This window comes from Panicum virgatum, chromosome 6N (assembly GCF_016808335.1).
Source record: "Panicum virgatum strain AP13 chromosome 6N, P.virgatum_v5, whole genome shotgun sequence".
Taxonomy (NCBI): domain Eukaryota; kingdom Viridiplantae; phylum Streptophyta; class Magnoliopsida; order Poales; family Poaceae; genus Panicum; species Panicum virgatum.
The window spans coordinates 41,904,515-41,974,013 of NC_053150.1; the positions used below are offsets into that span (position 1 = coordinate 41,904,515).

General features: G+C 48.9%; 5 protein-coding genes, 1 long non-coding RNA gene and 1 other non-coding gene across 10 annotated transcripts; 5 read left to right on the plus strand and 2 right to left on the minus strand.

The window, feature by feature from the left end:
- Positions 1-6,124: 6,124 nt before the first annotated feature.
- On the plus strand, positions 6,125-7,791 carry LOC120678815 (dormancy-associated protein homolog 4-like). Of its 3 annotated transcripts, none has more exons than XM_039960197.1 (4): positions 6,125-6,582; positions 7,069-7,171; positions 7,322-7,383; positions 7,418-7,791. In XM_039960197.1, exons 1-3 carry the CDS (start codon positions 6,324-6,326, stop codon positions 7,341-7,343), a joined length of 384 nt encoding a protein of 127 aa, XP_039816131.1. In that variant the 5' UTR covers positions 6,125-6,323; the 3' UTR covers positions 7,344-7,383; positions 7,418-7,791. The 3 variants fall into 3 exon arrangements, with proteins under 3 accessions (XP_039816131.1, XP_039816132.1, XP_039816130.1); XM_039960198.1 differs by having other exon boundaries at positions 7,422-7,791; XM_039960196.1 differs by having other exon boundaries at positions 6,126-6,582; positions 7,322-7,791.
- A 1,234-nt stretch (positions 7,792-9,025) lies between these two features.
- Positions 9,026-9,098, plus strand: TRNAA-CGC. Its single transcript has one exon. It is a non-coding gene; the product is annotated as a tRNA-Ala (tRNA).
- Positions 9,099-19,669: 10,571 nt separating this feature from the next.
- LOC120678504 (respiratory burst oxidase homolog protein E-like) lies at positions 19,670-28,387 on the plus strand. Of its 2 annotated transcripts, XM_039959737.1 has the most exons (14): positions 19,670-20,587; positions 20,677-20,836; positions 20,974-21,022; positions 21,233-21,346; positions 21,448-21,939; positions 24,141-24,569; positions 26,072-26,167; positions 26,639-26,754; positions 26,824-26,994; positions 27,091-27,250; positions 27,339-27,527; positions 27,616-27,744; positions 27,848-27,926; positions 28,022-28,387. In XM_039959737.1, the coding sequence occupies exons 1-14, from the start codon at positions 19,876-19,878 to the stop codon at positions 28,129-28,131; spliced, it is 3,006 nt and encodes a 1,001-aa protein (XP_039815671.1). In that variant the 5' UTR covers positions 19,670-19,875; the 3' UTR covers positions 28,132-28,387. The 2 variants fall into 2 exon arrangements, with proteins under 2 accessions (XP_039815671.1, XP_039815672.1); XM_039959738.1 differs by lacking the exon at positions 24,141-24,569.
- Positions 28,388-28,485: 98 nt separating this feature from the next.
- On the minus strand, positions 28,486-35,351 carry LOC120678505 (cyclin-dependent kinase C-3-like). The gene is made up of 11 exons (XM_039959739.1): positions 35,129-35,351; positions 30,919-31,000; positions 30,735-30,825; positions 30,628-30,654; positions 30,391-30,491; positions 30,220-30,292; positions 30,029-30,143; positions 29,798-29,915; positions 29,119-29,264; positions 28,969-29,026; positions 28,486-28,767 (listed from the first exon to the last, which is right to left on the minus strand). Exons 1-11 carry the CDS (start codon positions 35,242-35,244, stop codon positions 28,720-28,722), a joined length of 975 nt encoding a protein of 324 aa, XP_039815673.1. The 5' UTR covers positions 35,245-35,351; the 3' UTR covers positions 28,486-28,719.
- Positions 35,352-37,233: 1,882 nt separating this feature from the next.
- On the plus strand, positions 37,234-39,275 carry LOC120677261 (hydroquinone glucosyltransferase-like). Its single transcript, XM_039958408.1, has one exon. It carries the CDS (start codon positions 37,381-37,383, stop codon positions 38,800-38,802), a length of 1,422 nt encoding a protein of 473 aa, XP_039814342.1. The 5' UTR covers positions 37,234-37,380; the 3' UTR covers positions 38,803-39,275.
- A 2,420-nt stretch (positions 39,276-41,695) lies between these two features.
- On the minus strand, positions 41,696-42,475 carry LOC120679958. The gene is made up of 2 exons (XR_005677398.1): positions 42,214-42,475; positions 41,696-41,937 (listed from the first exon to the last, which is right to left on the minus strand). It is a non-coding gene; the product is annotated as an uncharacterized LOC120679958 (long non-coding RNA).
- A 269-nt stretch (positions 42,476-42,744) lies between these two features.
- Positions 42,745-43,768, plus strand: LOC120678175 (cytosolic sulfotransferase 9-like). The gene is made up of 3 exons (XM_039959328.1): positions 42,745-42,816; positions 42,896-43,458; positions 43,696-43,768. Exons 1-3 carry the CDS (start codon positions 42,745-42,747, stop codon positions 43,766-43,768), a joined length of 708 nt encoding a protein of 235 aa, XP_039815262.1.
- Positions 43,769-69,499: the final 25,731 nt, after the last annotated feature.

Consider the following 69,499-nt stretch of genomic DNA (forward strand, 5'->3'; position numbering starts at 1 on the left):
CCACGGAGAGATTCCTTCCTGTTTTTCCCTTCTGCTGTCCGGGTTCGCCGAGCTCCCTGTCCGATCCGACCCCTGCGCCTGTGCGCCACGTAAGTACGTTGCGAGAGGCCGTAGGCCGACCGTGCTCCGTGCTGGACCGCCCACTAGCGCAGGCCGAATCGCCGAGGTGGAACCGGGCCGGCGCCGCGAGAAAGGCAGCCGCGCATCGCCGTCGGGGGCGAGTGTGCAGCGGAGAGGAGAGAGGGAACGCGAGGCGCTCCCCCGACCGGCCCGTCGCCGGCTCGACAGGGACGCCGGCGACCGCTCGGCGCGGCTCCGCCACCGGAGCACCAGGAGTGGCCGGAGTTGGTTCCGTGCCTGCCCTGCTTGGATAGCAGCGCGGCGGCGGCACGCGAAATGGAATCCCCCGCGGTGCTCTACTTGTGGCTGGTGTGGTCAGTGGTTGTAGCTGCTTCCGCGAGAGGCAGATCTTTTTATTCGGTTTGTTTGCATCCACGCTGGAGCCTGCGCTTCCCGGATACAACTGGCTCGGTTAGCTTGGCTGTGGTTGGTGGTTGTTATTGATTTGTTATGACTGGTGGCGGATACTGATTTGATGTGAGAGACAAGCCAAATAAACAAAGTGATATGTTTATAAGCCTGGCCTGATCAGTATCAGCCACTAGTAATATTTTTTTCTTACAACAAATCAGTAAGAGCTATCAATCACAGCTAGCCGAACATAGTCCTGAGCACGAAAAATCGAGAACCGAGGACCGAACCGAAAAAACCGAAGACCTGAGCCGAACCGAAATCGAAAATTTCGGTTCCTGATTCTCAGGAACCGAAATACTCGGTTCGGTTTCGGTTTCTAAACCGGTTAACCGAAGAACCGAGCACATCATACATTCAGCCCACTCAGCCCACGAACTTATTAGGTGGCCCAAGGCCCAAACAAACCCTAACTCTATTACACCACACTCCCACCCAAAATCCAAACTACCACCAAGCCCACCACCGCCCCCACAACCCCCAACCCCCCGTCCCCCCACCCACCCGCACGCCGGCCCCTTCCCGCCCTCCCCAGCCGCCGCCAAGGCCCCTTCCCGGCCACTGCCGCGGCCCCTCCCCGTCTCGGACCTCCGCTTCGCCCTCCCAGGCCACCGCCGCGGCCCCTCCCCGGCCCCGGCCTGCGGCCTCCGCCTCGCCTTCCCTGGCGGCCGCCGCGGCTCTTCCCCGGCCCCGGCCTTTGCCTCGCCCTCCCCGGCCGCCGCCACGGCCGCTCCTTGACCACCGCGCAGCCCCTCCCCGGCCGCGGAGCATGCGGGCCGCCGGTGCGCGGGCCGCAGGGGCGTTGCGCCTCCTCGGCAGGCCAGGTGCACGGCGGCCGCAGTCCTCGGCTGTCCAAGCGGCAGCGGCGGCGCGGTCGTCCCCTGCAGGCAAGCCGCCGGCAGTGTGCGGCGGTGCCGGTTCCCAAGCCACCGAGAGATTTTTTTTGCTCCTCAACAAAGTTCGATTCCATCGGTTTTAACCGAAACCGAACCAAAAGAATCAAACCCGAAATTTCTCGGTTCTTAGTCCTGAAAAGAACCGAACGGTTCCTGTTTTTCAGCAGGGGCGGAGACAAGGGGGGCGGGCAGTGGCCTGGCCCCCCTAATGATCCCGTAGCACCATTATTGCACTATTATCAAAGGTGGAATTTATCCGGTGACAGCCTGCGGCAAGACTTTTGGCCCCCCCCAATGATCAAATCCTGGCTCCGCCCCTGTTTTTCAGGAACCGAAGAACCGAACCGATCGGTTCGGTTAGAACCGAACGCCCAGACCTAGCCGAACAAAGTCACAGTGAGGTTGGCTCAAAGTGCGAGCCAGGCTTACTTTTGCGCAAACCAATCAGACATCGTTTGGTTTTGCTTCAACAAACATCAGCAAGCCTTTGGGGGGCACTGCCATGTTCTTCTCTCTCCAGAACCATCTGATTCTTTCCTAGTACCATCACTCCGTGCACAATCGACCATCATCAACTGGTCCGAACAATCGCAACGAAAACCACACGAGCAAACACAATAAGCTAATAAAATAAATCTGAATTATTCTGTATTCAGTTACTTGCTGACGAATGACGATTCATTCGAGCAGCGAGCAACAAGTACACGTCTTGACACATGAGCCACTTACAAAGGGGGACCGGGGTCGCCATCGCATCGCATCGCCCCCCTCCGGCGTCAGGTCGCGGCGACGAACCTGAACCCCAAGCCGTCCCGTCTTTTTTTTTTGTCCCACCCGAAAAATCTCCCAACCATGGGCGTCACCACCCAGTGCCCAGCGCCCGCCCGTTTCTTCGCCCAACCACTGGCTGGTTTGGCGCCTTGCGGACCGGTCGGATCCCCTCACGCCGTCTTACCGGCGGCGACCGGCCGCCGCCGCGACGAGCTGCTCGCTGCTGCAGCTAGCTGCTGGTGGTGGTGGCCGAAGGCCGGTCACTCGATTTGGAGGTCCGTCCGGTCCGGATGTTCACTCGGCGCTGCACGGGACGCTGACACTGGATGCCGTGGCGTGGCGACTGGTGGCTCAGCTCGCCATTGTGGCCTCGCTTTGGCATGTCCCGCGAGCCGAGCGAGCTCGGCACTTAGCCCCAATAATTGAAGGTTGGGGAGGGTCGGCCCCGCCGATGATCGCGACCGCCACTTGTTATTGATTATTTCTTCTGAAGCAAAAAAAATCTAAATATTCGGAAAAAAATGTTCAGGCTGTTTGCACGGAACTCCTTGCTAGTTATGTTACTGCCACAAGATAAAGAAAAAATATCCTGTGCAATCGGTGGCCAGGGGCGAGCTCGTAGTCGTAGGGGGAGTGGAAGTGATGGCGCGAGGTGTTTACTGGTTCACGGTGCGCCGTCAGGGCTTCATCTATCGAATCATCCCTGGCAGGCTGCTGGTTCAAAGCTGAGGCTGTGTTGCCGTTGAAGGTAAGGTAAGTTGCGAGCATGGACAGGGAGCACGACAATCGACAGGCCACCATCTTACTCGCTATGATGCATTAGGTCATCGAGAGATCATCATTTCTTATCAACTCTCCTTTGCTTAGCGAAATTAAAGCAAGATGGGAAAATAAACCTAATTGTGGATGGCCCCATGCAAGTGAATTAGTATGAGGTGGAGTGGAGTACGCGGCAGCGGTGTGGAGAGATCCGGGCGCGGCGCTTTCAAGGCGACAAGGGTGAGGTGTGGAGTCTATCGGCGAACGTGGCAAGGTCCTTGCGCGTTGTGTTTTCGTGGTGGTGACTATAGGATGGTCTTGAAAAATCAGGATCTAGCGGAATACTTTGGTTGGTTGGGGTTGTGTGGTCATTGTAGTTGTATTCGATGACAGTCTCGTATGATGGTAGTCTTTTTGGCATGATGTGACCTATTTTTTTGCTCGGAATATAACCATGCTGAGTCATGTTTAGAGTTTTCGATGACTACGTGCACTTGACTTGATGCAGTGGTTTTGGAGGTGCTTCGATTGAGTCTTTCAGTGAGCCAGTTCTAATGCGTCTGTTCGGAACTTGACAGTGGTGTCAAGTTCTACTTAATGTTGTTGCGGCCTGTGGTGCTATAGAGTTGTTATGATTTGATTTGGTTGTTTGTTGTTTTGTCATTGCATGGTCTACAAAAAACTTTTTTGAGGCGGTTAAAAATATTAACAAAAATGATCAACACCAAAGGACCTGAGCTAACGTTGAGCATTAACTGAGTTGGTTTTCTGCCCACCTCAGTTAATAGAATAGAAAAAACAAAAAAAATAGGGCAAGCCCGTCAAGCCCATCTGGAGCACGCCAAGGTCATCTGGAGCCTACTGCCTGTCCGACGCCTACCAGCCACCGCGCCGACCGCCGGCTGTCGCCCACCACTGACGCCGTCGCTACCCGCCGCTGGCTGCCCTCCGCATCTGCGCCGTCCACCGCCGCACGAAGCCGCCTGCCGGGCGCTGGTTTTGCCGCCTCACGCCGCGCACTGCCTTCGCCACCCCGCCCCCGCGCGCGGTCGTCCCACTAGATCCCGCCATGGAGGTGCGCCATAGAGGGGAGGGGGCCATGGAGAGGGAGAGGGAGAGGGAGGGAGGGAGGGAGGTGCGCCGGGCCATGGGGAGGGAGAGGGAGGGAAGGCGATGCGTCGGCGGGCTGCTGAGGGAGAGGGAGAGGGAGAGAGATAGAAAGAGAGTGAGGATAAATCCTAAAATCTTGTATATATACGTGTGCTCGCAACTGGGTTTCCTGGGCTAGCGAGCTGGGCCTCATCTACTGAGGCGGTTGGATTACAATGACCGTCTCGGTTAATGTATTAACCCAGGCATTTACGTTACAATAACCGCCTCAGTTAATGTCTATTAACTGAGGCGGACATTTTAAGGCGTCAGTCTCTGTTAATAGATTTTGAGATGCGGTTTTTTTGTAACCGCCTCTGTTAATAAAAAATAACTATTTAAATTAATCGTAGGCATTAACTAACAGAGGCGGTTTGAAGTTATGCCCGCCTCAAGCTGCTAAAAAAGTCGTTGTTAATCAATTTTTATAGTAGTGGTAAAATTTCAATCTTAAGCTAAAAAATATATAAAAACTAAATTAGATTGCAAAAAAACCACTAATCTGTTACGATCAGTGGTTCATATGAAAAGTCTATGAGGGTCCATCCACGTGCTTCGAGCATCTTATCGTGCAAACTGTACTTCTGCAGACAATTAAAACGCTTTTGGTCTTCCCTTCGGAAAAGAATTTCAGACGAAATGATTACGCAGCGGAGGACAAGCACGACTGCACGAATCGATCACCACATGTCTGCATGACTGCATGGACGTGTTAACACAGAGGAAAACCATCTTTCTTTTTATTTTGAAAGGCAGAGGAAAACCATTTTGGTAACATCAAGTGTAAGACAGTTTGGAGACTATTTTTGAAAGGCCAAAGCAAAGGGAGCCTCTGCGCCCGTACTGTTTTTGAAACATACTACTATGATTCGAAAAGAAAACGAAAGCAAAGCCGTGATCGTGCAGGGTCTGCTAGTAAACTGATGTTATGAGCAAAGCCGTGAGCCCGTCAGCTCGGCCTCGGCTCATGGCTTAGAACTCCCAGTCGTGCCTGTTCGTTAAGTAACCATCCTGTATGAAGCGGCTGGCCAGGCAATCTAGCAACGTTACCAACTTGTCTTTTGTTTTCTAATACAAATATATGTAAACTCGTGCTATCATGCATAAAAAATGACTAGAGGTGAAATCTAATATATAGTCATGATTATGTTCCCACGCAAACAACTTTTCAAATCCAATAAGAATAACAGATCGTGCCATCTACGCCACAAAACTAGTGATACAACAGCTTTTTAAGTGATCCATGATTGCTCACATGTTCAAATAAAATACCACCAGGGAAGCTTTGTAGGAGAAGTAGAAGTATGGGTCATCGAGACAATATTTAGGGGATGATGGAAAGGATAAACCGTAGCACCAAGCGATTCACATGCAAGCAGCAAGCGCCAAGGAATCCCTCACCTGATATTGTCGATCAAGCATGGATAGTGAGAGGCGGTGACACTGGGTTTTAAAAGAAGAAGCGAAGAACATGTTCACTCTGTTCGCTGGGTTGGAGCTGGTGGCTGGTGCTGGAGTGGTGTGAGAGAAAAACACTATTGGCTGGCTGGTGGCTGGTGGCTGGTGCTGGAGCGGTGTGAGAGGAAAACACTGTTGAGCTGGAGGCTGGTGGAGCTGCCGAACACAGTTGTTGGCTGCCGAGACTAGTGATATAGTATTGGCAATTAAAGTACCGGTGAACTGTAAGAAGAAAAGGACACCACTCTAGGCTTGTTGCTCTAAATAGTCAATCATCTCGATCAAGCAAGCAAACATTATATTTATAGCCTTGATTCGTTACAACTACTTATTTTTTGCTTAATACCAAAGTTGACTTAAAACAAAGAACATCATCATAAAAAAAACAATTAAGCCGGCTCAGCTGAGCTGCGCCTACCGAGCCAAGCCGAGCTAGACCGAGAAGTGGTGAAAAGATGATGAGCTCAGTATGTACCAGTTATTAACCCCTATCCAAATTTACACCAACACCCCTGATATCTCGCCTGAATCCTCTCTCCCCCACCAGCATCTTCTTCTCTATAAAATCCTCCTCAATCCACCCTCCCCGAGAGGACAGCTAGCGCGATCGTCATCCGCCCCCACCCCCAGGCTCAACTGCTCGCGGCGAGGCAACACCCGCCCCCTCTTCCCCTCCTCCGCCACCACCTCCTCGCTGACGCGCGCATACGTCCACGGCACGATCGGGCCGACCAATCGCGCGCGGCGGCTCTGGTGGGAATGGGTCTCCTCGACCAGCTCTGGGACGAGACGGTGGCCGGCCCGCGCCCGGACTCCGGCCTCGGCAGGCTCCGCAAGTACGCCTCCTTCTCCCACTCGTCGTCGTCGTCCTCGCCGGCGCCCGCAATGACGCGCAGCTTCACCATCGGCGGCCCGCCATCGCTGTCCGTCGACCACCAGTCGCCGCGCGGCGAGTCGCCCTACAGCTCCTCCGTCCCGTCCTCCCCGGCCAGCGCGCCGGACTCCCCGTTCGCCGCAGGTTCGTGCCAGCCTCACGGGCCGCCGCGTCTCGGTCTTTCTTCTTGGGGGGTGGAAATCGTTTCCCTTTTAGGATCGATCCCTGCGGTACTGTACACGCCACAATTGGGGATTGGATCTCCGATGAAATGGGAGGGGGAAAACGGATGATTTCCCCCCCTTTTGCCGTTTCATTCATGCCTCACACCTTCTTCAGCGTGATGCAGTCACAGTCTCACAGATCTGCCACTGGTATAGTTGGTAAAACACAGCAAGAATCTGGTCATGCATAACACCCTGAAGTTTCTGCTTTTATTTTTCAATCTATGAGTAGCAAACTATTTGTGGAAAAAATGGAAATTCAATGGGGGGCGAAGAATACTGTGATTATCTGGTGTGGGGGTTCAAAGATGTAAGCTTTGCACTGCACGGTTCATTCAGAAAGCAGGGAGAACTAGTGCATCCATCTGATTGATGCCACGCCTGACCACTGGTGTGTTGGGTGCAGCTACGCCCAAGGCTGATGGCTGGAGCAGGCTTGGCCGGAAACCCAAGGCCTCCGTCGGGCCGGAGCCGGCCGTCGGGCCGAGGAGCCCCACCGTGTACGACTGGTGCGTTCGCCGCCTTCACCCACTCTCGTTTCATGTTTCTTGCACCGCCATGAATCCATGGCGCATCATCAGAGTTCATCGAGTCTCAATTCCCACACACATGGCCGGTTCTGAATTCTGACGGACTTGTGGACCTGACGCATGTTGCAGGGTGGTGATCAACTTGGAATAAGCAATCGAGCGGAGGACGTACAGAGAGAAAGCTAGCTAGCGTGTGTGTGTGTGTGTGTGTGTGTGTGTGTGTGTGTGTGTGTGTGTGTGTGTGCCTGCAAGTTCGAGGCTGCGTTGTGTTTCCGTACATGTCCCGTGTTCTTCCGAAACCGTGCCTGTCTGGGCTGGCATGTGGAGTAGTAGTATATCTAGCTAGGGACCTGGTAAGATGATGATGATGATGATGATCAGTTCGTGGGGGTTGGAAGTTGGCGGCGATCCGATCCAGTCTAGTTCTGCCTTCGGCAAGATGTGTTTTGTTCGGTTCTTCGATCTGGGGAAGAACTCTGAAATGAGGATGTCGTGTACGCCCGCCTGCTTTGTTTTTCTACCCTCCCCTGTAATTACCTAGTACTGTGTTCAATGCAAAGCATGGCTCTGCTTTCTTCTGCTCGTCTGAAGATCCTGCATTCCTGCTTCCACCGGTTGTTTCCTGCATTGATCACATCGAGTTTACTGAATTCTGCACACCAGTTGGTGCTTGTTAATGATTCGAGCTCAAGTTTTCGTCAATAGTCAATAGGTTGCCTGATGAGGCAGATTCTTCAGTGGCAATCTGGGAACCCACCACGAGTCCTTGGGGACTCTGGAGCCTAATCTCCGAGGCTGCTGACGCAGCTCTGCTATGTCTCTTCGTTCTCTCCGCCATCCAAAACATGCAATAAATAAATAAATAAAATAGAAAATAAAAAAAATCTACCAAGATCCAAGTGGCTAGGATACCTCTACGTGGACTCTCCCCGGCTAGCTATTCAAGCGTGTCCAGGTCCCAATCTCGTCATTCGCTTATCCAAACAATGACCAAATTAAGGCAATCAACCTACTCCCCGACCCTCCTCCTAGGCCCTAGCGTCAAATCGGCACGGGTTACACCTGAACTTAAAAGTGGCAGCAGCGGATCAGACCAACGATCGTTAGTTGCTGCTGATCAGTCCGAGCACCAGCACCAGCAAAGCAACCCAGTAGAGGTCAAAGCGCCGGGACCATCGCCGGAGCTCGAAGTCGAAGGCGTTAGCTAGCGAGGTGGCGGCCTGATCCGGCGACCCCTCCTCCCCGCTTTTCTTCAACCCTGGGGGTTTTCATCCGGGGGACACAGGACTCCGCCGGTTGGATCGCTCGTTCCTCTGCGAGGGGCCGGGGCGCCGGGCTGTGGATTGGCGTGGGAGCATTGCATGTGCTACCTGATCCGACTGCCGGAAAGGGTTGGTGCCCGCCCGACCGATCTATCGATCCTTGCGAGAGACTAGCTACCTGGCGGGTGGCGCGACCTGAATATAATCTGGGTCGTCCTGTCCCCGCCCTCGGAATCCTTGTCCCGGGGTCAAGACTCAAGAACATCGCCGTCATGACTCGGCGTCCTCGCCTGTACGCGCGCGGGCCGGCTTTTGGTCGCGGCCTCACGGGATCGATGGCGATTCTTGCTTGGAGCTTTGGCCATCAGTTAGTTCCTCTGTGAGCTGTCAGGTTATGGGCAACGCGCGCAGGGTGCATCGGAGTCGCAGGACACGGTTTAGTCGTTTACGTTCATCACGCAACTGCCGTGCCGGCGGCCCGTTGCGTGTCGTCTTCTACTCTTCATGGGCTGGTGAATGCTTCCTGAGAGAAATGTAGAATTGCTGTGTGCTGCCCGTCCGGATCATCGTTGGGGACGTAGCTCATATGGTAGAGCGCTCGCTTCGCATGCGAGAGGCACGGGGTTCGATTCCCCGCGTCTCCAACACCGTTTTCGTTTGGCGGTTCCTGCTCTGATTCCTTGCGCTCTGCTCTGCTCTCGAGTCTCGAGCGTGGCCTGTGCTGCGAGCGTACCTCACCTTTTTTTTTTTGAGAATGCGTACCTCACTTACGGCTACAACTTTTTTTTTTTGAGCTTACGGCTACAACTACAACTACAACTACAACTACAAGGGATCAGCTTCGGCCCGGTATGGCCTTCCCGCCGAGCCCAACAAGGTCCGTCAGAAAGAAACAGTCTCTAGCCCGGTACCTTTGGAGCCCAACAGGTGATCGCCTAGTGTCTTTTGGTTCACCCGCCAGAGGAGGGGACAGACTGGACTGATTTGATTGCAGTTCTCATCGCACTTAAATTTCGGCCCAGGAAATGCGGAACCCACGATCCAGCCTGCCCGGACCATCGCGCGGGCAGCAGACGCTCGAAAGGTCGCCCGGCTCCGCAGCCGCCGCATGCGCGCGTGCGTGCGGGCATATGGGCATTGGTTACTCACACGAGTAGCACAAACTTTGACTAATAATTAGAGATATTAAATAAAATCAATTTATAAAACTAACTCCACAACTCCTGCACTAGTTCGCGAGACGAATCTAATGAGGCCTTTGATCGCACGATTAGAGGTTGGTTACTGTAGCATCACTGTAGTCAATCATTGATTAATTACCGTTATTAGATTCGTCGCGAAAAATTATACCCATCTGTAAAAATGTTTTGCAAATAAACTTCGTTTAGTGCTTCATGCAAGCAAGATTCCTTTTTGTGCTAGTTGTGCTAGTGTCATCCAAACGGGCCATGGTGGGATGGGCTGCCCGCGCCCGTCGCCCGCTCGCTCGGCGTGTGCACTGTCGGCCGCCGGTGCCGCCGGCCAACTTCTAAAATAATAGAAAACCTTTTATTTTAAAATAAAAAATAAAATCACACAGCATGTTGGATCGCCGCCGGCCCAGCGGCGATCCAACATGCTGTGTGGTTTTATTTTTTTTTAAAATAAAAGGTTTTCTATTTTTTTAGAAGTTGGTCCTGCCCATCTTCTTAGATGTTGATCTTATGGTTTAGATTAGAGTTTTGCATGATTGCACTAAGAAAGTTAGTTTGCATCTGATACATTGTTTTTCTAAAAAAATGCATAAATGTGTTTTATATCTGATTCATATAAAAAAACAATTGGTGTAAAAAATAACTTGTCATAAAGAAAAAAAGCACTGAAGAGTTCTCCAGTCATCTTCTTTATTTGATTGTTGTCCATCGGAGCTTGAAAATGCACTAGAAAAGGCAGTAAGTGAAAGAGACATCTGCTAACGCTACTTACCGTGAGATTTAGCAATCACTAAAAAGACATCGGGTTACAGCGAGATTTAGCAATCGCAAAAAAGACATCGGCTGGGGGGAATACCTTAAACAACACATGTTTGCAACCTTTCACCACCAAAATGAGACTGAAAAAGTCAGATCTTATTGTAGAAGAAAAATATAACTCCCTCCGTCACAAAATATTAGTCGTTTTAGCTTTTCTAAATTTATAGACTTTATAATCTAAAAAAGTTAAAACAATTGATAATTTGGAACGGAGCTGCACTCCAGCTACGACACAGCAAATGCATGCTACCATCGTGCTCTCCTCGGCTTCGGCTTACAATTTTTCCACCTAATGCGGCGCAGAGTTTGCCGCAGCAATCTCCTATTTCCCAATAAATCGTTGGTATTTGAGGGGGGGGGGGGGGGGGGGGGGGGGGAGCAACAGCCGCCCACAACCCAAGCACCAGTCCCCATCGCCAGATTGCTCAGTCCAAAAACTTCCTTTGACACGAAGAAAACCTTTCCGCTCCGGAACCGGACAATTCCGTTCGTTAGGCGTTATGAGATCCCGTCGTTGAGTCGAGACCGCGCTCGCGCCTGGATCAACCACCGCGACGTGCACGTTCCACACTCCGGCGCGGCGAGACGCGCGCCGCGGTCACGGCGGCCGCCGCGCGCGCCGGGCTGCGCACAACCGTGGTTGGTCGCCGTCGCTGTCGACTCCGGCCGCGCGCGGAGAGAACGCCGAGTCATCCATCCGGGGTTGTCTCTTCCGCGCGCGCGGCTAGCGCGCTTTCTTTCCCCTTGGCGCTCAACTGCTGACGGGCGAGTCCTCACCAACCGGCCGGCCCATGACTCTCCAGGTCGCCAGCTTCCCGGTTGTCGCCATCCCCATGACCCCTTCTCACCGCGAAAATTTGGTCGATCTCCTTGATTCTGAGCTTGCAGTTTCAACTCGACTTTGATCCTACCGTACTTTCTGGATCATCACGCATTCGTTGATGAGTTGGTATTGCTAATAGTTCTCCAGAAACAGAGACCAGACGCTAGTTTGAGGAACTACTGGCTAGTTTTCACTGATACGAATATCTGCATCTTGTTCCATCAAGATCCTGGGTTGAGCGAGTACAAAAAGCTCATCAGCAGACAGGCAAAAACAGACGCCCACTGGGACAGAAGTAGCGGCAGCAATCACGGGCGCCGCGAACACTTCTGCTTGTTCCGCTCTGAACCTGGCCCCAGTGTTCGGCAATGCCCATTCTGCATCCAGTGCGACGACCAGAGTCAAATTTTCATGTCGGTCAGATCGTTCGTTTTCGACTAAGGTAAAGAACAGAAACTGCTCTTTCAGACGCCAAGTAGAATAGCTGTGCCGGACCACAGCAAGTTGTGATGGACGGACTCTACTGGTAGCGGTCTTGTACTCTTGCAGCATCATCGTCATGCATCAATCGTTGGTTGGTAAATGTCCAGTTCACTGCATCCTAGCATAGCATAAACATCAGCATCGGCTTTGACGGGTCACGTTTACTTCTCTCTACACGTTGAGCATGATATTGTGACGAATGACATCAAGGTTGCGACTAATAAGTTTCTCCTTTAGTTGTGACCAACTTAAAATGATTTGTACCCTTAGTCACCCTATACTCCTTTTTTATACTTTTTATCGCTATCGAGTCTGGTTCAAGTAAAACTGCAAATTTCCAAACTTGACTCAAAGATCAGGGTTTGATTGTCGTGCCGGCATCGTTTAATTTATTCCTAGCAAGAAAAAGTAAGATTTCTTTCGCTTTTCATTACTAGTATAACGAAGAATCATATTACCCTGCAACAACTTCGCTTGTCGTTTCATTCTGTTGGATGACATGCTACTGCTGGGTGCTGGTTGTGGTTGTGGTTGGTTTCTGACCGTATCATCTGATCCTCTCTTCTTCTAGAGGCATAACAAGAACAAATGACCGTACCTAACAAGACGTACAGACCAAGATTTGTCTTTCTCTAAATCCCCTGCTAACCACTCTCATCACAGGCCTGCCAAAAAGTTTTTGCCAGGAAAGAACGAAAAGATGAAATCATTCCAAAGGAAAAGGAGGTAAAGATCATGAACTACTTTTACCTTTGAGGGAGAGTTGAGGTCGGTTTCCACTGACATCACCATTTCAACGCCTAATAACTTTCTACAACCACCGCGATTATTCCGACTTGCTCCTCGATCATCTTGGAATCAATATAGTGGCTCTGCATGATCAGAATTTTCGGTGCGAGCTAGAGCGATGCTACTAGCAGTTAAGTGATCGCTGAAACTAGTCTAGCAGTGCTAGATTCCGCTAGGGTTATAGACTTGTTCTTCCTAGCGTGCTGGAAGTCGTCCTTGTTCTTTTCTGCAGAATTTCAAGATCCGTTTGACGCGGTTTCATGCACGAGTGGTCTCCATCAGATCAATCAGCGGCGAGACTATCGTCGTGCTAACTAAAATTCTTCTGCACTGGTTTGTGTTCTGATAGAGCCTATGATGATTCAGAGTGCATTTACGCCAGAGAATGAGAACAAATATTCAGAGTAGTAGTAACAAGAATCAAGCATTAGGTTACAGAATAGGAACAAAAATTTGGCGATAGGTTAGTCGTCACACGTTGCCTAGTTAAAATGCTGATCACTCACCACAGGAATATATATCATAAAAAAGCTAAGGGGGGAAGAAAAATGCGTTATCGTGCTGGCTTGTACCGAGACAAACGCAAACTGCCCCAAACGATAGGAATCTCCTGTTGCAATGCAGAACAGATGACCTTATGAACGAATCGGCACTAGCAACGGTCTTCCATTAACCGGCTTAATCAAGCATTATCTTGACCAAAACACATAAGAAAACATAACTATGGATAGGGTTAGGGGCCGCCCCCCCTAATCTATGGCACTCACTACTGTTGGCTTATGACTAGCACTACCCTGCAAAAAGCCCAACTACTCATTTGCTTGCATGCCTGAACTTGGCGCTTCTGAATTTATTTGCTGCTTGTTTATTTTTTCTGCGGTTGCGGATACGTGTGGTCAGAGCATAAGCACACGACGCAGGCGTGCCAATCAGACGGGCACATATAGTAGTTCTTTTCGCAGTGTTGATACGATCATGCAGTTAACGATTAGGACATGCCTCATGTTTTTATCAAGTGGCTGTGTTGAATGCAGCTACATTTTAAGTTGAGATGCGGTCCAAAAATTTCCAAATCACCAATTCCCAACTCCTTAAGGCTGAACCGATAATTCTAGAATACTAACAGGATTCCACCAAATTTACCCCCCCCCCTCCGTCCGTCTCAATTAGTGAAAACTTTCAACTTGTTAGAAGCTCTCAGCTCAGTTTAGAAAAAAAATAGAAACATTAGAAAAAAATAACCATCAAAGCTCGATATTTTGGTATATAAAATTTCTAGCATTCATAAAAATATTTATGATATTGATTAAAAACTGCCATGAGTGCTTGTATTTGTTGAGGAGTTAGTTTGTGCGAATTTCCAAAGTAGGCACAATATGTGGGCCCACATTCAGCTCATGCTCATATCTCATAATAGGCACAATATGTGGGCCCCACATTCAGCTCATATTCATGTCTCATAATATTTTCATAAATTTAAAAGTAAAAAATTTCATGGTGATTTAAGTTATTGAGGAGTTCATTTGTGTTAAGTTTGGGACTAGATGCTTTAGTTGGGCCTCATATGCTTGTAGAAAATTTCATACTCATGCTCATATACAAAAAATTTCACAAGATCAACTAGAAATTTGTAAGATGAGTCAATAGGTATAGAGGCTAATATGTTCATGTTGACATGAACAAAGATGCGTGAATAAACCTACATATAATTTTTCTAGCAAACCCTATCCACTTTTCTTTTACCCATTGGGTTACCCGCATGAGTATGGGTAATACAATTTCAGATGGGGTATGGCCGCATGGGCAATGTGTGTATGGGCATCGCCGCATGAGTAGTCAATCATTTCCCCGTTTGGCATTCCTAATTCCTCCATGGATGGCACCAATGTACAGCCCATACCTTCTTCTTTGTGAAATGCCCCCATACCCAATATTAAATATAGTATATTGACAAATAAATTACTCTCCCTGTTCTTAATATATCGGTCGCGATTGACTTTTGGTCTGACATTTAACCATTCGTATTATCCTTAAAAATTATTATGTCAATATAGTTCTTCTTGTGTTATTTTGTCACTAAAAAATATTTTAAACATGACTTACAATTTAGGTTATTTGCACTAAGCTTTTGAATAGACAAATAGTCAAACAAGTAATCAAAAGTTTAGGGTGACAAATATTTAGAAACGAAAGAGCACATGAAAGGTGCATCCGTGCGCACCAATGCCCACGGAAGAATCAAAGAGAAAAGCAAAGGAAGATAGAACTAATAGGTTCATCAACTTGCTAATCTTATTTAGTATTAGCATAGTGCCCATGCGTTGCTATGAGTAATATAATAAATTTACATAATATCACCAACTTTGTATTCGTTCACTCCGTGTATCCGTATTGTTATCATATTGTGATCATGCGAGATACTGATTGTGCGGGATTCGATCACAAGTATTATCCTTGACCGGCCGAAACCCAAACTATGGCGCAGAAACAGTTTGCTACAACGACACCCACCTGATCAGCGGTGTAGGTAGAAACGAAGACGAACTTAATCTTGTGTGCTGTCTACACGTACGATAGCACAGTTCATGTCCCAATCCGAAGTGGCCGTGACGTTTTGCGTCTGCAGGGCACCATCTCGTTGCATCACCATTGCTATCAGTCTGTGCATCAGTCGACGATCGGCATTCGGCAGCCTATCCTGTGTGCGTGTGTGATAGTGTATTGCACGGAGGTTAATTACATCATACGGGACCACTACTCTTTTGGCCTGGCACGTTGCCGTCCTGCAACCACTCTGGTATTTGTTTGCCCACGCATTTCAAGTGTCAACCGTACATGGATTCCAGTGACAGATAATTAAGTGAGGCATGAGACTCGAGGCTGGTATAATTTGTACCTAAAAATTGATATACCAGAAGTACCCCTCACAAAAAGTCGTACCTATGTATGAGACGTATATGATGATTGGCAACAACAGTAGTAGGTTATGCTATATTAATATAATAGGCATGTTCTCAAAACAAGTACATTATCCTTGGAACTAAACAAAGGGATTTATGTGCGAGGAAAAATAAAAGCCATGCTTGCTTGGTCATGCAAGCTTTGCCTTACATTAATATTAGCAAAAAAGAAAAGACGCACAGGGTAGTATAATGAAGCTTGTTCCAGGAGATAACCAAACAACCCAAAGTAAGCACAGTATAAGCCTTAAGCCTATCATTGTGAAGTCAAAGCCAAATTAAATCTCGAGGTGGCATCATATTCTCTCTCTTTTTTTTGTGAAAAAAATTGGCTCTCGAGTCTATCCATGGATCCCAAAAGTCCCATGTACGTGCCTCTGGGTCTGGTGTGTGTCCTGCAAAATTTTTGTTCATTGTCTTGTGCCAAGAAATTAGCTTGTCCGTTTGTAGCAGGCTTGTCCACGGAGTTTGCGTACTCTGGATATACGCACAAGCATATATATGGATATACACGCACAGATTCCTAGTACTTATCATCACCCAATGTATGGATTGGGTCATCGTTTCGAAGCACAAATACGCCTGCTACGATTTCAGTGAATTTGTTTGCATGATTCTTCAGAAAGGAATGATCGTTCCTTGCTACCTCGATAATTATCTCCAACGGAGGCAAGTCTCAGTGCACAATTTTATGGTACAGTTACCTAAGCTGAAAAGTAGGTACCTATACCAGATGAGTTTCATAGTGATGAAACTCTCCTCACATTCCATGAAACTCCATCATTCTTTCTTCTTGCCATGCCAGCAAAATTAATAATATTTAATGCCATGAAAACCTCTATGAAATCCCATTAAGACTGGTCTGATGAATAGAAGGAATCGCCACATTAATTCTTCGTAGATTAATTGATTTCAGCTGTCGTTTTGGTGCTCATGAATGGACTCGATTTCATTGGCTAACCCTCAAAAAGATCGATAAGCATGTGGCAACAACTAAAGAAAGCCTGTGTTGTAGTATTGCCATGTGAGTGATGATAGTCATGCCCCTGGAGAAAAGCAGGATACATATAGATAAGGGCTTTAAATCCAGGTTCACATGCAAAGTACACACCATTGCTTCAAGAAGGCATGCAAATTAAATGTTTTGTTCTTTTCGGAGGGAAAGGCAAGTCCTGTAGTACTATGCTTTAGAGCTCTCTAAGCAGCACAGGATGATTCTAGGAACTCTGCCAAATGACAGCTTGCGAGAAACCGAATACTCCCATATGATGCTGAGAAGTGATTCTATGAAATAGAGCTAAAAAAACTTGTTTATCCTAATTCATTTATCATCCATAACCACTCCCTCCATATAGTTTATCTTAGAGAACTACTCACTCCGTCCCAAATTATTAACTGTTTTAGCTTTTCCAAATACAATGATTTCACTATGCATCTAGATATTGATATATATATCTAAATGTTACTAGAAAAGTCAAAACGGCTAATAATTTGAGACAGAGGGAGTACTTTCATCTAACGTAAGGACTCCTGCAGAGAGTCACTTCCAAAAGGATCTGTTCAGAACAAGCCCAGATGTCACTGTTAAGTCATGCCCATTTTCTCTCTAGAGGACTCATGCATATAATCCTGCCCTGCTAGGGATAGGGGATCTGTGTGACCCAACTAATCGATTGCTCATGAGGTTGGCAACGCCCTGCAGCCTCTCTGAACACGCGGAAAACAAACTCTAATGGCCAGTTTGCCCCTGAAGACAGGAAGCACCATAGTTCTCTTCAGATGCTAAAAGGAAGATGTCATCTGCAAATGCAAGCACCTGTCGAGATCGAGGAAGATTTGCTATCGGCCATGGCAGCCGTGCTCCACACGCTGCCTCTGCTATGCTATTGCTACCTCGTCGCTCCATCAGCGTCGGTCCGTTACGCCGTGGCTTTCATAACAGAGACGCCGGCCGCCGCTGTCAGCTCCAACGGCGAGGCCATAATGCTTGGTTATAATAGGTGAAAAATAAGTTAACCATTACTTAGCATCTTTATGACCAATTTTCACCTCCTACAATCACACGCTGATTCGCTGAAAGGTCTTAATCACTGTCGCTGTGCCTCCCTGTTCCGACAAATGGGCGCCATGGAAGTCGGTGCTGATCGAGCTGGGGCTGGGAGCAGCACGCATTTTAGAGCATGGGCAATAACCCAGCCGGCGAGCGGGCTGCATGCGCGGCCATGCGCCCGCTGCCGCGCCTGGTGCCGGCTGTATGCTGGCGCAATAACTTATTCGGTCCCACAAGCAGAGAGCACGAAGCTTTCTACGGCCGGCGGCAAGCGAACCGCTCGCTTCCTTCTCTTCTCTTTTTTCCACCCAGGATTTAGTCTTCTTGCAGCCCACTATAATACTTCTTAGTCGCTTCTGCAGGCAAAGGCTACAGGTGTGGCAGTTCTGTACAAGCCTTGTTTAGTTGCAGGTTATAAAATTTTTGAAAGAACATCTTTCTATATTTAAAGTACTAACCATAGACTAATTACAAAATAAATTACATAACTCGTCTGTAAACCGCGAGACAAATCTAATTAATCCGTCATTAGAGGTTATTTACTGTAGCATTACTGTATTAATTTAGCGTCTAATTACGTCCTAATTAGGTTTATTAGATTCGTCTCGCGATTTACAAACAAACTGTGCAATGCGTTTTTTTATTTCGTCTAGATTTAAGTCTTCATACAGGTGCCGGAATTTTTTTTTTGGAATTTTGAACTTTGTAACTAAAAAGGGGAGAACTGCGGCGGATGCAGCCAAGCAGCTCGGTGGAGCTAGCTGCTGGATTCGCATTTCAGTTCAAAACAGAGGACACTGGTAGCTCAGCTTATCATCCAGACAGCACTCGCGAACAATTCAACGGGTGCAGTCATGCAGGGGCTCTCGCACCGTTCTTCCCAAGCACTGCACGTTTTCAGACCTGAGTGAGTCTTGTAAGGAAATCTTTCACATTTGAAATATTAAATTTAGAGTAATCACAAAACTAATTATAGATCTCGTCTGTAAACTACGAGACGAATCTAATGAGCCTAATTAATCCATCATTAGAGCATGTTTACTGTAGATTTACTATAGTAATTTAGTGTCTAATCACGTCCTAATTGGGCTCATTAGATTCGTCTCACGATTTACAGTCCATTTGTGTAATGCGATTTATTTTTCGACTATATTTAATACACTATGCAGACGATTTACAAAAATTTTGCGTTTTGAGATTTTGGATCTAAACAGGACCTAAGTTGCAGACTTGCATTTGCTTTTGCAACCTCAAATTAAAATTATAGTGCAATCTTCAGACTGACACGGGCTAATTTGTCTGCACGATTTTTTTTTTCAAGTTCCCGGGGCTGACACAAGATCAGAGCGCACAAATTGGTCTGCCCCTCCAACTTGCCCGGCAGTGGCGGAGCTAGAAATGAAACTTAGAGGGGGTTATTTTTCCCTGACCAAGAACTGAGGAGGAAGAAGTCTGTCCTTGGTAAGTGACGTTAGGGATTGGATGAACCACAAACTAATTGGGATTGGTGGATTGTGACAGCCTGAGTTCAATCCATCTTGCGGCCGGCTGTGAGGCCGGCGAGCGGCAAACAATGGAGACCGCAGATCGGGAGGCGAGGGCGAGGGCCAATGAGACGTGAGCGGCGATGCGACCGTCACCCAGCGTTGCATGCCATCTGCACCTTCTGTCATGGCTGCCAAAGTCTAGGTGAGTGGGTTTACACAAAATGCCTATGTGACTTCATTTGGATAAGGGGGGCCATAGCCCATTTTTATCGACATGTAGCTCAGTGCTCGCTGCCTCGCCGGCTGCTGCAGTTGATCACTGCACATTCAGTTGCTAACAAGAACAGATACATAACAAGGAAGTAGGTAGCCATGTCAGTTAGCTACCCCCAATGCAATCTCATCGCAAAGTTTTTCACGAAAACACTGCATAAGTTTTATCAGACAGGCAGTCGAATTTTCGAGAAAAGATGGTCGAATTTTGCAAGATACAAACCCCTCCATGGCCTCCGTATGAGCTACGTAGAAGAAGGCCCGTGTCCCACAGGACACTCACCGTTTGCCTACTTTTATGCGGTCCGCTTGGCAGCGTCCGCGACTCGGCACACCGAATCCCAACCACCGGGCGCGGCGCCGAACGCCCGGCCGGGCATATACATCGCCCTCCTGCCCCGGCTCCCCTCGCCTCCCAGCTCAGCGCAGCTCGCGACAAGCAGGTGATCACCTGAGCGGAGCAGGGTGAGGCCGGCCAAGCAGAGCCGCGGGGACATGCTGCGGGGGCAGCAGGGGCGTCGAGAAGAAGCCTAGGTAGGGGGCCATGTGGACGCCGTCGCGGGGGTCGTCGTCGGGGAGCGGGCGGCGGACCTGGCGCCGGCGCATCGCGGACTACCTCGCCGACGACCAGACCGACGCGTCCGACAATGAGTCGTTCATCACGGCGCACAGCGACGAGTTCGGCGCGTCCACGTCCGCCGCGGGAGGCGCGGAGGGAATGCTGCCGGCGTTCCTCGCGGACCAGAGCGACCTCGTGGAGGTCATGCTGGAGCTGGACGAGGAGTCCATGGTGGTGCGCAGCGTCACGCCCACCGCCGCGGCGCTCTACGGGCCCACGTCGCTGGCCGGCGGCAGTGGCGGCGCGCACACGCCGGACGCGGGGCGGAGCCTGAGCCGCTGCTCGTCGACGTCGTCGCGGATACGGAGGAAGTTCGCGTGGCTGCGCTCGCCGTCGCCGTCGCCGTCGCAGCGGCACCCGCCGGCGCCGGCCGCCACCGCCGCGGCGTCCGATCAGCAGGCGGTGCGGGAGGCGGCGCTGGCGGCGCGCGAGCGGCGGCGCGCCCAGGCGCGGCTGAACCGGTCGCGGTCCGGGGCCCGGCGCGCGCTCAAGGGCCTCCGGTTCATCAGCCGCACCACGGGGTCCTCCGCCGCCGCCGGCGGCGGCGGCGGCGACCTCTGGCGCCGCGTCGAGGAGCGCTTCAACGCGCTCGCGCGCGACGGCCTCCTCGCCCGCGACGACTTCGGCGACTGCATCGGTAAGTGCGAGGAGTCCTCCGCCGTCCGTGGCCAGGATTGCTGTCGGCCGGCGCGATCACCGTGACGGCATTGCCGCGGCTGGCTGCAGGGATGGTGGACTCCAAGGACTTCGCGGTGGGCATCTTCGACGCGCTGGCGCGGCGGCGGCGGCAGAACCTGGAGCGGATCAGCAAGGACGAGCTCTACGACTTCTGGCTCCAAATCTCCGACCAGAGCTTCGACGCGCGCCTCCAAATCTTCTTCGACATGTACGCCCTACCCTATCACTCACCAATCCTTTTCCTCTGTTCATGAATCCTAGAGCTCCTTCACCCTATCAATCAACAAAGTTCTTGCTGCCTGCTCATGGCGTTCTTGGCATGAAATCAAATTCTTTTCAATCCAGGGTGGACACCAACGTGGACGGCAGGATCACGAGGGAGGAAGTGCAAGAGGTAATCCAGTTGAGCTCACTTGATTAATCAGCCGACAGAGTTTCGTTAGCAGTAGTAGTTGAAAGTAACATGCCAGTATCACTGGCACTGCTGTAACTATCACCTTGGGAGAGTTTACGCATGGAATTTCACCGTGCCGGTAATTAAATTTGATCTCGAGCGTGTGGTTAGCTATAAAAAAGTTTTTTTTTTGGTTTACTTTTTTCTTAGCTGATCGTCCTGAGCGCGTCGGCGAACAAGCTGTCGAAGCTGAAGGAGCAGGCGGAGGAGTACGCCGCGCTCATCATGGAGGAACTCGACCCGGAGAACCTCGGCTACATAGAGGTACATAAACTGTATACGCACGTGCAAATACGCCACCCACCCGTTGTCGCTGTACGCTGCCACGTGTCGGCGGACTACTTGCTGACCCGCCACGTGCGCAGCTGTGGCAGCTGGAGGCGCTGCTCCTGCAGCGCGACACGTACATGACGTACAGCCGGCCGCTGAGCAGCGGCAGCGCGGCGCAGTGGAGCCAGGGCCTCAGCGCCGGCGGCGCGGGCGGGCAGCCGGCGGCGGCGGCGGCGGCGCAGCAGAAGCAGCAGGCCTGCGCGCGGATGCGACGGCGGTGGAGCCCGCGGCGCGCGGCGGCGAGGGCGCGCGTGGCGGCGGCGGAGGGCTGGCGCCGCGCGTGGGTGCTAGCGCTGTGGGCGGCCGCGATGGCGGCGCTGTTCGCGTGGCGGTTCGTGGAGTACCGGCGGTCGGCGGCGTTCCGGGTGATGGGGTACTGCCTCCCGACGGCCAAGGGCGCCGCCGAGACGCTCAAGCTCAACATGGCGCTCGTGCTCCTCCCGGTCTGCCGCAACACGCTGACGTGGGCGCGCTCCACGTGGGCCCGCTACTTCGTCCCCTTCGACGACGGCATCGCCTTCCACAAGGTAATACGAGCTCTCCCCGCGCCGCCGCTGACACGCGGGCCCCGTGGCAGCGAGTGTTTTTTTTTGGTTTTGCGTCGGGGGCGGCCGGGCGGTGGTCGTTGGGCGGTCGCCATCGGTGGCGAGGCGCCGGCGGCCGTCGCCGTCGCCGTCGCCTTGCGTCGCGCAGCCAATCATTGGGCCGCTGCCGCGTGGGGCCGGCCCGGGCGGGGCTTGGATCTCGTGCGGCTTTGCCGCGTGACTGACTTTTCCGGCTTCCCGGGCGGGCCGAGCGTACTTTGGGCTCGCGGTGGGCCCTTGCAAAATTTCAGGCCCGATGAAAGGCTGTGTTTGCTTAGGGTGGTAAAAAAATTTGGTGAATCTTTTTGCAACTTTGACTACTAATTAGTAGTACTAAATAAAGTCTAATTACAAAACCATCTTCAGAACCCTGGGTAAATTCACAAGACGAATCTAATGAGGTCATTGACCGCATGATTAGAAGAAGGTTATTGGGGCTGTTCGGCTAATCTTGGCACAGCTTGTCTCGGCTTATTTCCTCTCACATAATACTTTTCATTCTACCAGCCGAACAGTCTCACTGTAGCATTACTGTAGCAAATCATGGATTAATTAGGCTCATTAGATTCGTCTCAAAAAGCTACACCCATCCGTGAAAAGGTTTCGCAAATAAATTTCGTTTAGTACTCCATGCATGTATTTGTCATTATGTGAAAAAAATTTCGCCGAACCGACAGGGGTTCTCCGCTTCCAGGTGGGCCCGCATCCACCCCACCTGCAGAGGAACTCGTTGAAAATGTGCACGTAGCAGGAGGGATCCACGTCGCATTACATTTGCAGGGTTTACGTTACTGACCGGTCCGGCCAAACCGGCAGGGTCCGGTACCGGTATACCGGACCGGTTTGGCCGGAAACCGGTCGAAGTCAAATTTGAATTTAAAATCCTCTGTGCAAACGGTTCGTACCGGTATATCGGTCGGTTTGACCGGTTTACCAGCCGGTTTGATTGGTTTACCGGTCGGTTTGACTAGTAACCCGCCAAATTCAAATTTTTTTCTTTTTTGGTTTAAATTCAAATGGCTGTAAAGTATACTAAATGAATGTTTGTATAACATATTTTAGCCTAAATGAACCCTCTAACCCTCTTTTGTACTACTTTTATATTGTATTTGTATACTTTTGTATGCACGCTTTTTTTTGTTTAACTTCAGATCCCCGCAAACTATACTAAATGAACGAATTTTTGAGAAAATTTGACACCATTAGATTCGTCGCACCTTGAAGTATTTTTAGAATTTTTTTGGGAATTTTTCATTTTTTTGAATTCAAATTTGAATTTTGAATTTGGGCTGATTTGATACCGGTTCCCAACGGTTTTGACCGGTTCCCAACGGTTTTGTGAACCCTGTACATTTGGTCGTGCAAACAGTGAGCTTGCTATGATTTGGTCGGGCTAACTGAATAGCATGCCAAGCTTTAAATGTTGGTTTCAGTGTTCACCTCTAGTTCAGCTATTTCACCGGCAAAAGTCTAACCTAAAAAACTGTTAATTTAATTAAAAACCTATGTAAGTCCAGTGGTAAAAGGCCGTAATTTTTAATCATGATAATCTCAAAGTTAGGTTTTATCTTATACAATTATGAGTTAAATATATATATAAGAGTCAAATCGAATTGTTACCACCCTGTATATATTGTTACCACCCATACCGTATCTACACCATCGAAATTTTCTTTTGTTTCTGGATTTCTGCAAAAACTATTGATATACAGTATCTGTTTTAAAAGGTACTTTCAGCATGTTAAAACTTTGCTATAATATGGAAACTACATTTCTTACTCGCAATTAGTGGTTAGACGGACAAAACACTGTTGCTAATAAATATTTCAATTGAGGACTGCGATTAGCCTGACAAGACGGCAAGTGTGGAGAGGCAGATTGCCAGATTTCCTGGGCCCCTCTGATTGATGCCGCGAAGCCATACACAACAATCATCAACCATCCATCCCGACCCAAGCAAATATCCACTAATTAATCATCTTGTCATGACTAATTATTCATGGTAGATCTTTTTGTCTAAAATAAAAAAGAAAGTCGAAAGAGTTTAAAATGTAAAATTGAGGTGGTTAATTTTTACTTTTACCATGTACTGGTACGTAGTAGTTAGTAATCATGCCGAAACCACCATTGGGAGTTTGACGCAGATCATCGCGACGGCGATCGCGCTGGGCATCTGCCTGCACGCCGGCAACCACTTGGCGTGCGACTTCCCGCGGCTGATCGCGTCGGGGCCCGACGAGTACCGCCCCGTGGCGCGCTTCTTCGGCCGGGACAGGCCCACGTACCGGGGCCTCCTCGCCGGCGCCGAGGGGGTCACGGGGATCGTCATGGTCACGCTCATGGCCGTCTCCTTCACCCTGGCCACGCGCCCCTTCCGGAAGCGGGAGGAGATGATGGCCAAGGGCGGCGGCGCCGGCGGCGGGCGGCGCCGGCTGGGGCTCCCGTTCCCGCTGGGCCACCTCGCCGGGTTCAACGCCTTCTGGTACTCGCACCACCTGCTCATCGTCGTCTACCTCCTGCTGCTCGTCCACGGCTGGTTCATGTTCCTCGTCGACAGGTGGTACCAGAGGACGGTAAGCTTTGCTTCCCTTTGGTTCGGGACTTCTGGTTGGTGGCCTGTTCAGGTCGGATCGGACCTGGACCGTATCTGCTTAGCATTAAGCCAGCAGTGTGCTTGTCAGCTGGCCAATCAATTACTTTCGCATCAACCTTATTGGGTTAACGGATAGAGGCACCATCACTTAGACCGTCCACAGTGGAAGGAGGAAATGAAGGAGCAAATACACTGTTTGACACTGTAGATGCACTGTTTGGCACTGTAGACAGAGAGGGCGTGGGAAACGAAGAGGGAGCAAATTTGCTCTTGCTCCCTCCGCTGTGGTCAGCCTTACAGCCGCGAGGATCCTCTGCAGTACTGCCCTTTGAAGTCGAGTCCCTGACATGTGGAGCAGTACTGCAGAGGAGTTGCTTCCCACTTACACGCATGTGTTTCCGGAAGTAGTTCATCTGCACTACTGCAGAGGGACTCACCCGCTGACATGTAGTCCCTCTGCAGAGAGGGACTACATGTCAGCGGGTGAGTCCCTCTGCAATACTACAGAAGACTCATCCGCGTGTCCTGGGTGCCAAGCATTTAATCTAGGAAACTATATAATTTATTTTAACTAGAAAGGTTTATGTTGCAAAATATTCTTTTCATAAATCTCTTTTTTGCAGAACCACATTTGTCAAAGCCTCAAATCCCATTGTATTTTGTTTTGTCTAGAGTCTAGACCCCACATGAACACGGAAACAGGAGTTTTGACCTGTACATCAACCACAAATAGTGAATGTGATCGTTGTCCAACGACATGTAGACTTGAATACTTGATGGTTGACACCCATGCATGGCATGGGCAATGTGGCCTCCCTCACATTTCCAAGAGCACAAGCGCTTTAGACTTGTGCTGATCTGGCTTGATTGTTCTGTTTCTGATCCCTTGCAATCAGCAACTACTGTGGATTACCTGATTTTTTTTTTCAGAAAAAAATCTTTTTGCATCGCCACATGTTGGCTGGACAATGCTACAATGATTGTAGTGAGCTGACCAAGCTAGGAGTGTTCGATGTAAAGTGGTCACGGATGTGGTATCTACTATCTAGGAATTGATTCGCACAAAAAAAAGGAAGATGCTGGGAATAAGTTCCGTCAAAGAAACTACTCCGTATTAATGAAATGCAGACGAGTACTACTTTCTCGCTCGCCTATACAACCGCCATTCTATCCCATTGCCTGACACTGAATGAAACACTCCTAGGGAATCTGACAGCTGCCAAACTGCTGAGTGGTTGAATGTTCTTGATTCAGTTCAAATAAACCTGTATTTTACTTGGATCTCGGAACAATGTTGTATGCTAAAACGTTAGTACTGTAACTGAAGTTACTGAACATTGCTTTCCGCACCCTCTTTTCACCCATGCTTTTGCATGAAATGTAGTGACAGTCTCCACTCTATCTGAACCTCTTTAGTGTCTCTCGGAACAGTTCTACAAAAAAACTTGATGCTAACAGTGTGATCTCTTTGGTCATCTCCAGACATGGATGTACATTTCTGTACCGCTGGTGCTTTATGTTGGGGAGCGGACGCTACGGGCCTTCAGATCCAAGGCGTATGCTGTTAAGATCCTCAAGGTAACTGAATCATCCAAGAGCTCATCTAGCATCTCATTATCTGCATGTCAAGCACCAGTCGGCACACTCACTGACAAAAAAAACGATCACCCTATCATCGTCAGTTGGTCGAAAAGACAAGCAGCGTATGATATGCACCCAGGGGCATGTGCAGATTTGGTTTAGTCGTCAGTTGTGTCTTGCAAATTGTTGCAACCACCATTGCCCTTTGGAGAATGGAAGGTTTCAGCCATATGAAAGGTTATGGCATGTGGACAGTAAGATGGGGATATGGTGCTAGGTCAATTGAACATTTGTCTCATTTAGAACAACTGCCCAAGTGCCCATCATTAGCTAGTCACTTCATATCAAAAGTCTCGTAATTTTAAGATGAAACCAGATGAGAAATATTGAACAAATATTGAAATACCTGGTAGATGGAATCAGATAACGAGGTTTATGCATGTTCTTACAGCTCTCATATTCACTCAGGTGTGCCTTCTACCGGGGAACGTCTTGACCATAACAATGTCGAAACCTTACGGATTTCGCTACAGAAGCGGGCAGTACATATTTCTCCAGTGTCCAACAATATCTCCGTTTGAATGGTATGCTTGACTCTTCATCCATCAACCACCCATGCTGCCAATATCCCTGACTTTTTGCACACTTGCAAGGCATCCTTTCTCCATCACTTCAGCTCCTGGAGATGACTACATCAGTGTCCACATCCAGACCAGGGGAGACTGGACTCAAGAGCTCAAGCGCATCTTTGTCGAGAACTATTTCACACCGAGCGTGCCGAGGCGAGCCGCGTTCGGGGATCTAGGCGCAGCAGAACAGAAGAGGTTCCGTGCATTCTCCAACCTACCCTGTTCCTCCTTTTGTCTGTTTGATCCCAGCCTGATGTAATGAAACTGAGCAACGCCTTGCTTCTGGTGCAGTCCGCCAAGGTTGCTGGTCGATGGCCCCTATGGCGCCCCTGCACAGGATTTCAGGAACTATGATGTGCTACTTCTCGTCGGCCTCGGGATCGGCGCCACGCCTTTTATCAGCATCCTGAGAGATCTGCTGAACAATATCAAGCTGGCTGATGAGCTGATGGTACTGTTTTGCGTGTAGAATCCAGTTTCAGATTTATGTGACTCAAATCTTGCTTGTTTGACTTGTCACTCTTGTCTGAACCTTTCAGGACCTGGCAATGGAGACCGGCAGGCCCGAGGACAGTGCCAACAGCTTCGGCGTGTCCACGGCAAGCAGCAGCAACAAGAGGCGGGCGTACCGGACAAGCTGTGCGCACTTCTACTGGGTCACAAGGGAGCCGGGATCATTCGAGTGGTTCAAAGGGGTGATGAACGAGGTCGCTGAGATGGACAAGAAGGTGAAGTCTCTATCCTTTCTGTGTGCCTTGACCCTGCAAATGTTGATGTATTTCTGAGTTATGATGGGGTTCCTGATGGTTCAACCAGGGTGTCATTGAGCTGCACAACTATCTGACAAGCGTCTATGAGGAGCGTGATGCAAGGACGACACTACTGTCAATGGTACAAGCCCTGAACCATGCGAAGCATGGTGTAGACATTGTATCAGGAACAAGGGTAAACATAGTTTATTTGAGCAAACAGAGTAGCATGATCAATCTGGGAGGAATTTAATGAACATGATTGCAAACTGAACGTGTGATTTGTACTGACGTTTCAGGTCAGGACACATTTTGCAAGACCAAACTGGAAAGAAGTATTCACAAGAATCGCTTCCAAGCACCCAAATTCCACAGTTGGTAATATTTTTCGTTTTCTCCCCCTCAAATAACCATTAGCAATTTAGCATGCCTCAATGGATAGTTCTGATCATAAGATTTTATTGTGGATGCAGGGGTGTTTTACTGTGGGAGACCTACACTTGCCAAAGAATTGAAGAAACTGTCACTTGACATGAGCCACAGAACAGGAACACGCTTTGATTTTCATAAGGAGTATTTCTGATAGAGAATACACTCCTGAATTTCATAGTAGTAGTAGATACCGATAAAACAGCCACAAATTTTGCATAGATGCAAACTGACCCTCTTCACCATATGTAAATGTACATAGTATGAGGCAGAGGGTAGTTACAGGTATACATGTATAGCTCATAGCTACTCATTGTATGCTAAGCATACAAGAGACTGAGACCACCAATCTGAATGTATATCATTCAGTTAGTTGTTCATGGTTAATTTATTACTCATTGGCATTGTGCAGAAATCATGTATTGTTAATCGGTTCTTATGCCTCAGATGATGAACCAACTAGCATTGCCAGCACACGTTGTATTAGTTGAGGCAGAGGCACTCCATATAGCATTCAATAAACTTGTAATGAATTGATGATCAATTACAGTTTGTCACGAGTAACAATGTACATCATCTATATATATGTTTAGAGCTAAAACAGACAAAGTTAAAACTGCTCGCTAGCCCTAACCCAAGGTCAACAGGAGAAACAAGACTTCAGTCTTCATGTAGTACTTACACCAATGAGATCACCAGACAAGGTCTGATAAGGTCAAAAAAACTCGATCTACACATAAGTTTAGTTGGTGAAGTAAGCCGCAGCAAGAGCATCTTGTGCAGAAATTCTCTGCAAACAAAGAAAGGCACCAATTATCGGACAGTTTGTAAACAAATTTCGAAGATGTCATGCGTATAACAGGTCCAATCACATTCCTAAACATGGTCACAAAAAAGCTGATACGAAGTTCCATCAGTTAGCGTGTTTCATATGAACCTCAGATAACAAATTAAATGCTGATAACGTAGAACTGTGTGAAATAGAACATACCTGTGTAGGATTAAGGATCAACATGCGTTCAATTAAATCGACAGCATGATGGTCGAAGCTGTAGAGATTTTTTTGCCACATTAAATTCAAACCTTAAAAAAACTAATAACTACTCAATACATAGGTGTAAACAAATAGTAAGTGGATTACTTCTGTAACATATCTCTCAGGCGTCGCTTGGTAGGCGTCACAGGATGGATAGCCATAGTCTTGTACAATGGTAGCTTGGATACACCTGGCCAGTTTTCCTCATTTGGAGATCCACAGAGTTCAAATATTTTGGACAGCTGGTCTTGCTGAAACAATACACAAGCATCTGTCAAGGTTTTATGAAAAAGTACTCAAGCTATACTTGAGGAAATATTATAGAACAGCATACCAGTTGGCATAGTTTCTATGAATTAGCAGTCAAAGATATAATATATAGGATCATAATATCAAGTTATTAACATACAATTTGTTTAAAAGTGGTCCAAAGAAAAGTACTTAACTTTGATGGTCCAAAGAAACATATCTAATCTTTCAAAGATTGGTATAGCTAGCTGCATATTCTACGAAACTAATAACTCCAAGGATTTTTAAGTGGATACTAGTGGTAATGGAAAAGGGATGACAGAAGAAAATAGGACAGATATGGATCATCACACTAATCCAGTAATAACAGACACAGGAGCTAAAAAGTTCAATTTGCGCATGAAACCAAACCTCATCACATATTCAGGAATAAAGTTCAAAATTCAAAATCTAGTAAATAATAATTCACTGATCATATCGTAAATAGCACCAGGAGCAAGAGCAGAAGAAAAGAGAGAAGCGATAGACATAATACCTCGGTTCTGCCAGGAAACAATGGTTTTTTAAGAAAAAATTCAGCAAAAATGCAACCAACAGACCAAATATCCACAGCTTCAGCATAATTTGTAGCACCAAGAAGCAACTCCGGGGGTCTATAATGATGGAAAAAGTTGTGTTGGCATAAGTGCGAAAAAAGTGGCCAAAATATGCTGGGCAAGAGAATTATGTCATGAGGCTATTTTCCCTGATTCCTCATTCCACTTACCGGTACCATAAAGTGATGACATGATTTGTCAAAGTTCCTTCTCTAGTAAATGGCCTTGCAAGGCCAAAATCAGCGAGCTTCAAAAGCTTACCACCACTTATTAGAAGATTAGCCCCTAGAAACAAATAAGGAATTCTGAAATAAGAATATCGGAGAGGTAAAGCTTGAATTTAAATCCAAATAGAGTAAACCTTTGATATCACGATGAAGTACATTATTGACATGGCAGTAGTGCAATCCTTTTAGCAGCTGGTCCATATAAACCTAAACAAATGGAATTTTGTCAATGATACATTTTAAGAAGAGCAGCAATGACACATCTCACTGTTAATTCTACTTTTTGAGTAAGTCTGTTAGAGTACCTTGACTTGGGACGGGGTACTATGGTGCAATACTTTCTTCAAATCATGGTCCATGTATTCAAAAACCATGTAGATATCTCCCCTATACATCTGATTATTATCTGTATATGTTTAACACAGTTCACAGGATAAAATATATGCAGTTTCAATCAATTAAAAGGGCAAACAAATAAATCATCATGAACCACATAAATGAAGAATATAAGCAACCAAACAAAAGAGAACTTAGTGATGTACCAGATCCTCCTGTTCCATGTGCAGAACCTGAGAAAATCTTAAAATGGTTAAGCAATGCCATAATACTCTATTGCATATCTAGAAATGACTAGATGAATATTTGTTACCAGGAGATACTACAATCTCTTTCAATCTGATGATGTTCTCATGATCCAGCTTTTTTAATAGTTTAATCTCACGCAAGATTTGGCGTGGAAACTACAGAAGCACTGAACAGTTTAGATGGGTCTACAATATGCTTGCAAATCATAAAAGGAATATCAATAGCTTTGTTGAGATCATAAAGCTTACCCCTTCTTTGCCATCATCCAGTTTTATTTTCTTAAGTGCTGCTCTTTCCCCAGTAATAATATCCACAGCCTCAAACACCTCGCTGATATTTGTAGGAAAAAGACATGGAAGTGACAGATTAGGCAGTTACACATATCATACAAATGTATATAGTAGCAAAAGCTTTGCCAGCTTCAAGTTTGATGGTGATGAAATACAATCTACGGAAAGGATGGTGGATAATACCTTTTATTTTATTTTCTCATCAGCAAATGATACTAGGCATAAGAAAGAATACCAAAACTAGAAAGTTAGCATTTTTATTTCAGAGAGCTTTTAAGACACAATGAGAGATCATTATAGCCCACCTGATTCAGTGAGAACAAGATTCTAGAAAGGGCTATAGATTATTGTTAGTGCAAAAATACTACCTTATGGCTCCTTTTAGTGAACGCTACAAATTTCTCAAAAAGTTTAGTTTTTGCATCTTCATACACTTATACATATCACACCAATGCATACTCATGTTTGCAATTGAAGTGCTTGCATCGAATACCCGTTGTAGATATAGAAAGGAAAAAAGGGACACGCACACTTTAATTGTTTACAAATGAATATAATAGACCCTCTAATAGGGACGAGTTACAGCAGTCAACATAGTAGAGGTTAAGACAAGTTATTAGATTCAAATACTCAAACAAAGCGAACAGGCCTCTAGCTGAGTTGGTTAGGTGGCTCTAGTAGCACTCAAATCCTAGGTTCGACTCCCCATGGGAGCGAATTTCAGGAATGGGTTAAAAAAATCCTCTCGTTTGTCCCACAGCATAGGTCTAAGGCCCGGCCCTGGTCATTGGTCGTCTCACACAGGCTACAGTGCTGCTGTGTAAGGGTGGGGCAGGGGTCCAAGAGTTTTCTCAACCTACGTGAGAAGGTCTTCTTCTTAGCAAAATACCCAGGGGCTGTCTTACCCCCTGCAGGTCGAGTTTTAAATACTCAAATAGAAAACTCAACCAACCTAGGAGGAACTAGGTGGCGTAAATAACAAGAAATAGGCAGCCAAATTCGAAACGAAGAGTACTTGAACTTCAGTGCCAGGGTGCACACCCACACCTCCCATCAATTGAGGTAGGCTCAGTTCCTAAAGGCAAAATTGTGTCCATATCCATACCATTAAAAGAACCAAATTTTAGATATATACCATCAAAAGATCCTACTATATATATAGATACCATCAAAAGATTGAACGTTACATCTATTCAGCTTTTTTTTTTGCTTCCGTTACCTTCGATCGTTACAGCTGCATGCCTGGCTTGCCGAGCTGGGGGCCGCCATGGCCGACACCGAGGACCTCCTGGACGACCTCCACTGCCGGCGCCTGCCCCGTGATCTCCAGTTGCGTCGGTGCCACCCTCCATGGCCCAACCGGAAGCTGCGATGGCTAGCCGAGAAGCTTTATTGCGTCCATGACAACTCGGAGCGGCTGCGGCTTGGGGAAGACTTTGGAAAGGCTGCAAGTGAAACTTGGGGAAGTGGGTGCGCCGAAGAGATTCTTCCCGGTTCTTGGTGATGTTTGGAATGACAAGGGGAAGATTGAGCTGGAGAATAGGCACGTGTGGAATATAGTGTCGGAACCTCTTAGCTCGGTAGCAGGATCTTGGTGACCAATCGGCTAGGCGTGCAACAAGGGGGCCTCCACGCTACTGGGCGGGGGCCACGCCCAGCGCTCTAGCTCCCGGGCGATGGGCTGGATTCGGAGGAGGCGAGGCCCGCCAGGCCGACATTGCCGTGGGACAGGGAGCGAGCGCAGCCGGCGAGCGCGGCGAGGTCCTGCGACACAGGCCACGACGTTGGTGGTGGCGTGAGCATCATCGGGAATCAATTTGGCACGACGATGAATGAACTGGGGGGATTTTGGGTGGGGATTCTTTGGTCGTCGTCGCTTTTGTTCCGCTTGGTTGACTTCGCCCAACCCTTGGTCCTAGTCTATCTAACGTTGCTTCAGACTTCAGCTACCAGACGCGGTGAGCAAACAGAGTAACGATCAAAGGTAACGGAAGCAAACAGAATGCTAAATAGCTGTAACGTTCAATCTTTGATGGTACATATCTATAGTAGGATCTTTTGATGGTATATATCTAAAGTTTGGTTCTTTCAGTGGTATGGATCCAATTTTGCCGTTCCTAAAACATCCAAACACTGAGAGCATACTTTACTCTTTTGCTAGGCTAGGCTACCTGAGCAAGAATTCCCCAGCCTAGCCAAGGCTAGGTAAGGAAAGGTAGGTGAGTTTGGTTCTCCTGCTTGCTACTCCAGATTCCATCTTCCTCTTCTTTCCTTCAACCCCCTTGTCAAAAATCACTAGCACGCTGCCATATCGGCTATAATTGGCAATATAAACAACAATCACAAGGAGATGGGCTCATTACTTATCCTTAATAACCATCTCTGTGCACATGAACAAGTGGAAAGACTAAATAAGGAAATGAAAAGGGAGAAAGGAAGCTTGTCCAAAGTCCATGAGCAATTGTTCCATAACTCCAATTCTTTCAGGAAATAGGTCCAGTTAGCTTCTTTAAAGTCAACTAATTTTCTTTTGAGACCACAATCGCTCCTCAGCCATGTGCCATAACTGCCAGCACCCTAACCCCATCCCTTCAATCTCCTCCCTGGCACTGTGATTAACGGGTCCCATGGATAAGTTCCACTGGGTACCCATTCTTGTTCACATTTGTGCTATAAAGCTTTCGGTTCAGTTCATGTTTTGAGGCCATGTGCTGCTACTAAGGTAACATTGCTGAAGAAGCAGACCCGTTGTGTAGCCTTGCTCGTGCAGGAGAGCCTATTTGGCTCATATGCACAAGCAAGGATACCATCCTCCCATGTGGGCAAGTTGCAAAGCGAAGAAGGTTTTAGAAGGCTACTGAACTGCGAAATTTGCCGACCGAGGCAGAATGCTCATCAGGAACCAAGCATAACCTTGAGTTGCCGATTAATTGCAAAAGGATTATTGCAATAAATTAGGATTCAGATTTCAGTATGAATGTTTAAATTTCTTTTCTGTTAAGTAAACAACGGAATTTTCAGAGAGAAAAGGCTAAAGCGGTAAAGCCTAAAGGTTAAGGTAGAAACAATTCCATTACTTGCAAGAGTGAAAAACTCCTTCCAAGGCCAAAGGAAGGAAACACAAGTATTGAACTATTATTTTTATTTCCAGTGAAACAGCCAAAGAACCAAGTGGAGTGGATACAGGCTAAACCATAACAGTGCCTGTTCCTAAGCCTGAACTATTGCCCAAACGAAGTAAAACATCATTTACACAATAAATGAAATATCGGTTCTTTCTTATCTACAGGAGTTGCATAGTTGTAGGATGTCATCATGTAAACCTCGATGCTTCCAACTCTCCATCTTAAGTCGTCAAAGCATTGGCCGAACAGGGTAATTTGACAATATATCTACATTATCTAACGAATGAAATACTTGTGCTGGTCCTAAAGCGCTCCAAAATATTGATGCAGGAATTCAGGAAACCTACTTTAACGGAAGGAGGCCCAGCTAAGAAAATCACAATGGAGAAAACAGCACCATCAGAATGTCTGGTAAGATGCAAGACGATGTAACTGTGTGATGTTGTAAGCATAAAAGTGAAATGTCTAGTGAAATGCATATAATCAGGTTAGTACCAAACAGTAGGAGAATATCTTTCCTTTTACTAGATTAAAAAAATGGCATTACCTAACTGCAGTGTACACAGATCACAAATTTCCAAGCTTGCTGTACATCAGAATTTAATCTATAATATCTTCCTAACAATTAAGGAGCCTGCAGAGGCATGGCAGGAACACCTAGTGCCCAACAAGGAACCCTAAGAAATAGCTAAAGAAATCACTAAATGATTACAACTTTAATGAGTCCCAACAACTGACGGCATCTAGGACGAAGCAACAAAAGCACCACCGCTCCAAGCACTAGGGACGCCCTACACCACACAAAGCCTCCTCCGACAATTGGCTCCAACCGCGCCGTGAATCGTGCGACCAAGGACCAGATGGATCATCACCACTCCGCCGCCGCCGGCGCCGCCCGTACGATCCCACGGCTACGCTACACACCATCCACGGTTTAATCGCAGCGCAAGGCTAAAATTTCAGGCGGAGCTGGACGGAATGCGGGAGGAATTCTAGCCGGTCAGCCGCGTGCCGGAAGGGGATTTCGTTTCAGCTTCGCTTACCCGTAGGTGCCCTCGCCGATCTTGCGGATGCGCCTGTAGCAGTCGACGGTGCGCGCGCCGGCGGGGGCGTACTCCGCCAGGTTGAGCGCGCCCAGCGGTGCCTCCTGGCCGGCCATCGCCGGCGGAGGCCTCTGCGGTGCCGCGGGGCTTGCAACCGCTCCGCTGGAGCCTCCGGGGGCTTGGGCAGCAGGGGGAAGCGACGGCACGACGCAGAGGCAGCGGAAGCCCCAGGAGAGTGTCCGACGCAAGTCAAAGACCAGCCGGTCTGTTCCTTCGTGGGCCTGGGCTTGGGCCGCCGCGCCGTCATGACGGCCAGCCCGTTATTTGTCGAAAATGTGCAAAGGTTGAAATTCGCCGAAATTTCACTCTAGGTTCCAAATGAACCTGCCCCATTTGTACTGCAAAATACATCTCCACTTTACCAACGTATCATTTGGTACAATGGCCATGTTGGATCCATGTGTTATTTAGTAACACCCCCCAAATAACTTCTAAATAACATTTGAGAGCATGTGTGTTATTTGGCACTGACACACCCCAGAACTCTAACCCCTCCAAGATGTGATTATTGTGTTACTTCTGGTGGCTCCACAGAAAAAAGAGAGAGCATTGGTTCTTTAAGTACCATTAAATGCTAAATAACACTAGCATCCAAACTAGTATGTGTTATTTCTTTGAAAGGTTACTTGGAGGGGTTAAAAACTAACACTAACACTAACAATAGGATCCAAACACGGCCAATGTTGTATTTTAGTCGGTATATATATATATATATATATATATATATATATATATATATACATACGGCAAAGGAAAGAAGCCGGTTCTTACAAAGGGGATGTTACACATACGGGAACGTATCTAGTGCAAATCATAATTTTTGTGAAAACCCGTGCAAACCACGGCAAAAAAGTCATCTAAATTCACAAAAAAAATCACACATGTAGATGATATGATGATACACAATCTTGTAAAATATCTTGTCCAAACTCGACTTCGTTTGTGAGATATAAAAATAACAAATTTCTAACAAATCACCTGGACAGCTTTCTGGCTTGAAATTTGTTATTTTTATATCTCACAAACTAAGTCGAGTTTTGACAAGATATTTTACAAGATTGTATATCATTATATCATCTACATTTGTGATTTTTTGGTGAATTTAGACAATTTTTTTACCGTAGTTTGCACGGATTTTCACGAAGTTGTGGTTTGCACCAGATATGTTCCCATTGCATAAAAAGAAAAACTAAACTCACTGAGACAACAACAACACACCGAGACGTAAACCATTGAGAAACTAAGGGAGCTCATGCCTTCCACAGGCCGCATGCTCCACTTGGCAATGGAAATAAGCCCAATGTTGTACAGCGCTTCATTGCTTGCCGTGATCCTCGTTTGTTTGTCGATGAGCCGCTCAAGAAAGACACCATGTTCTTCACATGAGGCTAGGTGCTTTGCAAAATACTAATCACCTAGCTACTAGGTTGAAGAGCAATTCCTGTCATTTTTGTGGCTCTACTGAGGATATTGCCCATCTGTTCCTTCACTGTTCGTGCGCCCAGAGTTTCTGGGCGCATCTAAACGTTTCTTTTATCACCTCTCATATTTAGTCCATATTTAAATATAGATTAATTATAAAACTAATTACATGGATGGATGGAAAATCGCGAGACGAATCTATTACGCCTAATTAATCTATCATTAGGTATTATTTACTGTAGCACGATATTGTCTAATTATTGCATAATTAGGTTCATTAGATTCGTCTCGCGATTTTGATCGAGGGTTATGGAATGAGTTTTGTCAGTTATCCACATTTAGTACTTCTAATTAGCGATCAAACATTCGAAATTACTGTAGGGCTGGAAAAGTTTTGGGAACTAAACAGGGCTTGACTGTGGTGGGAATTTTCAACCAAATCGATCTACACTCAGTGATAGGCACAAAAATAACTGCATTTCCTGATGCAAGCAATGATGTATATCAGTTGGACTTGCAAGGCGAGATGATGAGTGCACTCGTCGTCGTTTTGTGTAGAAAAAACTACAAAAGTCGACGACCGCCGCCGAGCCCCAACCAATTCAAAGGATCCACGAACAACACAAATCGCCCAAGCAATCCACATTCCACACTCCACTACTCCAAGTCTCACCGGAGCACCACCAGTGGTTGGAGGTGGCCATATAAACCGTGCTCGCTCTCGTCCTGCGGCCGCATCCCAATTCCCAAGGCCAACCGCGCGCCGCGCCATGGGGGAAGAAGGCCCGGAGCAGACGGTGCGGCGGCGCGTGCTCCTCCTGTGCAGCCCGTGCATGGGCCACCTCATCCCTTTCACCGAGCTCTCGCGCCGCCTCGTGGCCGACCACGGCCTCGCCACGACGCTGCTCTTCGCCGCGGCCACGTCGCCGCCCTCGGCGCAGTACCTCGCCCTGGCCGCGTCCGCCCCCGACGGCGTCGACCTCGCCGCGCTGCCCGCGCCGCCGGCCGACGCGCTCCCTCCCTCCGCGCCCGTCCGCGTCCGCGCCGAGCACGCCGTGGCCTCCAGCATCCCGCGCGTCCGGGAGGTGGCGCGGTCGCTGGCCGCCGCGGCGCCCCTCGCCGCGCTCGTGGTGGACATGATCGGCACCCCCGCGCGCCAGGTCGCGGCGGAGCTCGGCGTCCCTTCCTACGTGTTCTTCACCTCGCCGTGGATGACGCTGTCCCTTTTCCTGCACCTCCCGGAGCTTGACGCCTCGCGCGCCGGGGAGCACCTGCTCGACGCCACGGAGCCGCCGATCTGCCTGCCCGGGTATGCTCCGATCCGCGCGCATGAGCTGCCAAGGTCCATGCTCGCCGATCGGAGCAGCGAGTCGTACACTGGATTGCTGGCCATGGCCAAGGAGTTCAGAGGAGTCGACGGCATCCTTGTGAACACGTTCCGTGATCTCGAGCCCGCGGTGGGCGACAGTCTGGAAGGTCTGGAGGTGCCGGTTCACCCGGTCGGGCCGTTGGTCTGGGCCCGACCGGCCCGCGTGGATCGCGACCACGAGTGTCTAAGGTGGTTGGACCAGCAGCCGCATCGATCAGTGGTCTACGTGTCATTTGGCAGCGGTGGCACGCTGACGTGGCAGCAAACAGCTGAGCTAGCGCTCGGGCTGGAGCTCAGTCAGCATAGATTCGTCTGGGTTGTGAAGAAGCCGCATCAGGACACAGCAAGTGGATCGTTCTTTGGAACTTCTCAAGGAGAGGAGACCACCATGGATTACCTTCCCAAGGGTTTCATCGAGAGGACAAGAGGGATCGGGCTGGTGATCCAAGCATGGGCGCCACAGCCACTGATACTTGCCCACGCATCAGTCCGATGCTTCGTCACGCACTGCGGGTGGAACTCGGCGCTAGAGAGCATTCTGAATGCTGTCCCTATGATTGCATGGCCGCTCTTCGCAGAACAGCATCTGAACGCCTCAATGCTGGAGATTCAGGTGGGGGTGGCGACTCGGATTAGGACAGGGCCGGATCGGCTTATAAGGAAAGAGGAGATTGCGAGAGCAATTCATCGTGTTATGGAAGGGCAGGAAGCTGAAAGGATGATGAAGCGAGCAAGTGAACTGAGAGAGAAATCACTGAATGCTTTGAGCGAGGTTGGTTGTTCAACACAAGCCCTAGCGCAAATCACGGATACCTGGAAATAACTTGCTGGTGGGAATAGATGGAGAGAAGTTTGGGAATCCTTTCACTGTTGTTGCACTGGATAGATGAGACCGCCTCTCGTCAATTTCAAGTTAGTGCAGATCATTTTACGCACAACATCAAAGAAATTGACGGTCTGTTGAAAGATCAATGATCGATCCCTAGCAGCAATTTCAACAAATAGATTTTGTTTGGGAGGGCTCCTTTCGGCTCCGGCAACGTAGTGCCACTGTAGCGCGGAGCCTGTGGAACCACCCAAACCAGGCTCCGCAGCTTCCATGTATAGTACCACGTGTCAGAGCCGCTCTATTGAGTAGTGTCTTTACAGTATTTTATATAGTGGAGCCAGAGCCGTTTAGAGCCCTCCCAAAGGGGGCCTTCATCTGTCCACTCACGATCCCGGCAAGCGGACCCACACGAGACCCACGTGATCCTTTCTTTTTGAACAACTGCTCCCCCTCCTCTTTCCTTTCAACATTCTAACTCATCTCTCTCGTAATGGTCCTCGTCAAGATGTGCGGCAGCGATGGCTCCTCAAAGCGCGCGCGTCGTGGCCATCAGGCGAGTGGCTCCTTCCCTTTCGTCGCCGGGAGGAAGCTTGGGGCTTCGTCCATCGGGTACGGAGCCGCTGCTAGGGAGGGCGAATCCGGATGCTAGGGAGTAGTGGCGGCTTCGAACGAGTCGAGCCGTGATGCATATGGTAACTTTTGGAGGAATATCTTCCTCTTCATACTGGTAGGCAGTTCGAGTTCAACCCGATGCGAAGGCACCCATCGCTGGGCGCGGGTAGCCGTCACATGAGGTGACGAACCATCGCCTGAAGACCGAAATTAAATAGACTATCGGTCCACCAATGTAGTTGTATATATATGGCCTAAAAAAAAAGAAAAGAGATCATGTGATTGCATACAAAGAGGATAATAAAGCACCATGGAGCAGTAGCATGCAGGTGTAGATGCTGGACAGCGCATGAACGCATACATGTCAAAACCATTATAAACGTTAAATGGACTGATGGGAAAAATAAATACTCCCTCCATTTTTAAATATATGACACTATTGACTTTTTTTCTTCGTTTGACTATTCGTCTTTTCTATAAATATTTATGCAAATAGCCAAATCTTCAAGTCAGATTCAAGAGACTCTTGATAATAGACGTAAATGTACTTATTTCACTTCATTTAACTAATTAATTAATTAAATAAGGTTTATTAAAATTGAAGAAAAAAATCAACAGTGTCGTATAAAAAAGGGAGTATGGGCCGATTGATTGCCTGGCCCGCTTCGTACTTGCTTCAGCCGATGGACTGAAGAACGGAGGGAGTATAGCTAGCTTTTCCGCTGGCTAGGTGCATTTATTTTGGACCCATTCCAAAGAAATCATGCGTTGAGCAGTTTAATTTCCTAATGAAGTTTCTTGCCGACATGGTTGTTACGGAAACCACTTTGCAGTTTCAGGGTTGGGAGTGCCCTTAAGCTGAAAAAAATTACTAGCTCCGTCCAAACTATAATAAATTTAAGACTTAGTTAAAGTCAAATATTTTATATTTTAAAAAATAAGTACTTTTAAAATAAAAAATATTACGTATTATGAAGGTGGTATCATCTTTATAATTTGGTATCACTTTTATATTATCCATTCTTATAGTTTGTTTTACTGTTTTTGGTTAAAATTTAAAAGTTAAATTTTAGAAAGGATCTGTTTAGTTCCTCTATTTTGTATTTTTGGAAGAGAATCTTTCAACATTTAAAGTATTAAATGTAGACTAATCATAAAACTAATTATAGATCTCGTCTGTAAACTACGAGACGAATCTAATGAGCCTAATTAATCCATTATTAGCATATGTTTGCTGTAGATTTACTGTAGCAATTTAGTGTCTAATCACAACATAATTAGGCTCATTAGATTCGTCTCGCGATTTACAATCCATTTGTGTAATGCGATTTATTTTTCGACTATATTTAATACACCATGCAGATGATTTATAATTTTTTTGGATTTTGAGATTTTAGATCCAAACACGGCCAAAATCTAAAAATATCTATATTTTTGGACGGAGGTAGTAATACATTTAAGGCTGCAGCTGTCGGAAATGGATCGTTGGTTTGTCTGCGCGCGCTATCAGGCCCTGATTGCCTTTTTTTTCCCTTGATCGTTGCCCTGATTGCCTTACCCTCGTGGGCTCAGAGCCCATATGGCCATAAGAGGCATCAGCACAGTGCTCCACTCCGCTATTCTTAGCACAGTGATCTGAAACACACACATAAAAATTCTGTGAACTCAAATTTGGGATTTGGCCATTGTCAAAAGTGGGCTTTGCCACTTTGCCATCCTTCTCGTGGGCTTCGCTTTTTTGCCATTATGAAACGAGTGCACCCCGCTACAATGCCTTTTCTTCCTATCCAATTCATTTTGTAGTTTTTCACACTTTCTCTGACGGGAACTTCCATTACTGCCCCTGCCCCATCGATCCCATCTCTAGAACGAGCACCGTTCATCTCGCCCCTATTCTTTTCGTGGCTGACGGCGGGCGGCGCTCTCCCTGCGCACGGCGCCGGCGGCGGGCGGGCGGCGTTCCCTCCCCAAACTCGACGCGGCTCTTCTGGTCCTCCCAGGCAAGTTCCGCGCCGGAGCTGGCAGGCCCGTCGACGACGGAGAAGTCGGAGCGGAGGACGGAGGGGAGGGGCAGCGCGTGCAGGAGGCGGCTCGTCTGCACCTCGCTGTACACGGAGGCCGGCCGCCCGGGCGACGGCCTGTTTGCCGCCGCCGCACTGCCGTTGGATGTCACCACCGCCGTCGCCACCGCCATTTGTCCCGGCTCGAAGAGAGAGAGGGAGCAGAGTGCGTCGCACTGATTGTTGTTGCAAAGGAGTAGCTAGCTCACAAATACTGAGTTCACAAGTAGCTCACAAATACTTAGTTGACATGTACATTTAGATCACAAACACAAAGTTCACAGGTACATAAATTGCTAAGACTTGGAGTTGACAGCTCAATTAATCTTCAGTCTCTTAGGTGCCGCCGTGCCAGCTTCCTTGCAGGACTTTTGTTGGCTGCAGTCTTTTGCTTGGTGGGTGAGGCTGCCACTGTGGGCTGGGTACTAGTGCCTTCTCCTGCAGCATAGCAAGTCGGCTGCAGAAAAAAAAAGATGAGCAAAAAACTGAGATGAGAAAAAAAAACTATGATGAGAATAACAATTCCCAGCAGCATACCTTCTAGTAACTCTACCAGGACTGTTTTGTATTATTTGTTTCCAGGGTTGGTAAAGAATTGGTGGAAGCTTCTTCATTTGTCTTGGTTGCTTTTTTGGCTTTGTTCTTGGCAGAACTTTCAGAAGAACTTAAGTTAGATGGACTAACTAATCGATCTCGGAAGCATGACGAGTAAGGCATTGAAGAAAGGACTTACCCAGCAACAAGATCTGCCCAATCGCAGTTCATGGCGTTGTCTTCTCCTCACCACACATCCACTGTAGATCCACAATGCAAACTCCCTCTATCGCGCCCAGATCTAGCTGCTGTGGAGAGCGGAGGGAAGGAGGCACGAGCAGCAGAGAATAGGAGGGGGCGCCAGCCCTAGGGCCATGCCATGCAGGGGGTGGCGGCGGCGGCCATGGGGCACGAGCAGCAAAGAGAAAGAAAGAGATGAGAGGTTCTGGTGCTTGTGAGGAATCACGGGAGGGTAAGGGTTTGCTCAAGGGCAAAACTGTCAGGTCATATTGCTCAAATAAAATGAAAATACAAAATGAATAGGAAAAGGAAGAAAATGCATTGTAGTGGGGTGCACTCGTTTCATGATGGCAAAAGAGCGAAGCCCACGAGAACGATGGCAAAGTGGCGAAGCCCCACTTTTGATAGTGGCCAAATCCCAAATTTCTCAACTAGTTAGGGTAGCGTGGCAACGCATCCAAAGGAGCACCAGGAGAGCAAAGGTGAGGGGATGGCTGCCGGCGAGGGCGACGAGTCCACCCAGACAAACGACGGCGGCATCCTCCCGGCCAACTTCGCCGAGGTGGTGGCCTCCTTCCCCAAGGGCCCAAGTGCTCGATGTTTCCTTCCCTCCGCCAGTACCGTGGGTTCTGGCTCCCGAGATCAGCCTGCTGAGCCTCCCCGAGGTCCACGCCCGCTTCGCGCTGAGCCCCACGGACGTCCTCGTCGCGAGCTTCCCCACGTGCGGCACCACCTGGCTCAAATCCCTGTGCTTCGCCACCGCGCGCAGGTCCTCGCACCCGCCGCTCGACTGCGGGCACCCACTCCTCCGCCACAACGCCCACGACTGCGTCAGGTCCATCGACACCCTCCGGTTCCTGCATGGCGACGATGACGGCGAGGCGCCGCGCCTCCTCTGGACGCACCTGCACTACTCCCTACTCCCGGTGCGCGCCACGGCGGACGACTGCTCCGTGTGCCGGATCGTGTACGTCATCCGAGACCTCAAGGACACGCTGGTCTCCCTCTGGCACTTCAACTCCGGCGTGGTGGCGACGACGCCAAGGGCGCGCCACTGCCGGAAAAGACCAAGTTTGAGGAGTCATTCGAGCTCTTCTGCTAGGGCCGCTACGGGCTGGGTCCGCAGTGGGAGCACGCCCACGAGTACTAGGAGGCGAGCATGCGGCGGCCTGGCAGCATGCTGTGGCTCAGGGCGTCAGCAATGGTTAGCTATTTAGCTAGTTAGATTTGATGTGACAATAAAAAAAGTAGAAGAGAGAGTAGTCACTAGCGACGAGAAAATAACTGATTTATTTCATGTAGTCCAAGAATATGTGAGAAGCATGTGGGTCCAGAAGTATAAAGTAGTTTTTTTCTTTTCTCTCTCACTTCCACGTCAGTAGACTAAATAGCTAGTACTAGCTATGCTAGTACTAGCTATTACCATTGCGGACGCCCTCAGGTATGAGGGGATGCTGCGGGACGCGGCGGGCAACCTGAGGAAGATCACGACGTTCATGGGGTGCCAGGGGTGAAGCCATGATTTCAAACTAGGGGGGGGGGGGGGTGGGGCTGAACTAACAATGCCATAAATTCGTTGAGTCTCATACTAAACCAACATAGTCGTTTGAAGCAGTTTCATATGACAACATTAATAAATAAAGCAAAATACATTGCTAAGAAGTAAAAAAATGGTTAAATAGTAATTTTTCCATACCAAAGCAATAGATAAAGCACGATGTTCATTATTCTTCATGAATCATGAGGATTGAGGATCTTCACAAGGAGCATTCTGTATACCAAACATAATAAATTGGTGATAATTGGCAAATTAAAAGTTCAAAATAAAATGAAATTTTGAAACGAATAGAACATACCCAAGGCACTAACATTCGGTGGTTTTTCATCTCTTCAAAATGGTGTATAATTTTATCATTGCTAATGCTTCTAAATATCTCCTTCTCGATGTAGCATATCATCAAGTGGTTCATCCAATCATCTCACATTTTACTACGCAAATATGTCTTTATAAGAGCCATAGCTGAAAATCAAGATGACAGTTTTCCCATGGGGGCGGATCCCCGCAGGGACCCGACCCGAACGGGGTGGGGATGGGGGCTAAATCCTCCCCGTGGGGGAAACAGGGCGGGGATAAGTCTTAGTTTCCCCCGCGGATATACCACGGGGACCCGAAATGCAAGCGGCCCATAAAAAATGCATGGCCCAATAGCCCACACTAGAGTATATAAGCAGCATATTCCAAACCCTAATTTCCTGTTCCCATTTCCCATCCCGCAGCCGCAGGTGACCGGCGTGTGGCGGCCGCCACCCACACAAGCGCGAGGCGCATCGAGCGCGGTGCAACCAGAGTTGATGGCCAGACGCTGGAGCCCGGAGGTGCCGCTCGTCCGCTGCCCAGCGAAGAAAGCAAGCCACCGACACCACTTGTTGCTCAGTCCAAGCCATTCAGGAATCAATCTGCTAGCTTGTTGTCTTGTGTTGAATCTGCTAGCTTGTGGCTTGCTTTGCTTGTAACCGTTTGCTCGATGTGTGGCTATGTACGTTGCTCGTGCTTGGATTTGTGTTCCTTTAATTTTTATACGAGCATCTGATTTGATTGTTTTGGATTTCATTTTTTGATTTATTTGATTGGTGATTCTCTGATTTCACGGGGACTCGTCGGGGTTCGGGGACCTGACGGGGATGGGGACAGGGCACGTTTCTGTGTTTCGGGGTCGGGGCGGGGATCAGAATTTGGGGATCGGGGCGGAGACGGGTGCACTCCCCTGCTCTTCCCCGCCTCGTTGCCATCCTGAGCTGATAAGACTCTCTCAACTTGTCGGTGTCCAGACCCGGGGGCCTAGCACTAACTAGTAAAGATGATGCGTGTCCCAATCTTAGATGGTTGATGCAAGAGGTAACACAGTAACACACGGGGTTTATCCTGGTTCCGGCCACGGGGCCGTACGTCCAGCAAAGGTGTGCGAGTGCACTGTACTATCTTACACCTGAGTGCTTGTAGTAGGGATACAATCGAGGTGAGAGAGGGAAGGAAGCTCCCAGGTCTCTGCTAAGAGATTGAGGCAAGTGCCAATATCGTGCTCCGGAGAGCGGGTGTGTGTTCTAAGGGATGAGTTGAGCGTCTGAGCGTGTAAGATCGTGTGTGGGTTGTATGCGAGATGAGTTCAGATGGCTCGGGAAGGAGCCCGCCTCCTCCTTTTATAGACACAAGGAGGGGCGGAGTACATGTACGGGGAGATCGCGGAAGTCATCGTCTTCTCCCCGAATCGCGGGGTGCAGCGGGTGACCACTGTAGAAAGTACACTGTGGCGCACTGGAGAGTAAGGCGCCGGGCGTGGCAGTTGTCCAGGATGGCTCCCTGGTCTTGCGGAGATCGCGCCGGCGTCCTGATGGCTCCTGTGGGCGTCGTGGTGGTTGTTGTGATTGGTACCATCCTCCATGCGTGACGTGGAGGCGTGCCGAGGGTCCCGTGGGCGGGGGTCTTGCTCCGGTCAAGGCCCGGGCCGTGTTCGAGGGTCGCGCCCATGTCGGTCGAGGGTTCTGCAGCAGAGAAAGTACGAGGAGTAGGCAGCACAGTGGCGAGAACAGTGCCAGGCACGTCTGCACAGGGTATCGCAGGTTCCCACGGTGCCGCTGCTGTGCTGGGGATGGCAGGGCAGTGACTGGAGTTGCCGGACGGGACTCCGGTCACGGCTACTGTGCGACATGGTGGTCTGACGTCGCTTGACTCCCCACTCCGCGGCGGAGTGGTTGTCATTTAATGCCTCCGTCAGAAGGGCCAGTGGGCGGTTGGGTTGTGAGTTCTAACTGCCGAGGGGTAGCCTCGAGCGAGGCGGAGATTGCTCTGCGGGTTCGAGGGGGCCTCGAATGGGCTGTACCATGGAGCGAGGCCGTGGGCTGAGTGCGAGATGGGCCTTTTCGGGATCTAGAGAGGATTTGGGCGTTGTGGGCCCGATTGCCCAGCTACGTTTTGTGTTTGTTAGGGCGATTTGGTCCCATAATCAGGGTGCCCCTAATTGTGGTACCCGACAGTAGCCCCCGAGCCTTTGTAGGGATGAGTTTCAGCCCTGCAGAGGCTTGATCCCTCAAAGTCGTGACTCGGATGCCGACCGTGGGGGTTTAGTTTTTCTCTGTGGGGGCGCGTCGGCGCACCCGCGAGCGTAGCTAGAGGAGATTAGTTCAAGATCGGAGTTCGCCGATGGAGGGACGGCGGCAAGGCGCACGCATGCCTCGAGCACCATGATGTCGCTGCTGGGGGTGCCGCCGCCGCACTGACGGGAGAGTTTAGGCTGGTTTGCGGAGCAAGATAGAAACGGGGAGAAGGGTAGGGCGCTTGCAGCCTTATTTGGAGCCGGAGGTTACGGGTGGAGACGGGTCCAACTCCGAACCCAACACTAGCCGGAACGAGGAGAAGGGTAGGGTGCTAGACTGTAGATTTTGATCCTCGAATGTGTGAAGTTTCCTTCGTGGGGGCGCGTCAGTGCACCCGCGGGTGTAGCCCCTGAGGCCTTGGAGGAGTGCTAGCACTCGTCCAAGGGCTATAAGCGACGTATTGCATGGTTGATCGGGTGGGGTGACCGTTCAGCTTCCCTTTCAGCCAGCCTCGGTGTTCCTTTCAGCCGGCTTTGGTGTTTTTCAGTGCTAACATGGTGACCCGCTGCCCTTTTGATCGATCTGGAGGGCGCATTGGGCGCACGAGGGGATTACGTCGATCATGAAGGGGGATTTGTTCAACACGTGGATTTTCACAATCGGCGGCGACCGATTTATTCAAGGATGCGGCCTAAGCCGCGGTGTGCGAGGAGCCCCCGAGCCCTGGCCCGTGTGAAGGCATTCAGGGGAACCCTCAACTTTACGTTACGATCCTTGTCGCCCTTTCGCATGGAGGAGGGGTGAAGCGCGCCATGCTACCCATGCCCGGGCCGCGAGCTATGGCCGCTTCGGTGAGCTTTTAGCAGGTAGTTCAAGCGGACGTTTGTCAGACTCGGGGCAGCGGGACTGTTCACAGGCACAAAATGTTCTAGAGTAAGGGATAGCTCATGGATGTACTTTACCTCTTTTATAACTACCCCGAATAGGCGTAGTACTAGCTGCAGTACAAGGAAACTACCCGATCGTGTAGTAGAAGGACTCCAACTGTACTCAGCTAGGACTTTCCATGTAGCCCTGTCCCCCCGGATATATAAGGGCGGGCAGGGACCCCCTCGAAACACATCTACACCTAAGGCAATACAAACCACCACACAGAACGTAGGGTATTACGCAACTCGCGCCCCGAACCTATCTAAACCTTTGTGTTCCTTGCACCATCGAGTTCCAGAGCCGTCGATTCCTACCTACAAACTCTACTGCTAAGGGTATCCCTGAGCAGGCATGGCGGTAAACACCGACAGCTGGCGTGCTAGGTAGGGGACTCGGCGAGTTCATCGGCGAGTTCGATGGCCACTTTCGCTTTCAGCACCATGACGCCTCCCAGAGGCGCCACCTTTATCTTCGGTTCGTGGGTATGCGTCGCCAATGGTTCAGGCGGCTTCGATAGCCACTTAACCAACTCTCCCATGCCGAAGTGCTCCACATCAGAAGACTCCAACAAGCTCGCCAGATCTCATGATCGCGGCATTATGTTGCTTCCCAACCTTGCCAAGGAGATCGAGCCGAAACTCGAAAACAACTCGAGTTCTACTCGGACTCAGGTTGATCTCAAACCGAAATCCACTCGGATTGGGACTCTTATCACGCAACCCGTCTTTGGTTTGTGCAATTTATCGTTTGTATATAAATAGATGATTAGATCCTCCTATAAAAATAGCTTGGATCGCCTACTTCATGTTGAAAACCAATCAGCCACCGCTAGCCGGGAGGCACTCGTTTTTGATGTTTACCTAGATCCAGTCGAGTCACATCAAGACAGCCTGGATTTCATCACCAATGCACTGGCTAAGATGCAACTCAAATCTTGCCGAGGTCATACCCTCGCAGAACTACTCGACAACCTGCGAGAAGTCGCCAGCATCGATGATCTCCCATTTCAACACGGCACTCCCCTCGAAACCGAGAGGGAAACTGGCTCCGGTGGAACCATCCTAGCTGATTACGAATCAGATCTGGAAAGTTTCTCTCACGAGCGTTTGGTTCCGGTAATCATCCAGCCCGAAGGTGCTCCAAGCCACCATGATCCAAATGAAGCCTTGGATCAGATCTCAGCAGACAACCTGACCCAAGATGCTCCAGCTGATGAAGACAAAGTCACTCGTACAGCCCGCAGGGAAAGGAATCAACACAAAGAAGTGCGCAGGACTCGTGCGGCCGAATGTGCTCATCTCCCGCCATGCAACCTCAACAACGAATTCAACAATGCTGCGGATCCCTTCTTCAGAACACCAATTGCCGCAATGACAGAAGCAACCCTGCGACTCATGACGATGCCCAAGAATCCCGAGTTGGAACGAGTCATAAATCTCACCAAAAATGCGATCAAGGGCTACCACAATAGTAATACCTCAAGCAAGCCGTACCCTCGGAGGCCACCAGCTTCAACAACAGCAGGAACAGCAGAACCGAAGAAACCAAGAGGATCAGGAAGCTGTGAGTAGTCATCGCCCCAGAGGTGGCCAACCACAAGAAATTCAAGCTCCTGGCCCTCAGCCAAACCGCAACAACAACAACAACCGTGGGAACAACAGGTAAGAGGTAGCCGATTCCATTGTGGGCGCACGGGACATCATCAACACAAGACGCAGAGCGCAGCCTGCGGACAACTCCGACCGCTTCCAAGCCCTGAGCAAGGCTTTTGACAACATCGAGTACCCGAAGGATTTCAAGCCTACAAACATCCAAAAGTACGACGGTAAGCAAGACCCTGCTCAATGGTTACGTTTATACTCGACCGCTATTAGTGTTGCAGGGGAGACACCAACACCAAGGTCCTCTACCTCTCGATGGCCCTGGAGCCCGTACCCCTCACGTGGCTCGAAAGCTTGGCGCGCGAGTCAATCCACTCGTGGGAGGACCTCAAGAAGGCATTCGTTGACAACTTCCAAGGGTCGCTACATCGAGTAGCTATTCGTCACGCCCTATCCTTGATCAAGCAGGAGCAAGGCGAGTCTATCAGATTCTACGTCAAGCGCTTCTTCGACACAAGAGCTACCATCCCCAATGTCGCCACCGACGACGTCATCGACTACTTTCAGAGCGGCATCACTGTCCAGTCACTATACCATGACTTTGGGCGTAATTGGCCCAAAACGGTGGTAGATCTACGTGACATGATGCAACACTGGGCAGATGAAGAGGAGCAAAAACGCAGTCGCTTTCCCCGCCGCAACAACAACAACAACGGGAAGCACCACAATGACCGTGGAGGGCCCAACAACCAGCGGGATTCCACGCGTAAGCGTAAGCCTGACGACACTGTCGGCACTATGGATCGCACACCGCGTGGTAAGAAGGGTGAAAGCCGCAGGACCAGTTCGACAAGATCCTTCACAAGAAAAGATGTCCAATCCACCCCAAGAGTAACCACTCGATGTGGGAGTGCTCGATCCTGCGCAAATACTTTCAGTCGGCATCTGCAACTGCTCCAAAGAAAGAACAAGACAAAGATGATGAAGACGACAAGAAAGACCGTGATGGTTTCCAACAGTAGCAAAACGTCGTCAATGTCATATTTGGAGGAGATTCTAGCTTCTCCAAGCGAGCTCAGAAGCTCCTACTCAGAGAGATCCTCTCAGTCGAACCAACAATTCAGAGGCCACTCAAATATAGCGAGGTCCCTATTACCTTATCCAGGGAGGATCAGTGGACCAGCTTCTCTGAACCTGAAAAGTTCCCGCTAGTACTCGATCCAGTCGTTTAGGGCTCCAAGCTTACTCGAGTACTCATCGACGGTGGAAGTGGGCTCAACCTGATCTTTGCAAGCACATTGGTAAAGATGGGCCTCAACTATATGAGTCTGCTTACTCCAAGCAAGGCTCCGTTTTACAGCATTGTTCCTAGAAACTCTTCTACACCAATTGGCTCGGTCACCCTCCCAGTCACATTTGGTACAGAACAGAACTTTCGGACTGAGTACATCAAATTCAAAGTAGCCGACTTCGAGTCCTCTTACCATGCTATCTTGGGAAGACTTGCACTAGCCAAGTTCATGGCAGTGCCGCACTATGTCTACCTGCTCCTCAAGATGCTAGGCAAAACATGAGTCCTTTCACTATGAGGAGACCTCCTCAAGTCCTTCGAGTGAGACAAGGAAGCAATAGATCATGCTTCTACTATTCGGGTTCCTAGTTCTGTCAGCGAAATACTTGCTGCTGCTAAAGAACTCTCACTCAAGGAGTCGATGCCTTCCAAGAAGCCAAGCCAATCATCGGTTAAACCAACCAATGGTGTGGGCACCAAGACTATCCAGCTACAAGAGGGAGACAACTCTAAAACAGTCATCATCGGAGCAGGACTGGGTGACAAATAGGAACTCGAGCTCGTCAACTTCCTTAGGGCCAACCGAGACGTATTCGCGTGGAAACCAGCGGATATGCCATGGGTGCCCAAGGAGTTGATCGAGCATGCCTTGAAGGTCGACCCTAAAGCAACCCCAAAAAAGCAACGGTTACGGCGGTTTTCACCGGACAAGCGAGAAGCCATCAAGAAAGAGCTGGCAAAACTACTCGCAGCTGGGTTCATCAAGGAAGTCTACCACCCTGATTGGTTGGCCAACCCTGTGCTCAGTCCAGAAGAAGAACAACAATGAGTGGAGGATGTGCGTCGACTACACTGATCTAAACAAGCATTGTCCGAAGGATCCTTTCGGGCTACAACGTATTGATCAAGTAATCGACTCGACAGCAGGATGTGTCCTGTTATCCTTCCTCGACTGCTACTCAGGGTATCATCAGATCACCCTAAAAGAAGAATACCAAATCAAGACGGCCTTCATCACCCCTTACGGGGCATACGCCAATAAGACCATGTCCTTCGGGCTGAAGAACGCTGGTACTACTTACCAGCATGCGATATAGCTGTGCTTCTCCGACCAGCTACATCGTAATGTTGACGCCTAAGTTGACGATGTTGTTGTCAAAATGAAGATCCAGGATCAATTCATCACTGACCTGGAAGAGACCTTCAACAGCCTCCGAAAATTCCGCTGGAAGCTCAACCCAACCAAGTGCGTCTTTGGAGTACCCTCTGGAAAACTACTCGGATTCATCATCAGCAACCGAGGAATTGAAGCTAACCCAGAGAAGATCAATGCCATCATGGCCATGGACGCCCCAGCTACGATCAAGGATGTCCAGAAGCTTACAGGCTGCATGGCAGCCTTAAATCGATTCTTGTCCAGGCTTGGCGAACGGGGATTACCCTTCTTCAAACTCCTAAGGCGACAAGATAAATTCGAGGGGACTACAGAAGCCGCGGAAGCACTCGAGAATCTCAAGCATCATCTCCAGTCACCGCCGATTCTAACAGCCCCACTACCCGGTGAGGAATTACTCCTCTACATCGCTGCGACTACCCATGTAGTCAGTACGGCGATAGTAGTGGAATGCCCGGAGGAAGGCCACACTTACGGTGTCCAGAGACTAGTCTACTTCATCAGCTAAGTACTCTCTGAATCAAAGGTTAGATATCCATCAATTCAGAAACTTTTGTATGGAATTCTAATTACCTCCAGGAAGCTCCAGCATTACTTCGATGAATACAAGATCTCAGTCATAACTGACTTCCCATTGGGGGATATACTCCATAATTGGGATGCCACTGGACGAATCTCACAGTGGGCAGTTGAACTGGGAGCTTTGGAAATCATCTTCAAGCCAAGAACAGCAATCAAGTCACAGGCACTAGTCAACTTCTTGGCTGAATGGTGGGAAAATCAAATTCCAGCACCCCAGAGCATTCCAGAGCATTGGGTGATATACTTCGATGGCTCACTCAAGATCGATGGAGGCGGCGCAGGAGTTTTGTTCATCTCCCCCAAGGGAGAACAATTGAAGTATGTGTTCCAAATCTTGTTCAAGGTCTCCAACAATAAAGCTGAATACGAGGCATTTCTACATGGCCTCCGACTAGCAGTATCTCTCGGCATCAAGCGACTACTTGTCTACGGCGATTCTCTACTCATCGTTCAACAAGTCAATAAAGAATGGGATGTCAACAAGGATACAATGGACGCATACGTTGCAGAAATCAGAAAGGTCGAAAATAAGTTCTCAGGATTGGAAATCCACTACGTCGATCACAACAACAACGTGGGAGCTGATGTCCTCTCCAAACTTGGATCCACTCGAGCAGCTGTTCCACCAGGAGTTTTTGTCCATGAACTTCACCACCCATCAGTCAAGAAACAAAGCCAACAAGCCACTGACACGAAGGCCCTGACCACAGTCAGAGAAGTGCTGATGATTGCTGAAGACTGGCGAACTCAGTTTATTGGTTTCATCAAGGAATTCAAGCTTCCACCACATATTGATCCTAAAAGCGCTGAAGCTGCCCACATCACCAGGCGCAACAAGGGTTTCGTCCTTGTTGGCGACAACCTATATAAGCGCTCTGCTTCAGGCATCCTCATGAAGTGTGTTACCCTTGAAGAAGGTAAAGACATCCTCCGAGAAATACACGAAGGAGTTTGCGGCAACCACGCTGCATCAAGGACACTAGTCGGCAAGGCGTATAGGTCCGGATTCTTCTGGCCAACAGCTGTCTCGGATGCAGAAGACCTGATTAGATGGTGTCCTGGCTGCCAATTCTTTGGCAAGAAGACTCACGTCCCAGCACACAACTTGATAACAATCTACTCCTTCATGACTGTTCGCCTGTTGGAGTTTGGACATGATCGGACCATTAACCGTCGCTCCAGGTGGATTCAATCATGCGCTGGTAGCTCGACAAGTTCACCAAGTGGATCGAGTACAAGCCCATTGTCAAGATTTAATGAGACAGAGAAGTGGATTTCATCTCTGACATTATCCATCGGTTTGGTTTTCCTCACACCATTATTACAGATCTTGGCTCTAACTTCACGTTACAGTCTTTTTGGAATTTCTGTGACAACTCCTGCATTGAGGTCAAATATGCTTCAGTAGCTCATCCTCGAGCAAATGGACAAGTTGAGCGCATCAATGGTTTAGTACTCGACGGCTTGAAGAAAAGACTCTACGACGCCAACACCAAGAAAGGCGGCAAGTGGATTCAAGAACTACCTCATGTAGTCTGGGGGCTACGAACCCAGCCTAGCAAAGCAACTGGACAATCTCTTTTCTTCCTTACCTATGGGTCAGAGGCTATACTACCTGCTGATATCATGTGGAGATCCTCAAGAGTAGAAGCCTATCAAGAAGGAGAAACAGATGAAGCTCGACAATTGGAGTTAGATTCAGTCGAAGAGGCCAGAGTAAATGCCTTAACTCAATCGGCTAGATATCTTCATGGAGTCAGACGCTATCATGATCGCAACGTCCAGCAAAGATCCTTCAACATTGGAGATCTAGTACTTCGCCGGATTCAGGATGAGACAGGATTGCACAAGTTAAACTCCAGATGGGAAGGTCCCTTCATCGTAACTAAGGTTACAAGACCAGGTTCATACAGAATCACTGATGCAGATGGCAATGAGGTACCGAATTCCTGGAACATCGAGCACCTGCGCAAGTTTTGTCCCTGATCCAAGCAGCTTAGTGGTGTCAGTTGATTTCTTTAATAAAGTGAGGATCCTTATTGGCATATCGACTACATTAAAGGCAATTTTAAGGCATCACCAGTTCAGGATAAGCTTACATATTTTTCCATCAGAACAACTACACAAGCTGCATCCTTTCCCTTAAAGGGCACAACCTACTCGCCTAGCTCGAGAAGGTGAATGGATACCTTCACTAGTTGTCCATCTTGGGTAACTCGACGGAGTTCATCCTAACAGGTCAACTATGAGGAACTCCAGCATTGCTGTAAATGCAAAACTACTCGCTCGCCCGAGTATGTTATGTATACTACTGCATTTTGTCCATCTTGGGCAACCCGACGGGGTTCGCCCTAACAGGTCAATCTTAATAGTTACTCCAGTCTACAAGTTAGACACCTTACTTGCCTCGCTCAAGTAAGTTTTGGATATCTTTCTGGCATTTACATCTCGGATGGCCCGACGGGGTTCATACCTAATAGTTTTGCCTTAAGGATTACTCCAGTCCTTGGTTAAAGGATACCTTACTCGCCCTGCTCGAGTAATTTTTGGATATCCCTTCGACATTTACATCTTGGGCAACCCGACGGGGTTCGTACCTAACAGTTCTGTCTTATGGATTACTCCAGTCCTTGGTTGGGACATACTACTCGCTTGCTCGAGTAGTTTTTGGATATCTTTACAAGTTTTTTTCTATATGGATGGTCTGATGGGACTCATCCTAACTGATTAACTTTAAGGATTACTCCATGCAGGTATTCTACTCGATTGATCGACTAGCTCATACTTATCCTACGGTATCACATTATGCTTCTGAAGACACACCAACAGGATACAAGCTATGAACAACGACAAGAGTTCACTGAAGATTATAAGAGTTGTTACAAGCAGTCTACTCTGCCATGTTCTTCAGAATTTCCTCCGCAATCACTTCTGATTCCTTACAATACTCTCAGAATTTCTCATAAGAACAACTGGGAGCTAAATTAAACTGAGGCAAGTATGACTTGACAACTCCTATCATGTGGGTTAGATAATTCTTGGAAGTAGTCGTCATGACATCAAAAATTTTCTGGGAAGCAACTTCCAAATGCTCCACCAAGGACTTGCTACTTGACGACTCTTCTTCAGTATCAACCACATCCACAAGAGCTTGAGCTGCTGCTATTAATCGAGTATGGTCTTCCAGAGAACTTGATGGGAAGATATCTCAGAAATTGATATGACAAAACAAAATCAGGACCAAAGATCGAGTGCTTACAGGCTTGGGCAGACTGCAATTTCTTTTGAAGCCAGGAATTTTCCTCTTGAAGCTTTGATTTTTCTTCTTCAAGGCTCTTAATCTGGCGCTTCATGTCACAAACTTCCAGATGATGCTGCCGATTTGCTTCATAAAGTTTGTTCCGAGTAGCAAGGGCTTCATCTAGTCATTTAGCAATCATGGCCTTTTGCTCCTCTAAGATCTTCCGATTGTCTATAGTCTTATATAAAGCATGAGACTTCAAGAAAGATCGATTGACTACATCCTGAGACATACAAGGTGAATTTGGTCAGATATCAACAGCTACTCGGCAAAGACAAGTAGTGGCAGAAGACTCACATTGGTAAATTTAAAGCTCCACTGCATACAATTAACAAAATATTATATACTTACTGGCCGGCATCGAGACGAGAAATTTTCCTCTGCAACATTAATCCGGGAGCCACCTTCCGTTTCTTGCTGTCGTCAGAATCAGCATTTGCAGAAGTCGAAGGCATACAATACCAGGATTTATAATTCTTTTGCAGAAAGAAGCTAATACTTAGTCAGAAGATCAAAAATGGTTGACTACAGGTACTCGACACGGTATCCAAAGCACGTACCCTGACATTCTCGGGAGGATTTTGTGCCGAGAAGAGTGTTGGAAGAGTCAAAGACTTGTCGAAGTTATCGAGTACTTTGCAGCATCTCTTTATTACTTCAGACTGAGCATTGGTTCTGAGGACATCCTAGTGGGATCTTGTGTACCTTCATATATAAAGGCAGGATGCTCTCGCAGCTGGAGAGGCTGCCTCCAGCGACCGATAAATGAGAAGACCACATGATCTCCAGTGACTCCCTTTTTCTTAGTAATGGCAATCGCACGAAGAATGGTTTCAACTTGCTTGCCACCAGGTCCTCTACTCGACCAACTCTCCTGGACTTGGGGGGCACCATCAGTCCTTTCTGGAAGTGGGGATTCAAAGTTCCCAACATGGAACCAGAATTTCTTCCATTTGGCTTCTTGACCCGCCGGATCATAATCCAAGTACTCGTCTCGGTTCTCAGGGCGGAGTACCAATTCATATCCCCCGACGACGGCGGGATTGGTGGCATTAGGGATTGGAACAAGGAAAAAGAAATATTGGAAAAGGTGGAAATGGGGGAGAATTCCAAGGAATGCCTCACAGAAATGAGTAAAAACTGAAAGATGCAAGATGGATTGGGGAGTGAGATGGTGTAACTGAATTCCCCAAAACTGAAGAAGTCTATAAAAAAATTCTAACACGGGAAGAGTGAGACCACGTTCTACAAAATCGCGAAACATAATGGTCTCAAGGATACCTTCCATGGGGTAATCTTCTCCTTCACCAGCGCGCCACTGGCTTACGCCCTGCTCTTGGAGGAAACCCATACTCTCTAACTCCCGGACCAGTGACTCAGACATCTTGCTTTTATGCCAACCTGTGGACATATTGGCGATCGTTCCCTCTTCAATCTTAGACTTGTTCTTCTTGGGATCCATCTCACAGTAACGAGTTTTGCTCGGGGGCTACGAGAGGGGCTTTTGGATTTCGACTGAGAAGAGACAAATGTGAATCTGAGTTTGACGACGGCCAGGATTTCAAGGGGTAAAACCCTTGGAAGTTTTCAATCGGCTTTATATGGTCTTCAAGGGCAATTTTGTGAATATTTGGGATGCCAACATATTTTTTTCTTCCCAGGAAAGTTTTCAGTTTTTACCACGAGTTTACATTGATTCTCAAATCTAAATGGAGGAATTTAAATTCAAGACTCGGGGGCTACGGAATATGTGTATCAGAGATTTACTTTTCAATTTTTTTGGAAAATAAAAAAGGAAAAAAGACTGAAGTGACCCACAGCCTGATTCTGCGATTCAACCTAAGGCTCGGGGGCTACTTCATATGGAGCGCGAGTACTTCGTGCACCATATATGATCAAGATTTCGGGGTTTGAGTACCTCACAGCCTCAGAGCAACCACGAGTACTTGGAGGACTACTTGGCACATCAGAAGAAAGACCCAGAAGCAACCAGAAGGATGTTCTGACTACTTGAAGTACTCAAAGACGTCGTCCAAGTACTCGACGCCTGCAGGACTCGGCTACGAAGAGCTCGGGGGCTTGTCAGACCCAGGACAGCGGGACTGTTCACAGGCATAGAATATTCTAGAGTAAGGGATAGCTCATGGATGTACCTTATCTCTTTTATAACTACCCGAATAGGCATAGTACTAGCTGCAGTACAAAGAAACTACCCGATCGTGTAGTAGAAGGACTCCAACTGTACTCAGCTAGGACTTTCCATGTAACTCTGTCCCCCCAAATATATAAGGGCGGGAAGGGACCCCCTCGAAACACATCTACACCTAAGGCAATACAAACCACCACACAGGACGTAGGGTATTACGCAACTCACAGCCCGAACCTGTCTAAACCTTTGTGTTCCTTGCACCATCGTGTTCCAGAGCTGTCGATCCCTACCTACAAACCCTACTGCTAAGGGTATCCCTGAGCAGGCTTGGCGGTAAACACTGACAATGTCCGTGCCCCATTCGATAGGGGTCGGCTCGTGGTCCGTAGACACGTCTCATAAAGCGCTTGCGAATGTTTGCTAGGCGGGGCTCGGACCCATTCGATAGGGTCTGTGGGCTCGATGCTGTCCCTCGATGGGATCCCCTACTAGGCACCCTCGGCTGGCCTTGAGCACTGCGTAGGACGTCTCGAACTCTGTGTTCGAGGGTAGCTTGTACGGCACGTCTGTGCGGTCCCTGACTCTGGCGATCTGGGGCACCTGTCGAACCCTCGGTGGGCTATACTTCAAACTCCTGATCAGTAAGGCCTCGGAATAAAGTCCCTTCGACAGTAAGGAACCCCTGGAGGGAATATTCCGTCACAGTTTGCAAACAGTGCAGAGCCGCGGGTCATGCGCGGATCTCCCGCTGGTCGTGGGCAACGTGGCCCGGCGCGCCTTTTCAGGCGGCCGTCTCGGGTAGGCGGAGAGGCGTGGGCGGCGACTGGCCGATGGGACGGCGCTATAGTCCCGCCGCGCCCCGTCGGTTATCGCACCGCGGTAATTATTGTGCGCATGCGTGGGGGGCTTTCTCAGGCATGGGGCCTGGCTGTTGGCAGCTGCGAAATCTGCCGCATTTAATGTGATAGATTCGGGGCCGCTTCAGCGAATCCATCCGGCGCAGTGAATAAAGGATAGGGAGGGGAGATTTGCTCAGCTCACCTGGCCATTTTGCTCTCGCCTCCCCTGCTTTCTCCGCCTCCCCTACTTCCAGGGCCCAGAGCCAAGAAGCGAGAGGAAGAAGGAGAAGAAGAGAAGCAAGAGCACCTTCGCCTTCATTCGAGCCCACTCCCCACATTCCCCTTCAGTTGAGGAGATGGCGCAGTTCGTGGATCCGGCTCCATGGGGTAGGTCCACCATCCGTGCGGCAGATTTGGAGGCGCTGGTCGACGAGGGGTTCCTGCCGCCGAACACCGACTAGGCGCCGCCGGCGTGGATCGTCCCCACACTGGAGGAGAGGGAGCCAAAGTCCCCGAGCGGCTACATCGTGAGCCTCGTGCGGATCCACGAGCGGGGATTCGGCGTCCCCGCCGGTAAGTTTGTCCGTGCGCTCTGCCACCACTATGGGGTGGAGCTGCACAACTTTGCCCCCCCAACTCCATCTTGCAGGCGGCGGTCTTCGTCGCTGTATGCGAGGGATACTTGGGGGTGGAGGTGCACTGGGATTTGTGGGTGCACCTGTTCCGCGGGGAACTCTACACCGAGCACGTCCCAGGCCAGCCAAGGTGAGTTGCCCGCGCCGGTGGTCTCACGCTCCAAGTGCGCGAGAATAGGGGGAATCTGTACATCCCCTGCAAGTTGACTACGAACAGAGCCGGGTGGAGCCGAGGGTGGTTCTACCTATGCAATGACGACGAGCGACTTCTGGCGTTCACTAACAACTTCCTGCGGGAGAGGCCGGATGTGTGGAAGTGGGGGTGTCACCCCCCGAGCGCCATGCCAGGCTCGAGGTCTTCATCGATGCGCTGCAGTATTTGGCGAAGAAGGGGCTGATGGCGGCTGCCATCATCGCGAATTTCCACCAGCAGAGGGTGATTCCCCTCATGGAGAGGAGGTTGACGATCTTCGAGCTGACCCCCAAGGCCGTGGCCGAGGGTTCGAGGATGTCGAGTGTGCTTCTCTCCCTCGAAGCCGCTGCCCAGAGGGCGAAGAGCGTGGTGGCGCACTTCCCCTCCGACCTCTGGAAGATCAAGATGCGCCCCGAGAAGGGGTACATTAGTCTGGTGAGTCCGGCTTTCGATTGTCATTGATTTTGCGCTATTTCTTTTCCTTCTTCTTGTGTTTGATCTGGGTCGTGCTTGCAGGGACTAAGCCATAAAGGCTATGTCTCGAAGCCCCTACTCCCCGAGGTCTGCGAAGCGAACCGCCTGCACGCACAGGCGTACAAGAAGAGGAAGGACGAGGTGAAGGCGACCACTGCCAAGAAGAGAGAGAGACGGGAGAAGCACGATAAGGAGTGTGCTAGACGGAAGAGGGAGGGCCTCTCTCTGCCAACCACGCCCGAGTCCACCGAGGAGGAAGATTCCTTGTCTGGCGGGGTGGATTTTTCGGAGTCTGACGACTTCGAGGTGGTGACGGCCGGAAGCCCTCCGCCGGTCCTGCAACGGGCCGGCGTCGAGGCCTCGATGTCTGTGCTGGGCGAGAGAAGACTCGTGCCAGCGATGCTTGGGAAGGCACCCGCTCCGGGGGCGGACAGAAGGCCGCCCACGTCGGCGGCGGTTCGGAGCGCGCCCGCACCGGCGGTGGGTAGGGAATCACCTGTGCCACCGGGCGTGAGAACACCCGCACCTGCGGCGGTGACGGGCGGGCGGACGTCTGCGTCCGTGACATCGGCGGGCGGTAGGGCGTCCGCGGCGAGCGCGGAGACCCTTGGGTGAACAGCCCCGAGGGCATAAGCTGATCGAGGGGCGACGCCCCCAGCCTGTCGTCAGGAAGCGGCAGCGTGCCGCGAGGCCGAAGGAGCGGCACAAACAAGTGCAAGCTGAGCTCCCTGTCAGAGTAAGCGATCTCAATTCCATTTTTCGCATTTATTTGTTCGATTCTTCAGTCCCTGCTGATTTGTCGTTCTCCCCTGCTGGTCTAACCGCAAGGCCGCTACCCGGGAGATGGTCCATCTCGCGCCGTCCACGGCCCTCAAGACCGGGGTGAGTGCAATGCCGCACTCGGCGCCGCAGCCCCTGACCGGAGGGTCCCAGATGCTGGAGGCGGCTGCCGCAGTGCTCCGGGAGGCGATGGCTCGAGGGGCCCAGTCGGCCCAGCAGGCCCGTGCGCAGGAGGGCGGGAGCGGCGCCGGCCAGAGCGGCGCAGCAGCGACCGCTTGGGCCAACGCCGAGGGGGAGGCCGGCCGAGGCAGTAGGGAGGGTGCTTCCCGGCCGGATGCTAGAGACGAGACCGGCCGAGGCGGAGTGGAAGACACCGCCCGGCCGGGAACTTCTTATGATTCCAGCCGAGGCGACACAGATGACGTCGCCCGGGGCTGTAAGAGGAGAGACTGGCAGGGATGCATCGGAGCGCCCCACCAGCCAACCAGAGGGGGAGGTCCTCGCCCCAGAGCCTGCGGGGGCTGGGGTCGATGGTGCCGCGGCAGCAGCGGTGGCGCAGATGGCGCCAGTGGTGGTGTTGTAGGAGACTCCTGCCGCAGCATCCATGGGGGCTGGGGGCGAGAGGGCCTCCGCAGCGGCAATGGCGAGGATGGCGTCGGAGAACATAGTGCCGGTGGTGGAGATGCCGTCGAGCGAGGAGTATGGGGACTCAGAGGAGATCGACCCGGTTGCTGCGGCTAATGCCGCCTCCTGGATTGCCGAATTCGTCTCGGCCTCCGAAGGTGTCCTTGAGGCTGGCCCGTCTAAGGGCCCCCCACGGGGTTGATCGGGCGATCATTCAGTCTGGGGTCCCCTCGAACTTTGCCCGTGCCGAGCGGGAAGAAGGCAATGCCTGGTGGGCACATATTGCCATTGGGGCCCAGATCGAGGAGAACCTGTAACACCCGGTTTATAAAAGGACATAAACCGAGCAATCATATATGTGCCAGGATCAAGTCACACGTATATACAACAGAATGAACAGTATATCATAGCACATATCACGTAAAAAGATATAATAAAGCGAATACGAATGTTATTTATTACATTAATGACATAAATGTCTGATACAGCGGAAGCGAAGTACAAATACGATGAAAGCTCTCCGAAGCTGAAGCAGGGCGCCACAGGGATGTCGACTGGGAGACGAACACCTAGAAGTCCTCGTAGTCCTGGTAGCAGCTGGACGAACTCCCTCGTGTCGGCAGGAACTGAGCAGCAGTAGCGTAGCCAAGAGGAAAAAGTAGAGAAGAGGCAAGAGTGAGTACACAACTTGTACTCAACAAGTATAACACAAACTATGAGGCTCTAAGGTTGGCTGACTCAACTGCATTAGCTTTTAAGTGTTGGCAAAATTTTATTAAAGCTATTTACTACGAGTTGATGAATTACCATTAACCCAATTGCATAGTAATTAATCAGAATTAATTATGTAACTACTGAGAACCAAACCAAAACCAAGCCACCAAGGTAACCCCGAGAAGCACCTCCCTCGTCGGAAGGAGATAACTTCACTAATCAAAAGGAGGATCTGGGCCACTCATAACCGTGAGCACGGCTAGTATACCAGTTTTACACTCTGCAGAGGTTGCACATCTTTACCCACAAGTCGTGAGCTACGCCAGAGGTTCATCACACTTCCTTAGGTGAGATGACTAGCGACTCACTGCGAGGATAGTTTTAGCTTAGTTTTTCTTGCTGGCGTAGGATAGTTTTAGCTTAGTTTTTCTTGCTATTTTTATGTATTGATGTACTGTTCTTTAGCTTTTTGTTAGAGTTTGCTTGTATGCTTATTATTGTGCATTGTTTTGGCCATGTGTTTGTGAGTAGACGTTGATCCATCTGAGGAGACCCAGTACCAGTACCCGGAGCAGCCGTCTTCGGAGCAGTTTGAGCAGCAGCCAGAGCAGTACGAGGAAGGCAAGTATAACATGGACAACCTATCACCTTTAAATACATTTTCATACTGCATTTTAATACTGTATGCCTATAAGGATTTCCTAGCCACTTTATATCCTTTATATATACCTTTGGGTTGCATTTTGGTTAGTTGTGCTAGGTTGCTGCGCTATAACACACTCTGGTCCTTTTTAATTAAATTGATTAATGGTTTACTTGAACTTAATTCTGAGAGTGGCCCTCTGTGTGGATGAGTGGCTCACGTCTCGTTAAAAGATGTTTTTGTAGAAACATGGTTTAGGGGGCTAGCACGGTGCTTAGTGCTTGGTTGGCCACTCTCCATAAGGACCGGTTCATAGAGCGACAACCTGGGACAACAGCGCTACCACAAGGCTAGAATGGGATAGACTTGGCTTACTAATTAGGTCTTTTTGGTTTGGGGTAACTTACCTGCGGGGCAAGAGTAGTAAGCTTTCAATGGTCCCTGCTCCTCCGGCTTGGTCTGTGCTTGGATTGCGCTCCTGTGCTTGTACCCCCGGAGGTGAGCCCCATCGTCGCTGACCTAACTCTCGCGGTTACGCCTTACTAACGAGATTCTTTGTAACGGCCTCGCAGTGAGTCGCTAGTCATCTCACCTAAGGAAGTGTGATGAACCTCTGGCGTAGCTCACGATTTGTGGGTAAAGATGTGCAACCTCTGCAGAGTGTAAAACTGGTATACTAGCCGTGCTCACGGTTATGAGTGGCCCAGATCCTCCTTTTGATTAGTGAAGTTATCTCTTCCGACGAGGGAGGTGCTTCTCGGGGTTACCTTGGTGGCTTGGTTTTGGTTTGGTTCTCAGTAGTTACATAATTAATTCTGATTAATTACTATGCAATTGGGTTAATGGTAATTCATCAACTCGTAGTAAATAGCTTTAATAAAATTTTGCCAACACTTAAAAGCTAATGCAGTTGAGTCAGCCAACCTTAGAGCCTCATAGTTTGTGTTATACTTGTTGAGTACAAGTTGTGTACTCACTCTTGCCTCTTCTCTACTTTTTCCTCTTGGCTACGCTACTGCTGCTCAGTTCCTGCCGACACGAGGGAGTTCGTCCAGCGCTACCAGGACTACGAGGACTTCTAGGTGTTCGTCTCCCAGTCGACGTCCCTGTGGCGCCCTGCTTCAGCTTCGGAGAGCTTTCATCGTATTTGTACTTCGCTTCCGCTGTATCAGACATTTATGTCATTAATGTAATAAATAACATTCGTATTCGCTTTATTATATCTTTTTACATGATATGTGCTATGATATACTGTTCATTCTGTTGTATATACGTGTGACTTGATCCTGGCACATATATGATTGCTCGGTTTATGTCCTTTTATAAACCGGGTGTTACAGAACCTCTCCCAGGCTCCAAGTCTTTTTTCGCAAGTGAATTTCAACGTCAACAACGTAAGTGTCCTATTTGCCCATTTCTGATTTCATGCACATAATTCCCACTCATGTTTCTTCGTCTGCAACCGCTGCTGTCCATGTCGCGGGACAGGAGCGTTAGGCTGACACAGCTGTACTCCCAGGTGGACTGGATTGAGCGATATAACGCCAGCCTAGTCGCGTAGCTGAACGAAGCCAATGCCTGGGCAGACTAGGTGTCACCCCTGGAGGCGCGCATCCATGGGCTGGACCTCGAGCTGGCCCGAGCCAACTGCGAGCACGACGCGCAGCGAGTCACAGCTGACTAGAAGGCCCAGGAGGCCGAGGCACATGAGGCCGAGCTGCGGTGAGCTACAGCGACGCTAGAACAGAAGGATGAAGCGCTTGAGGTGAAAGAGGTTGAGCTCCAGTGCAAGGAGGCTGAGCTCTAGCGTGAGAAGGCTGAACTCTAAGGCAAGGAGGCGGCCGTCGCGACGCTCACCGCGACCCTTGTGCAGAAGGACACCGTCCTTGCCGTGTAGGAAGTGGCCATTCGAGACGCAGAGGCCGCCCTCAAGGAGAGAGAGGCCTCCTTGTCCATGCTCCGGGAGCAGGCGAATGCCGCGCGGGTTCAGCTGGAGGGGGCACGGGAGAGCATCGAGGGTATGTAATCCGGGTTTACTTGAATTGCTTAAGTTTGCCAAAACTTATCCTTGTTCCCTTGTTCAGCGCTTAAGAAGGTGGTGGTAGATGAGACCTCGGCGAAAGAAGCCGTCCAGGTCACGTTGACGTCGGCGCAAGCTGAACACGAGGACCTAGAGAGGACCACTGTGGCTGTGTGCCAGGAACTCGAGGGGGAAGGAGGCTTGTCCGGGAGCTCGGTGGCCAGTCTCCTGCGATCGCTGGTCGGTCGGGTGTCCGAGCGCCTCAGGAGCACCTTCCGCCTCAGCGTTCAGAGGACCCTCGCTGTGGCGTCGATGCACTATGACATGAACCTCGAGCAGGTGGCGACGGGATACGTCGTCGCACCTGGCGTCGAGGGGGATGACGTAGTGGCTGCTATGGAGTAGGCCAATGCCGCCGTCGAGGGCTTCGCCGCCACCTTGTCCGAGCGACTCGAGGGCGACCTCCTCCCCAATGCTGAAGACAACGCCGCTGAGGGTCCGCATGGAGGAGAAGGAAACTTGTAGAAGTCTTGGGCCCGTAGAGCCCGTGTAAATAAGTTAGTATTTTGTCTTAACTATGTTTCTGTAAGAGAAAACTAGTTGATATATATTGACAGTGTGGCCGCTCGAGGCCTTGTGGATTTCGTGCCCTCGCTTTCTTTACTCTATTTCCGTGTTTTCGTATGTAACTTAGATAAACTTCTACGAGGAATTTCACATTCATAAGCGACTTAGGCGTAGGGTGGTGAGTGTAGATGCCGTATCCCGGAGGTGTAGGTGGTCCCGCGGCACGACCGGCCCCATATCATAGTTGCTTACGCCTTGCGTTCGTTTCTTCTAAGTATGCGAAAATCTTAGATACGAATTTTTTTCGAAAAAACATTGGTGTTTTCGGGGACTGTTGGCACTCCTTAAGTACCCATTTTATCCCTTATTTATCCTTGATAATGGCATGAATTTAATATCAAAATCACTAACCGTCCTAACCCCGGCCTAATTATTGGTCATTTTCACACTTGCACATATATTTTGGAGGAACTTCATTTCTGCAGGTTTTGGCCTATTTTGGAGCATGAAATGACGAGGCCCATGATCGAGCACTAACACGGAGAAAGACGAAGGCCAAAGCCAAAGGAAGGACCAATGCCCATGTTGATTCGAAGCCCATTCATGCACATCCATCCTCCAAGAGAGCCCAAAGGACCAAGCCCACGAAGATGAGATCAAGATACTTCGGGATTAAGCAAAGCAAATGAAGATTTAAGGAAGGATTCCCTATCCTATCCTTTCCTCGAAGATATCTCCAAGGTAACGACGTCCAAAGGGGTGCAATCGTGAAGGACATAAACTCTAGAAGATGCGAGGAGTCTACACGCGAAAGATGAGACCGAGGCGAGCCCGAAAGAGGGTAGGCCGGCCGGCCTAGGCCCATGGGGCCGGCTGGCCTATCCCGTTTCCGAGGCAGTTCGGCCTCCCCTTCGACCGGTGACTTCCTTGGCTTATAAATAGCTCGCACCTTATTCAACTCGGGGCATCCATCCACCCAGAACTCGACAAAAATCTAGGGCCAAGACCGGAGGGAGACGACGGCCGCCGCAAGTCTTCGAAGTTATCTAGGAGATGGCTTAGGCCACCCCTAGCTGCCATGACCTCCCTGCGTGGTTGTACCATGGTGGAGTTCATGAGCTAGTTGGAGTCGTCAATGGTATGTACTTCGGTGGTGACGATCCAAACGAATCTATTATGTGAGTAATGATAATCATGTCTTCCGAATCTATTAGCGATCATGTTCTCTCTTTCGATTTCGTTCTTTTCTTTGGGTTTGCTTCATCTTAGATCTATTATCGATATAGATCGCTTAGCTTGATCTTGTAGTCATAGTGGCTAGAGGTTCATGGCGGAACTACCAAAGGGGGTTTGACTTGCTTTAGGGTACTTTCGTCTAAAGGGGGGTGTCGTGACAGGGCGCTACCACTGAGTAGGTGGGGTATCGAAGGATCGGATTGGAGATTTTGATTTAAAGATGCTTTTGATTTAGATACATGATTTATTTGCTCGTTAGCTTGAACTACAACTAGATGACGATAGGCCTAGTCATGTCTTTGGTTTTCCTATGATTAAGCCTATGTTCATGGATGAGATCAACCTTTACACATCACTCATATCTATCAAAGGTTTACCCTTTATATGCAATCAATGCTTCATGTTAGGATAGATATGTTAGATTAGATGGAAAACCTTAGGTAGTTCTTTGTTGATCCACGGATTGATAAACCTTGGGGGAATACTCTAAGGGAAAAGCTACATGAACCGTGCACTTGCGGTATACAAATCGGGGCGCTAAGGAGCGTCAACAAGCTTTTCTGGCGCCGTTGCCGGGGATCGGCAACACGAACCATAGGGCGATCTATCTAGGTTTTGGACTAACCCTTTATTATTGCATATATCCTGTGTTTCTTGTTTGTGTCCATGAATGTAGGTAAAACCCTAGACATAAAGCGATTGAGAAGTTCTCAATGTCCATACTTTGACAAGTCCAATCTCACTCAAGCAAGTTGATGGCTACGTGAAGACCCGCTCTTTAGTGGTAGGTGCTAACTTTTGTTAGTGGCCCAGCATCCGCTATCGAGTCCCCACTCCCCAAAGCAAAAGATGATAAATAAGGTACGCCGCCGTGTCAATTGATTTTAAAGACTAATTTTTTTGGAAAAAATTGTTTGTTAAAGCAATAGGTATGAAGCATGCCCGCGAAGAAAATCGTGCGATCGGATCATCATCATCTCCAAAGTGTTACTGTTGTAATGAGTTTTTCGTCCAAGATCAGAGAAGTACCATGAGCAAATAATAGATTATTTTGAAGCTCCATCAAGTTTACTTTCCAACTCATCAAGAATCGTGAATTTTGGAGATCGGTGTGAAGAGTTATGGCAAAATCTTTCAACGCTGCGCATTCTGAAATATCTCGGGATAGAGCGTTGTGCCGGAGTAAAACGACCATAACTTCTTCATCCGGAGTCCGTTTGGGATCAATGACCACTTGTTGAAAATGTAATTTCATAAGGCTTTCCATGGAGTAGAATTTTGGTACATGTTCTGTGCAGGATGATCAAGGAATTCAACGAAAAAGAGGCAGCAACAAACAATGGAGAAAGTGATGACGATGTCGCAAGATGTTTGGAGAACCTTGTGCACAAAAGTTGATGATTTTAAGTTGACCAACGCTAGAGGCAACAAGATTAGAGGAACCATGATGCCACCCATCTTCTCCATGGGATACTCAAGAAGCTTCTAGTCGAGTGCAATCAAAGAAAGAGACCGCTCTAATCATCTACACAAAGCACGGGAGCCTCCTCGATCCCGACTCCTTAGGCAAAGCAAGAACTATGGAGACAGACCATTGGAGCCACGCTACTCGCTAGTGAATCAATGGTGATGACTTTAAAGCCAAGGATGCACAACAAGACGCTCCGAAGACCACAAGAACAAGATCATCGACATCTTCGGATCGATTCGTAAGAAGTCATTGTTATCATCAATATTCTGCTCAACCTCAGAAGAAAATAGCAGCATATTTTTGGATATTCAAAAGCTCCACGAAGTTCCCGTCCCAACGAATCAAGAACCAAGTCAATTGGAAATTCCTACAAGCGGGTATGGTCAAAACATTGAAGGTTGTGCACTCTGAAAATTTCTGGACAGCACGCAGCGCCAAAAGTGAAACGGGCATAACTCCCTCGTTTGGACTCCGTTTAAAGAAAATGACCACTCGTTGGAAAGGTAATTTCATAAAATTTTCAATAGATCTATATTTTGGTATATGTTCTGTTGAGTATATAGGAGAGATTCCATGAAAAATAGGCAGGAGCAACGCGATGAGAACAAGATAGAAAAGATGACGATGACAACAATGAAGGGGAGCTTGGGCGATGTTTTCATCAAGCGTAGATGATAAAATTCAGAGGCTTGGAGCAGAAGAAGAACCCCAATGACATTGGCAAATGAAGGCACAAGCGGTCGACCTTCGACAAACGAAGATGTTGCAAACAAACCACGACGGATTACAAGAGCACAACATTCAACACATGGAGACGTGAGAAGCAAATCACGACGGACCACGAAGAGTGCATCAAGATGCCATCTCGCACAAAGAACCACAACTCCAATGAGTATGAAAAAGCTCCGAGGCTAAGGTATACAGTGAATTCTCAAGCTTCTATTGGTTTTGTTGATAATCTTTAAAAATCTCATGCTCGAACCGATAGTCGGAATGAAAGTTTAAATTCTATGCCTTGTTCTTTTCATGATGATAGGCTAGAGTTTCTTGAGAAGGTTGATTTCATGCTTAAAGAACCTCTGCCTAATAATGAGCTCCGCGCTATGCAAGAAACACATGTTGCATTTAATTACACCATGCCTTGTTGATGAAATTTAATTGAGGATGTGATTATGTTGCATATGTTTACAAATAATTGCAAATTTCGATCTTGCTTTTCTCTTGGTCAAGCTCATGACCCTAAAAGAGCACATGTCGGGAGAAGCCCCGAATTTCACTAACCATGCATGACATGAAACTCAAATGATGAGGAGGAAAACCGTGCCCAAAATTTTGAACACCATCATCAATATCTTCAAGGTTCAAGAACGGACGTCGCTAAGCCTCATCAATTTTGTGAACAAGTCTAGAGATTTACAATGCAAGAAAGTTGAATATTCAGGATCTCCATCAAGTCCTCGGTTCAACGCATCCATGATCGATACAATTGAAGACCCACGGGAGGAGCTATGTCTCAAACATCGGAGATGCACGTGCTGAAATCAGCACGGGGCGGATTGCAGTGACGGGAAAAAGGGGCATAACTCCCTCAATTGGAATTTTTTTTTTGCAAATGAAGACTTGTTGGAAAGAAGATTTCGTGCACCTTGCATTGGATCAATTGTTTGGCGCAATTCCCAATCTGGACAGAGAGGAAAGTCCGTGAAAAGAAAGGTAGCGACGAAGGACAACAAAGAAGGAGGTGACCATGATGTGAGAGATGATTGGGCAAGATTTCCATTAAGCGTGATTGATCATGTCCAACATGGGAAGTGGAATAAGAGCTGCATGGAACACCTTCACCTCTTGCATGAAGGACCATGGCTTCGCATCAATGAGAAGGTATGTAAGAAAGTTGAGCTCTATGACTCTAAATGAAGCGCTTTGCGG

Excerpts from the sequence above, each read along its gene's own strand:
- LOC120677261 (XM_039958408.1), top strand. The coding sequence starts at position 37,381 with ATGGGGGAAGAAGGCCCGGAGCAGACGGTGCGGCGGCGCGTGCTCCTC.
- LOC120678175 (XM_039959328.1), top strand. The coding sequence starts at position 42,745 with ATGGCTGCCGGCGAGGGCGACGAGTCCACCCAGACAAACGACGGCGGC. Across the intron at positions 42,817-42,895 it reads TCCCGGCCAACTTCGCCGAG|ATCAGCCTGCTGAGCCTCCC; the intron begins GTGGTGGCCTCC and ends CTGGCTCCCGAG. Across the intron at positions 43,459-43,695 it reads GGCTCAGGGCGTCAGCAATG|GTATGAGGGGATGCTGCGGG; the intron begins GTTAGCTATTTA and ends GGACGCCCTCAG.
- LOC120678504 (XM_039959737.1), top strand. The coding sequence starts at position 19,876 with ATGTGGACGCCGTCGCGGGGGTCGTCGTCGGGGAGCGGGCGGCGGACC. Across the intron at positions 21,023-21,232 it reads CGAGGGAGGAAGTGCAAGAG|CTGATCGTCCTGAGCGCGTC; the intron begins GTAATCCAGTTG and ends CTTTTTTCTTAG. Across the intron at positions 26,995-27,090 it reads GGCGCAGCAGAACAGAAGAG|TCCGCCAAGGTTGCTGGTCG; the intron begins GTTCCGTGCATT and ends CTTCTGGTGCAG.
- LOC120678815 (XM_039960197.1), top strand. The coding sequence starts at position 6,324 with ATGGGTCTCCTCGACCAGCTCTGGGACGAGACGGTGGCCGGCCCGCGC. Across the intron at positions 6,583-7,068 it reads GGACTCCCCGTTCGCCGCAG|CTACGCCCAAGGCTGATGGC; the intron begins GTTCGTGCCAGC and ends TGTTGGGTGCAG. Across the intron at positions 7,172-7,321 it reads AGCCCCACCGTGTACGACTG|GGTGGTGATCAACTTGGAAT; the intron begins GTGCGTTCGCCG and ends CGCATGTTGCAG.
- LOC120678505 (XM_039959739.1), bottom strand. The coding sequence starts at position 35,244 with ATGGCCGGCCAGGAGGCACCGCTGGGCGCGCTCAACCTGGCGGAGTAC. Across the intron at positions 31,001-35,128 it reads ATCGGCGAGGGCACCTACGG|CGAGGTGTTTGAGGCTGTGG; the intron begins GTAAGCGAAGCT and ends TACAAATATCAG. Across the intron at positions 30,655-30,734 it reads AGAGATTGTAGTATCTCCTG|GTTCTGCACATGGAACAGGA; the intron begins GTAACAAATATT and ends AGATTTTCTCAG.